The following is a 71,624-nucleotide window of genomic DNA, read 5'->3' as shown; positions in this document are numbered from 1 at the left end:
GGATTGTGTCCTAACTTTCTGGCGTCAAGTAAACCAACTCATAGGAGGTGCAGAGTACAACTAGACCGTCTTATACTAGGACAGATTTATCATCCAGCACCAGACACTTATATAATAAGACTGTCTAGCCTAACTCTGCACTGTCTAATCTTAGGACACTTTTTATAAATTTGCCCCATTGTTTCCCCATTTTTAATACTCATAACCTATCCATCGTATCAGAACAGTGTGGATCCAGAACCTGTATCATGCATTGATACGCTGTTTTTGCGACCTCTGGGCACTGGAATCTATACAATGGATAGGTTCTGTTTGGACTATAACAATGACACAAGGGAATTATACACTGTGAAAAGGTTATAAGTATTGAATAAGGATATAAGACAAGTCCAAGTTCAATGGCTATACAGTATCTTCCGTATGCCAATATATCCTGTTTACGGAATCAACTACCTGACAACCAATCTGCAATGGGATTAACAGAGTACCTAGGCTGGCAACTTTTGACACTCCAGCTGTTTAAAAAGTACAACTCTGAACACTTATAGATATGAATGAAGCCTGCTGGATGTTTTAGTCTTCCAACAAGTGCCTTAGGTTCTTGACCCCTGAACAAAAGGAGAAGGGGGGTGGGTATGACTGCAATGGGTGGGAAGCTTGGCTGTTTCTGTGGAAAAACAATACTTGGAAGAATACAATATGAACCATTGGTATTTGATCTGGTGCTTAATATTTAAGGAAAAACTTGAGGCTAATAAATTGCAATCTATAAATTAGCACCTACAAAAGAAGTGGTATTTTTCCAGCTATTAATTTGTCAATGGCGTAAACTGGATTAAAATGAATATTCAATGTAATTCCTTCCAGTCCATTTGTAGACAGAAAAGACATGTCTATTATTGGCAGGTACATAACCTTCTAATTTTGTGAACAAACAGAGAAAAACAGCAGTGTCAGCTAGGGAGCTTAGCTAAGCATTTTCGGTATTACCTACATTCTGACGTCCTTTCACGAGGAGGACTCTGCCCTCTACATGGTCAACAAGGCTATTTTCACCATTTCTGCCTCAATTCACTGTAATATGACACTGGTCAACAGCTTTCTTTCCCCCTACCCCTACCTGCGTCATCTATGTAATCTTGTCAACAATGTGTTGCTACTGGGATGTTCAATGGGTCAAAGTTCAGAGTGACTGACTGGGGCTGCAGACCATATAATAGGCAGCTGCAGGGAGCCAGACACCAGATCAAGAGACTCAAGGCAAGTAAACAACCTTCCAAGAGCTCGACAAAGAGACAAAGAGATGGAGAATGGAATGGATGCTCTCCACCACTCCGGGGTCCAAATGGTCCAGTACCTCCAGATGAACTACAAGAGTTCTCAAGACTGGTTCATGTTCATCTCCTTTGCTGCAGATCTAAGAAATACTTTCTTTGTTTTCTTCCCCATCTGGTTCCACCTTTGTGAGTCAGTGGGCATCAAACTCATCTGGGTGGCGGTGATCGGGGACTGGCTCAACCTTGTCTTTAAGTGGTGAGTATGTTATAATACTATTACAATACAATATTATGCTCTCCATTATTCAGTAATAGTCACATGGTTATTCTTATATATGTTATCTGTAGCACAACCTGTCACTCTCCAGATATTACAAAACCACAAACTTGCAGCAAACCCAGTAAGCACTAGAGAGCCATCGATTGGCCTTCATTGCCTTAAAAATGTGTATTGACTAAAATATAATTTTAATATCATTAGGATCAATATCTTATATATTAGTCAAAGTATTATAATCTGTAAGTTTTAATGCTGGAACATGAATCTTTCTAAGGCTTTTATTGTACTGTACAGGCTAGCCTTGGTGGAACATTTACTATATCATATAGTAACCCATCTGAAGCTTGTTTATAGGCTGCAGGAAATTTAATAGAAATTGTGGTTTTCATTCTCATTGAAAAATCCTTATTTTGCAGATTTTCACTAGTTTTATAAAAATTCAGGGTGTAGATTTCTTTCAAGTTTGAAAAGTTATCTGTATTATCATCTTATTATAGTCCTCAATCATCTTTGTCTTCTTCTCTAGGATTCTGTTCGGCCAGAGGCCATACTGGTGGGTGCACGATACAGACTATTACAACAACATGACCGCCCCTGTCATCGAGCAGTTTCCTGTTACCTGTGAGACTGGTCCAGGTGAGAAAATCTCTTATCTATGATTTTGCCTCTTATTATTTCCTTTAACAAGTAATGATCCCAAGTGTCCTAGTCTATACAAATACCATATCAAATAACAGAATGTCCTGAATGACAGCAATCAGCAATGCTGATAAAAAAGCATCGATATATGTGGCAGTTGTGAAAATTTTGCATGTAAACTAATATTTTAAAAAATTGTTTCCCCCACAGGAAGTCCATCAGGTCATGCGATGGGTTCAGCCGGAGTCTACTACGTCATGGTGACATCACTACTTACAATTCTGCTGAACAGGAAGCACTCCATCACTTTTAACAGCAGGTAAATAATTTCACAGTAGCAATAAATGACATTGACATAGACAGAGTGACATATTTGGAATAAGAAAATAGATCATAACATAAAAGATGTGATATTTGCATTATAGTGCAGGGTGTTACTACATCTCTGAGATAGATAGATAGATAGATAGATAGATAGATAGATAGATAGATAGATAGATAGATAGATAGATAGATAGATAGATAGACAGATAGATAGATAGATAGAGATAGAAAGACAGACAGATAGATAGAGATAGACAGACAGTTAGATAGATAGATAGATAGATAGATAGATAGATAGATAGATAGATAGATAGATAGATAGATAGATAGATAGATAGATAGACAGACAGACAGACAGACAGACAGACAGACAGATAGATAGATAGATAGAATAGAATTGGTGTATTAACAGCATCTCTCTGATTTCTAGGTGTCTTCGGGCTACTTTGTGGCTTGGGTTCTGGGCCGTCCAGATTTGCGTTTGCCTATCACGAGTATTCCTTGCTGCTCACTTCCCCCATCAAGTTGTGTGTGGTGTCATATCAGGTTAGTATTTTGGGATGAAATGCACCCAGTACTTCCTACTTACTACTACTTATATTACTAATGTAATATAACTATATATATATGTATATACATATATAAAATATTTACCGATAGAGCCCCCTGTCAAGTCTAATCTTCCCCAATGCTAGTATTAATGTCAGCTTTTTCTCTTTTTACAAACATATTTTACAAGTCATCATGTAACAACAGGACATTTGTCACCTCAAAATACTTGAAGGAATCTTATATTGGAAAATCCCGTGTACTGATGTTGTATTGCATATTCTTCTAGGAATGCTGGTGGCTGAAGTGTTTGGAAACGTTCAATCCATCTACAAGGCCAACTTGAAGAGATATGTCTACACCACTCTGTTCCTGTTCTCTTTTGCTCTGGGCTTCTACTTGATCCTGAAAGCTGTGGGAGTAGACCTACTATGGACCCTGGAGAAGGCCAAGAGATGGTGCGACCGACCAGAATGGATCCACATTGACACCACTCCTTTTGCCGGACTGCTGAGAAATCTTGGTATCTTCTTTGGATTAGGCCTAGCTCTCAACTCCCAGATGTATAAGGAAAGCTGCCAAGGGAAATTATCCAGCCAGCTCACATTCCGAATCTGCTGTATAGCAACTTCCCTGTTCGTTCTCCACATCTTTGACAGCTTCAAGCCACCTACAAAAGTTGAGATGGTCTTCTACCTACTCTCTTTCTGCAAAAGCGCTGCTGTTCCTTTAGCTTGTGTAGGAATTGTTCCATATTGTATATCCCACATTATGAACAAGAAAGAGAAGGTTTTATAATAATCGGTCAACCATTCAATGTTGCAGACTTTTACATTGGACACTTGAAGGACAATTTTCCAAAATTGTTGACATCTACCATACGTGTATTGAAAAGAAGACTATAGTGGAAAAACATTGCTTTACTAGTGATTATTGTCCATCAATGTCAAGCCACGGAATGGACAGAGCAACAAACTGTCCCAAACACCAGATTTCCATGACTTTTGTACAAAGTTTTTATATTGAACTAATGATCAGGAAATTGGATATTGGAAATATGCCAATGTTTTGTATATAGTAGAATTGGTCAAATGTCAGCATCGGCCAAGGTGACGACATGTACGTTTTATCTTGTTGGAGGCAACAATTGAATTCCTTATTTATGTCATGAAAGACTCGTCCAAGCGAAACTTGACTGCTTTCTTCCAAAAACAGTTATAGATCTGTGTAATATTGGAACCATTTCAACTAATTGAGCATCACTAACACACACAACGATTAGTAGGTGGGGCAGGGTTTCTGGAAGACGACGGCCATGTTTCTTATCCTATACAACCCCGTTAAACTTTTTGTAGATCAATATCTAAGAATGATGGAGTGATCTAGAGAAACTACTACCTGCCTCCCTATTACCATCCAGTATTAATGTCCCATGCATTCCATGTAGATTGTTTGTTAGCCAATTCTTTATCTAGTCCCCCTTATTATTATTCTAGATATAGGTGATACTTGTTATTAGAAAAAAAAACATTGTCACATTGCTGTCACGTTACAAGATCAAAGCCGATATTGTCTTACTTTGTCGTGTGTTACTTTTTTATAATAAATATTGCTGTTTTTTTATAAAAGAGAGTTTCTTTTTGATTTTATGACATTTTCAATAATCTTATAATCAGATGACCTTCAATATAAGTATTATATTAATATGGGGAAAATTATAGTTATAATGAGTAAGGACTGCAAATTAGGGAGTTCATCTATAAATCTATTATCAGCAACTTGCACTTAAGTGTCTGTAAAAATAAGATAAAAAGTTGGCTGAAACCAGCAATTTTGGTTGGATTTCCCCCGCTGGCGGAGGTCAGGGGAAAAGAAGGATCAGGGTAGATTAGATTTCAATATGTTTCATCCTTTGTTCTTGTGGGATTCTGGCAGCATATTCTCTCTCCCGCTGAAACAAACAAGTATGAGTGTACAAAGTTTACGGAGGACTCAAGAGAATCAGCTGTCAGCCAAAAGGGATTCTGCAAGAAGTGTTGTACACTGTATCACATTACCTATTACAGAGGTATTTTCACCTTGAAGTATACACTTTCTATAGCAGCTTAGCAATTATTCCTAAGCCATCCCCCCCATCCTCCCCACCCAACATACTCTCAATTCATTATTGGTAAGACCAAGTGTGCATGTGTTTTCAATGAGAAGAAGAAAATGAGCAGTGTTTTTTCTCATAGAGGGAAGTAATCTTCAAGTATAATAAAAGGGAGTCTAGCAGCAGTCCTGACCAAACAAAGCTGAAGCCAGTGTTGTAGCAGCAGGACAGTGAAAATGCATTTATATTCAATGTGTGTAGCTGGAATTGGTTCACTGGGTTGCAGTCTTGTAAGTCCTGTCCTGAAATCACATAGCTTTTCCTCTCTACTCTGAGTAGCTGTAGGTGACTTCTGGTTAAATATTACAGAAGAGGGAAGGAACTAGAGAGTTTCCACCAATGCTCCAGCTAAAATCCTGGAATATAAATGCATTTCTCATAATTCTGCTGCTACTAACAACATTCACAATGTATGGTTACACACATCTCCAGGGCTGAGTGAGTGAGTATATGTTTCCTCGAGGAGGCAAAATACCTTTTAAAAGACCTGTGTGCTGGCACATAGGGTAAACCTCACTCCGGGGGTTACTCTACCTGTCCAACTAAAGGGTTGTGATTGGAAAATGTCATGCAGGTGTAACTACAATATAGCCACAATATTCATAAAATGGGATCACTCAGGTCTAGATATATTCTCCTGAATGGTTCAATGATAATAGGTTCCTGGGTGTGGCCTTCACCTTTTGGGAACTACAGGCAGTCCGCGGGTTACGTACAGGATAGGTTCTGTAGGTTTGTTCTTAAGTTGAATTTGTATGTAAGTCGGAACTGTGTATTTTATAATTGTAAATCCAGACAAAAAAATTTTTGGCCTCTGTGACAATTGGATTTTAAAAATGTTGGATTGTCATAAGAATCAGGATTAACAATAAAGCTTAATTACAGACACCTTTGATAACTGTTATGGCTGTTTATTGTAGCCTAAGGCTAAAGTACAGTAAATTACCAAAATCCAGAGGTCCGTTTGTAACTAGGGGTCATTTGTAAGTCTGTAAGTCAGTGTTTTTAAGTAGGTGACCGGCTGTATATATATATATGGAATCACTGTTATATAAATAATGCCAATATACAACTCATTATGGAAAAAGAAAACCCTACAACAGAAATGTAAAAAAAAGTCTGATGTCAAGAATGGAAACCTCACTCTGGGGGTTACACTACATATTCTTATAGAAAGAAGGGACTTAAGAAAACTCACACTTTCCCAGAGATAGAGGATCTATAGAGATAGATAGATAGATATTTTGGGTCAACCTTCCTGCTATTCCCCCAATGTGATCACAGTCCTTAGTCAATGATTTCTTTATTAACCGTAGAGCCAGGACATGTTTTGTTTGACTTCACTGTCCTCTAACTTCTTGGAGCCAGCATTTGGCAGATTTACAGCCGCGGTTAAAGTTATTGGAGTAAAAACATGTTATGCTTAAAAGTGCAAGAAACAGATTCCTGCCGTGTGTCATCTACATTTGTTTTCTTTGAATTTTAACCTGAACCCTGCTTACCTAGCGTGCACTCCAAGGATTCTCACCTATCACCTACTTTCTTGGGACATAGAGAACTCATTTAGTGTCATGAAAAACAATTGTCAGGACACGTATGCAACAGCAGGAGAACAACGGCAAAATTCTTTACCAAAGGAACTATAGTCCACATAGTTTATGTCTCAAGAAAGGAATTTCTGTCCAGCCGAATGGTAGAGTAAAAAGGAAACATACTGTGCTCCAGCTCCTGGTTCCTGCATCGCCCAAACACTTCCCGCTTTCATCTCTGTGGTCGTCTGGGTGTTCTAACTGGTCCCGGGACCTGCTTTGGTCTCATTGGATCACTAGATGTCACTTCCCCTCACCACATTAATTCTTTTGTTGCCCCCTAGTACCAAAAACCGGATGTAGTGGAGTGATGGAGTACGGTAAGCTAGCTTTCTCTTTCTTTCTCCACCTCTGCCCCATAGGGGTTTTCCAGATTCCTTGCCAACCCCTTTAAGCATTCCCTCTGGTACATAACATATTAAAAACCCTGGAATTGGAATTGCTGTCTTAAGTAAGGGACAGTTTGCAACCCGGTGTTGCAGGCCAAAATAACCCTGTCCCAGATTATAAGATTATACATGGGTATAGTTTGGCCCAGGCCAAAGTTTCCTCCGGGGTATAAAATAGCCTAGGCCAAACTATACTCCTCCAGGCCAGAATATACCCCTCTATTGTTTAACCCAGAATAGTCTCGCCAGGGTATACCCTGGGGGATAAACTTTACACTAGAGGGAGTAAAATAGCCTAGGCCAGACTAGATCTCTCCAGGCCATAATGTTATGACTTCACTGGTTACATTATTAACAGACATGTTTTTTCTGGTTGAAAGTTCTGGTAAAAAGTTTAAGGGGTATTACCAACCGGACATGTTGAAGAAATGTGTATATTTGTAACAGTGAGGGAGGAAAAAATGTTATTCCCTAAGCCCCGCCCCTTATCCCACCACCTAGTATTCCTACACAGTATAATGCCCACCAAGTGGCCAAAACAGTACAATGTCTCGTTCCTGTGGTCACCCCACAAACCGGATAATGCATCCCCGTTATATAACACTCCCTAATGCAAGGCAGCAATATATAAAGGCTGGCATTCCTGTAGCATATAATGCCCCCCTTCATTATAATATCCCCCCTTTCTAAAGCCGCCCACATTTAATGCCCCTTTTAATACCCATCCCTACCTATAACACCCAAGCTTGCCCTGTATGTAAGGTTGCATTACAGCTCTTCTGAATGAAACATTTATATTATAGCTTTCAGAATATGCTGACACAAAAACAAATACATTTAACTAAAAGGTTTTTTGAGCAAAATAAAAACTGAAAAAGAATTACAGGGAGTCCCCGGTATATGTACAGGATAGGTTCTGTAGGTTTGTTCTTAAGTTGAATTTGTATGTAAGTTGGAACTGTATATTTTAGAATTGTAAATCCAGACAAAAAATGTTTTGGTCTCTGTGACAATTGGATTTTAAAAATGTTGGGTTATCATAAGAACCAGGATTAACAATAAAACTTAATTGCCGACGCCTGTGATAACTGTTATAGCTGATTATTGTAGCCTAGGACTAAAAATTGGTACAGTAAATGACCAATTACCAGAGGTCCGTTTGTAACTAGGGGTCATTTGTTTTTAAGTAGGGGACCGTCTGTATATATATATTTGGAATCACTGTTATATAAATAATGCCAATATACAACTCATTATGGAAAAAGCAAGCCCTACAACAGAAATGTTAAAAAAAAAGTCTCATGTCAAGAATGGAAACGAATTAAGCCTGTAAAGGGAACCTGTCAGGGCGATTTGGGACAATAAGTCACCCACAGGATCTTGTGGACCGTTGGTTTAGTGCCCTAAATCATAATAATAAAAATGTATCATTTTTAAGGATAACTTTAATTAACTTTGTAGTTAGCTTGTTCCCTCGATTCCCTCTCCCTGCACATTCCAGCAAGTAAAGCTGGAGGATTACACCCGGCTTTGGTGTGCAATCGCTGTAGATATGGTGCATGCGCAGTGAAGCCAAGGATACTGTCCCTGCTTCACCTCCTTCATCGTGAGATCTCCTGATGTGAGTCCAATGTTCAAACTCACATTTTGGTCAGTACTTAAGTTTTTGTTTTTTTTTCATTTAAAAACTTCAAAAAGGTCCATTTGGGACCCTAAACCAACTACAGGTCCTTATAACAGGTCTTCTTTAATAGGTTCAAATCAAAGGCATGTTCTTAATTTTCATCCTCTGCAATTGCTACTGAAGCAGGAATCAGGACTAGGACCTAAAGTCAATCTGTCGCTCTCTATTGGTGCTCATTTCAGGCTTGGGAGAAGCTTTGACACTTTTCTTCTTCTTGGCAGGTCAAGAGCTTCAGTATTCGGTTCTCCATGCCAAGAACTGAGTCCTAAGTATTTTTCCAGTGAATTTTTTATTTTGGAAACTAAAACATATCTGTCCTGTCCATGTCCAGCCAGACGGATGTCAACAGATCTAGTGACTAATGTAAGATCCGCATTCAATTTCATCATAAGGGACCACATTGTTTTTGCCAAACAATGAAGTTGATACATCTGCTTGCCTCATTGTGATCCTGCTGCGGAGGGTCAACCAATAACATCTTCCAACATCATAATGAAGGAAGAGTAAATTCTGAGGCTTCTTATTTAACATTTTATAAAAAGTGGTCAGAAGTATCCATTGCTGGGACCATTAACCTCAGTTGTGATTTGATGTCTATATACAGGGGGTTGTTGCATCACTGATCAGAGGCCTCGCAATGTTCCTCATCCAGACCCCCTAGGCAAAAAGCGGATTTTGGTCAGTTACCCAAGAACCAAGTGTTAAATTGTATGATTTTTATCAGAGTTTGGTCAGATTTCAGTTCTACTGCTATGGAAACATCTGTTTTGTAGTCCTAGCTGTCATATTGTCACTGCCCTGAGCTACTGCCTTGAAATACATGCGTGAAAAACTGATCGTATTACGAAGGCATCGGGTGTCTGACTCGAGTTCGAGTTCTATGTTATAGAAGGTTCCCACTATTAGATCCATATAACAGGGATAACACTTGGCTTCATTATCCAGCCAGGAGCCTTTGAGGACCCATTCACTGATTTTGTTTCACATATATCATAAACTCACACATCACATCATAAACTGGCATAAAAATTTGCTAAATACTATCAAAAGTTGCAGAACATAGACCAGGTTAGCAACTGGCGTCAATTTGTGCCAAAACTTGTGCCTAAACAGAAAGTCACAATTCTTGAATTCAGTCCTATTGTGAAAACTAGTCTATGTAAATTATGTATTTGGTGTACTTAGGGTCTATGTCACAGTGACTTTGCACTGTCCTATGTTCATTTTGGCGCAGTGGAAAGTCGCAAAACAGCATTTGCACCAGAACCGCGCCAATAAACGACAAAAATATACAAAAAAGACAATAATACATCACCTCCAATGGAAGTATTTATGCAGTTTTTAATTTTTCTAACGAATTCTTACTATTTTTTTTCTTGCAGAATGCATTGTAAAACGTGAAAAAAAACACCCCATTCGGGTCTAGGGAGATGCATTGAAAATACATTGAACTCTGACACAATGTCTATTCAATGTCTATGCAATGTCTATTCATTGGCATGAAAAACTATAAAAACTGATCAAAATTATACATGAAAAACTTTTCCAGTGACCAAAAGCTGACAGAAAGGGAATTATTTAAAGGGAACCTGTCACAAGGTGTTACCCCACTAAACTACTAATTCCTTCATGTAGGGCAGTGATGGCGAACCAATGGCACGGGTGCCAGAGGTGGCACTCGGAGCACTCCCTGTGGGCACCCAGGCCATCACCCCAGCACAGAGTTTCCAGACAGGACTCAAAACTTCCTCCTACTGTCCCTGGCCACCCAGGACATGCTGTGACCAGTGCTATTTTAAAGCTACACATCCTTAACTGTCTGGGTCTATAGGAGGAGCAAGGAAGTGCAGACAAGGCTGCTTTATTATTGCAGCTCCTGCTCTGGGCCCCGCATTTCTTCCTGTTCAGGGGGCCCTGGAAGGAGCCTACAATGATAATCTGAATTTCTCCTCTTTCTTGAAACTGTTTTTGTGTCCTCAGGACACTGATACAATTAAAAGCCTTGACAAAACAGGTAGCAACATGTTACCACTTAAATTCCAATGTTGGCACTTTGCATTTAAATAATTAGGTTTGGTTCTAGTTTGGGCACTCGGGCTCTAAAAGGTTCGCCATCACTGATGTAGGGGATGAAATGTCCTTTAGAATTTCCCATTTTATGTGAAATCTCACCCACTTAACTGTAAAAAATCTCCCCCAAAGTTAGGCAACCATGACGATTCTCATCCCTTTTTCACATGAAATGGGAGTCAATGAAATGGTTGCAGGGTTGTGCCATTTCAGGTGCCCCTATTGTCTGTCCTACAGCACCTAGAAATATTGTTTTATGTGTCATATTAAAGATAAGAATCTCATCTTTTAAATGCCATCAAGCTAAGACTGAAACTGGATCTGCAGTCTGCATTTCCAACCATGTCCGGTTCTAATAAGCCTGATGTGATCTGAAAGATGAGATCTATGGGGGTCATTTACTAAGGGCCCGATTTGCGTTTTCCCGACGTGTTAACCGAATATTTCCGATTTGCGACGATTTCCCCTGAATTGCCCCACGGATTGTGGCGCATCGGCGCTGGCATACACGCAACGGAAATCGGGGGCGTGGCCGAACGAAAACCCGACGGATTTGGAAAAACCGCCGCATTTAAAAAAAAAAAAATGTGTCGGGGAACTTGCACTTACCTTCACTAGGAATAGGCCGGTGAACTTGAGTGCGTTCCGATGCTCTTCACCGCAGCAGCCCCACCTGGTGGACGTCGGAGGAACTGCCTTAATGAATCCCGGCTGGAACCGAATCCACCGCAAAGAACGCGCCGCTGGATCGCAAATGGACCGGGTAAGTAAATCTGCCCCTATATCTTTAATATGACACAAAGCATGTTTCACTGTGCAATAGAAGATTCTGAAGTGACACTACCCCTGCAACCACTAAACTTGACTCATCTCATATAAAATATATTATAATATTAACATATTTGCTCACTTTGCCATAAGATTTACATCACTGATAAGGAAGCAACTAAAATTAATTATCATGTTGGAATGATAAGATTGTGGCCCAGATCTATTATTCTGGCTGCGCCACTTTTGTGTCATATTTTCTTTGTATTTAAGAAGTGTCTGCGCCAGTTTTGTGTTGCGGCTGCACTGTGTCTGACTTGACAGAAAAAATGTGCACCTAAAGGGGATGTTACTGCTTAGTCAAAGTTTGTGACACATTTAATGGCATGAAAAACGAATTATAGCGAGAATAATTCTTGCTAGAATTGTGTCGCATGCTGTATGTTAAAAGTGTACCAAAAAAAGTCCCGAACAGTGCAGGGGGGGCCTGATAATTAAAGACCATGCACCAATATTCAATAATCTGCCGCACCCTGCAGACTTATGAGGCATTGTGCAATTTGCCTCACTTTTAATAAATCTGGGCCTATATGTTTCAGAATTTTTGCTTTTGTTGAGTCACTATACAAATAATAAAACCTTGCAGATTTTAAAACTTCTGTTGTGGGCAGGTGTCACCCGTCATCACCTTATCAACCCAGGCAGGATTACAATGCAGGTAACGCCTGTATATAGATAACATATTTATCATTCATTATCGGACAAGTCACAACTCTGTGCCCCATCCCCCACCTGCAAGATGACCTCTGTTCATGTAACAGACACCGATGGGTTCCTTTAGCCAATGTGGCTGACATAAAACATAAATCCTAATGTCAGTTTTTAGTATTTGAGTTACATTCCCTATTTGAGTTAATGCCATAATATATAATAATTATGGCATTAGCGCCAACTGTTCTATGGTAATCACGAAGAACAGTTGAGACAGGGGGCCGTGACTTGTGCCCCTCCCCAATGTGAATGCCTCTTACAATCCCTCAGTCTCCCTATCTCTAGTCAAAAGTCGTACCCATGTCAAAAATTGTGGTCCAAACCAACGCATCCCGGTGCCTTATCATTGGCAAGTTCTGACAGTGCATCCTCCAATTCCTCCATAGTGATCTTCCCCCCTAATTGGTTACTAACCTGCAGAGTAAGTTTTGGTAAGGAAATATTAGATCACCGCTTCCCTGGAGACAGCCAACTGGAACTAATAGAGTTCTTTATAATAAGAGTAAAATCTATCTAAAATTCCTAAAATAGTGCCATCTATATCTGCTATCCCTGCAATATGGGAAGGGCCATATTGTAAACTAATTATTGTCAGCAGTAGGTGACCAGCAATCACGCTTTCCATAAAAATTTTTGTTGAGAGAAAAATGGTCTGCATGATGCCCCTAGCCGTCCCAGCACAATGCAGCCCCCCCTCAGGTTATAGGTAGCCCCATACCTATGAGTATTTTAAATTTTTTTTTAAAGCCCCCCCCCCCCCCCCCAAAAAAAGGCTTTGCACGTTGTTGCACTAGCAGTAGTTCTATGTTTAGGCCAGATTAATGTAGAGGTGTGTATAGTCTAGTGAAACTTTTTAGCAATAAAAAGTCTCAAAAAAAACAGTGACTACAAGATTTTATTATGCCAAAAAAAACACAGGAAAACCATTGATAAATAACCCCCACTACCTTTCATTAAAGGAATGAATCCCAGATAGGATGGGCCTGAAGAGGGTTGGAAATACCTGCTATATACCTGTATTTCAGGTAGCCCATAAAAAATAAGATACATAGGGCATTCAAGTGCCAAAAATGTGACATGTTTCTTATTAAATATGTCTAAGGACACACCCTTGTGTAAATGGCAGACGTGATTTTCTGACATCAGTGGGGTCACCAGCTAGTTCCCTATATGTTATCTGAGCAGTTACTCCACTTTCTACCTCCCTTCTGCTTAAACAAGACTACAACCTTTTCTGAAAATGTGTTGTAAAATCCAAAACATCTACTCAGCACCCTAACCGTGACCGTTTTTCCCACCAAGTCCAAAATTCAGAATAAATGTGCTTGCCCGGGCCTAAACCCTCTTGAGGAAATGGCAGGCTGGAGGGAGGCAGAGGGGTGAGTACCGCTCACCCCTTCCCTCTCCATAGAAAGCCAAGATGATCCCAAAATATAGGACAGGCCTCATATTGCAGTGCAGTGCGATCACTGCCCGGTGATCAGGTGCCATAGACACCTCTATGGGTGCTGCGATCTAACCACATATGTTGCCGCCAGATCATGGAGTTCATAATGGTAGTGTGCACGATGCCTCCTTAGACGTTAAAAACAGCATTCAAAAAACTCTGATATATAAATAATACAATAGCAAAATAATTCAGCACTAGTTTATTGCACTAGTCACATACCGCATTTGGAGGTATCCCCCCCCCATACAACAAATCTTTACGCTGACAAACTTTCCCATCGTAATGGACATATTGGGTTCTTCCCAAATGGGCACAGAAACGGCACCTCTCTTGTGCATGTGCTATGTATAGCATTACAGCTTAGCCCTGTCTATAGACTCGTTCTGTGTGATTTTATAAGACCTCCCTTTTTTAACATGTTGAATACATATTATAAATATGTAAAATACACCATCACACACCCCCATTCCAATGGACCGCAAAGTACCAGGCTAAAAAACTTTGTTACTGATTTGTATACAGCTTTCAGTATAGAGAATATTGCTCTCTACTCCTGGATGGTTTCTACCTGTAGCTCAATTTGTTTGGATCCCTGCATCACAGTAGAGCCAGCAGGGTAGATTTAGTCAAGTCTAGTCCTGTAACATAACTAAGCACCGGGGGCAATTACATATCTGTCTAACATCATGTTTCTGTATAGGACTATGAGCCATTATTTGGTCTGTGATCTTTCATGGGGGCCCTGCATGCTCATACACGTGCAGTGCGTCAGTGGCACCCCCTAGTGGTAAACACAGTCAGGAATACAGGAAGGCAGTAGTGACTTCTTCATTCTTCTTTAGGTGCAGTCCCGTTTAGGACGCCTTGAAGCAGACTCTCCACCTCTCCTCTCTGACTCATCTTGTTGGCTTTGCCTTGAAAACGACCCTTCTTTCCAGCTCCTTTCCCATCTAGTATTTTAGCAGCTCTGCAATGAAATAAAAGTATTAGGCCCCTTCCACACTTGCGGTTTTCACGCTTGTATTCTGTGCGTGCTTTTGACGTGTAGAACTTGCATTGCACTCAATGCAATTGTAATCAATGGGCTTTTTTAGACCTGCATTTTTTTTTCACGCACGCGCGTATTTTTTAACGTGTGTTTAAATCTCGGCATGTTTTACTTTTGCAAGTCACACTCATGAAAAACGCACCATACAAGTCTATGGAGACGCATCAAAAACTCTGAGACACTTGCAAGTGCAATGCGTTTTTCACGCATCAATTGCCATAGAAAAGATAGACCACAGTCCTGAGTCCTGAGTCCTTTTCATGCGCATTATCTTTGCATGAAAAACGCATTGAAATTGCATTGAAAAACTCAGACACTGAACAAACTCTGACTGAAAACTGATTGCACTCTGATGCAAAATGTGTGTTTTTCACTGACCAAACCCTGATCGCACCCTGATCAAACTCTGACGTGATCTGCAACGCAAGTGTGGAAGGGGCCTTAGGGCGTTGGATCATGTGTTCATTTTACTCCAATTATTTCTATACTATTCACTAACTTTTAAGTTGATTCTTTGAGACACCACAGTATGCAGGTGACAATATAAGACAAGCCACATTCCTTCAGAGACTGTGTATTTGTGTATGTGTATTAGATCAGGGGGATTTGGCTTTCTGCATCCCTATAGGGCAGTGGTGGCGAACCTATGGCACGGGTGCCAGAGGTGGCACTCAGAGCCATCTCAATGGGCACCCTTGCCATCACCCAAGGGCAGTGTTCGTCAGACAGGATTTAAGGCCTCTTGCAGCCCAGGACCCTAGAAGGAAGCTACAATGATAATCCAAACTTTTTCTCCTTCTTTCTACTGTATTGGTGTCCCCAGATGCCTATACAATTCAAACCTGCGAAAGAGCGGGGAGTAATAAGTTACTGCTTAAATTGTCGCATTGGCACTTTGCGAAAAATACATGGGTTTTGGTTGTAGTTTGGGCACTCGGTGTCTAAAAGGTTTGCCATCACTGCTATAGGGGCTGTAGTGTTTAGGCTGCATTGCTCAACACTCCATACTTTGAGAGGCATTGGGTATTGCAGTTTTCCAAAACTTTCCTTTAAGACTTCTCTTTCAAGATGTTTGAGTAACTTTACAACTGTCTTAGCTGCCAAATGCACCCAAAAGATGACTACGATCAATGCCTATATAGGACAAGGGTGATGATCAAAAGATAAAACACTGAGATTGAAGTGTAATAAAAAAAAGTGTCATAAAACATTTTATTATCTGTATATCATTGGAGGTTATCGTGGTTTTCAATAAAATTGTGTCATCATCTGAGAAATACAAGTGTGCTCCTTGAACCAGATTATAGGCAATTAAAGGGGCAAAGCCACCACTAAAGGAGTGAACAAGGGGAAGGCAATAAATGTCAGATCCTCCAGTGCCAGAAGAAATTGTGCTCTGAAAAGGACCAAAATAAGGATAGCATTCTGACTAGGTCCATCAATGCTTTTCCTAGCCCTAGTATAAGGCAAACACTTTTAAAACATACCTGGGTCCTACTTGGTCAATGATTTCAGGAGGGCCAGCGAGTAGGAATAACCCCGATGTCTTTTCATCTCCAACAGTTAAGAAGACAATAGTGTCCTGTAACACACAAAATTACAGATCAGCCTGACATTTACAGTTTTACATTGCTTTAAAGGGAAACTGAAACTAACTAAACATATCTTTGAAAATTGCTTTTATAAAGCAGTTCAACTATCCCTATATTGTTCCGATTCATGCCTGAAAAGTTCCACAGTCCACTCAGTTGTCTCATCATCTGTAGATATTCATGTTCTTTCAGCTCAACCACTCCTCAAACCTCCTGATTGAAAAGGGACCTGCTTTTTCTTTAGCTCAGTGAAGTCGGCTCTGCTACATCATTCACACGCTGACTGTGTCTCTCGCTGAAGAGAGTTCCTAAGTGAGGGTGAATGAGAGGTATAAGAGGGACACTGGCTTTATGTGACTGGCTGAAGAGAAATCATCTCACCCCTCCCTTAGACATTTTCCTCAGTGAAGGTAATGGGCTGGAGGTGCTGCCGACCAGGAAGGAGATGAACATGCTGGACAAAGTTTAGAGAAGACTCACATGGGGTCCCTTTGCATAGATAGTTTGTCAACTTTACAAATGCACCCCCACAACTGTTCTCCGCAGCAGATACATGGAACATAAATTTTCATGGCTTTCCCATCCCTAGGTTATGCACTGAGAACATTTCCTCTACCACAGGGTGCCTCAGCAGCCCATCTTCCTAGCTACAAGCCATCACATGAGAACAGGGATATTAGACGCCACTTTGCAAGCTGTCTAAATAATTGTACTCCAACTTAACCCCCGGTCATGTGAACACAGCAGAACCCTACAATCCCTAATGATACATGATATCAGACAGGTGCCACAATGCTTCCTCTAAAAATTACACCCCCCCTAGGCTGCCAACAGACCATAACAGCTAATAGTCAGGCCCCTGTGACAAACTTCTAGACGCCCTGACCCCATGGCTCATGCGCTGGGGTGGGGAACATAAAGGATGCAGCCATTGCTGCACCTTATTAGATAAACACAAACTTCCGGGGTTAGGTCAGATCCGCAGGGTGCATGAAGGGACACACTTGGAATAATATTTTTCATAAAGGAAATACACAAATTCAGCACAAGGAGTGGGACTTGGCATCAGAATACAAGTGCAATAGGGGGAGGTTCTTCTCTTTTTGCTAAAATGACAATAAACTAGACACAGTGAAGCTGTCACCAGTCGTCTGCTGAACGGTCTAATCAGAGCTCAGCTTTAATTCTATAGATAGCTTTGGGAAAATGAAAGTTGAGCTCTGATTGGTTTCCACAGGTAACTAGAACAGGTCTGCTCTCACAATCTCCCACATTGAAGTTAGTCTCAATGGGAAGCTGCAGCAGAGCCATGTACTCATCACATCCCCCTTACAGACACATGAGGCCCAGTGTTTTACCCTCTTGTGCCCTTACCTTGTAAGAACACCAAGCATCTGTTATACATTAAAATTTCATTCTAAATAAATTCCAGCTTAGAGCGAGACAGAAGAGTATAGACAGCGACAAGAGTGCAGGCTGCGGGTATGTTACACATTAGCCATGGATACACACAGCCAGGTCTAACAGACTATCCCTAGTGTCCGATGTTTAGTTTACACATCGGCTATTTTATGAAATGTGCTGAAAGTCGACCCAGATCTTCCCAACCGCCTCAATATAATAGAAGGAAATAGTCTGAGCTCTGTATCTTCTAAGTGGAAACACTCCTATCGACACTGCTGAATAGAGAAAATACAGTCACCAATATCTCTGACCCATAGAAGCATGGACTCCATAGGAAAGCCATAGGAAATCCCACAGATGCCCAACTATATTGAGACCTGGCGATTTTGTAGAAAGCCTTTGTCATGGTCCTTAAAACTCCTACCATTAGGGAGTACTGACATCACAAAGGGTTTTACTGTTGGTAGGTGGTATATATCATAGTGACCTCTACGTGGATGCCAACATGAGATATTTCAGGCATTACACCACTGGCCTCACCTCCCTTCCCACATTGTATCTTTTGATCAGCCATGCAATATCATTAAAGTGGAAGGAAATCTCAAATGTTGGTGAATGCAATCCTCAAAATGCGTAAAAATGTCTTAATTTACAGATACGTGGTCTGTAATTTCTTAAATTACATATACGTCATCAGTGTGGAAACAGTGACATTTCTTTGTAGATCCACAGAAGGAACAGAAAGCTCTTCAGTTATAGAAGATTGTAACTAAATTCTAAAATTTATGGGAAAGTCTGCACTCACCTACATGACCTGAAATATGTGAAATATACACTTATGTAATGCTCCGCCGATTTATAGCCTGAAAAATTAGGCAGGCTGCAGATCTATTTTTTCCGCTGTAAAATTACAGAAGGGTATAATGTAATGTAATGCTTCTTATGCTGATCTGAACTTAGCCTTATTGAGATTTACAGCAATTTTCAGTACATACTGCCCTCTAGTGTCCACCCCGGAATAACCTGCTGTAACTTGAAGCTTAGCTTTGCAACCAATGTTCCCTTGATTTGCCATCAAATTAAAGGAAACCTACCTATCTGAGGTAGCTTCTTTACTCTGTTGTAAGCCCTACACTGTCTTTATCTAAAAACGTTATCATTTGTCCAATTGAGAGTGGAGTAACCCGGCCGAGCTATCCCCCCCCCCCCTCTTTAGCCTCTGTTGTCTTACCTTTCGGCGTGTCCATGCCGGTACTCATGCATGAACAATAGCTTCCATCTCACTCTTGGAGCTCCAAGAGCCGGAATATAGGGGCAAATTTATAAAACTTTCTACAAAAAGTTAGGAACCAATCACAAGCCAACTTTCAAATGGAATTTATAATGCTCTGTGACTGGACTCTATGTGCAACAATGCTAGACTTCACTAGTTTTATATGTCTATGGAACTTAAAGCTTCTGCTTCTTGTCTTGATGGGATGGGTTCTGCACTGTCTTGCAGTTCAGTATCAAGGGTTAGACAAATGGATGTCAGATTGAAGAAACAGTACTCACCTCTGTGCCGATCTCATTAGCGATAATATTCATAAACTCGTTATCGCCTTCCTTCCTGTTCAGGAAAATGGAAGAATATTTATTATGTCAGTGTCACATATAACGTACAGCCCAGCTGTAGATTTTTAAAGAAAGTTGGACAACCCCTTTAAGTTGTATCCACAGGAGATGCCATGAATGTCTGATGCAAGTCTGTCTTCTAGGACCCACATTTATCTGTAGAAGGGGTCTCCCCAACCCCACTCTATTTTTATGGGAGGTCTAAGAATAGCCATGGAAGACGGCCAAAGAAGTCCTGCAGAAGTGAATCCCATCACTCCCTCCAAAAATAAAGTGTTTCTTCAAAATAAATGAAAGAAAGTTTCATTTGTGAGTGCAAAGTCCAGGGATCACTTACCTGTGTAAGGAAAATATCTTGCTTCTGTCTGGGCTGTTCTTAAAGCTCTGGGCTGTTAGGACAGCAAGATCTCTCAATAAAGTCAGATTATTCTGAAAGACAACATCATTTTTATGTGATCATTATAATCCCATCAAAATCATCCAATGCAATTCAGAATTCTGTCATAGCTAAGGTGCGGCTCCCTGCTCTGTCCTGCGACACAGGGGGAAAATAATGTTAAAATGTCACCTGAGCCCCTATCAGTAGAAAACCGATTTAGAACAGGGACTGGTAAGTAGTATATACAGTGAGGACAGCACTTTTATATTCACAGATTTTTATGAGTTCACTACATGTGGGATGAGTATTTTGTGTAGCTTTAGTATATTCACGGCAAGAGGCAAAATGTGTGCGGCAGTAATATAGTACACTTTAAGAATTTCTATTTCTATTTCATAATTCCTTCTAGGTTTCTGAATAAACAGCCAAGTAATTCAGATGCTTTATAAATAGTGCCACCATCTACTGCTCCCACTACCCTCTGTGACATGTCAGGTGACTTCACCAGTCAATGGGTCAGGTTTCATATGACCAACGGTTTACAGTAATGATAATTAAAAGGGGCTGTCCACTAATTGCACAAGCGATAGCAAATAATTGATATCGCTTGTGTAATGAAAAGTTATCAAATTTTCTAATATACTTTCTGTATCAATTCCTCAGCGTTTTCTAGATCTCTGTTTGCTGTTATTCCGTAGGACGCTTCATTTTTTACTTCCTGGGGATAAATACCAGTCCCTGATCATGTGATGTCCTCCAGGTGCACCGCTCATTATATCCCTGGTCATGTTGTCACATAAGTGCACAGCTTATTATAACACACAGATCTGATTACTCTCTGGGATATAACGAGCCTTGCACCTGTGTGACATCACATGACCAGGGACCGTTTCTATCCACAGAATGTAAATAATGAAGCTTCCTATAGAATGACAGCAAGCAGAGATCTAGAAAACCCTGAGCAATTGATACAGAAAGTATATTACAACAATTGTATAACTTTTCATAACACAAACAATATCAATTATTTAATAAATCTGGTTGTGTGTAAATATATACATTTCCAATAAATATATTGATATAAAGCTGAAGTCAGTAAACACTGTATGTACCTTCTGCAGAGTTTTCACAGATTTCTGCAGTTTCTCCACGGCTTCAATGTGCTCTTCAGGCCCATTCCTGTACACAGCAAAACAATTCCATGGAATTACAGATGTCATAAAACTTTTGGCTTTACTCAAGAACAATTATAATACCTTATGCACAATAGAAGAAGATGAAGTTATACACACTCTGCTCAAAAACTGTTGACCTATTCCAAGACCTATGAACCATCTTCAAGTAAATACATCAATAAAATGACGAGTATGTGATGATTATGGATACCTGCAACTGGGCTTATATAAAACTCCCAGATGTTGTCCTAGTTGGATTTAACTTTGGGACCTCAGCTGCAAGGAAATAGTACTTACCGAGCCTTTATTCTGCCCAATAATGTAAAGAGATCTGTGCACATTATATACCCCATCATAGTACAATAAAAAAAATCCAATTCCCAATTACATCAAGGACCCCAGTGTGTACTAGATGGTGTGATCAGTAGACGAGTGTTCTAGTTTCACAGCAAGGTTAGGGTCATGTATGAACATTGTCTTATACCATACATACACTGGACACCTACTTTAGAAGGGCTGTCAGCGACTTCTCCACACTGTAGCTCCGAGCAGCGTATTTCAACACTCTCTCTCCTGCAAGGAATATCAAATTAGTCTTGTTCTTCTTTCCTTTTTCTGTTCCTAAAATCTTAATGACCTATAGAAGTTACAGAGGAGAGATTACCAATTACAAAACTAAAACCATAAACTTTATCACATGCAGTTATGCTATGACTATTTATCAATGTAGTGGGAAAGGAAAGCAAGTTAGGTAGAAAGGTCATTTTGTGAGTTATAATTCTCTGGGACAATATTAATAATTTAGACAGGGTCAATTGTTGACTGGGGACCCATTCACAAGGGGCACTCGGAGTAGTAGTCCATTTGTGGTTCTACTGCTCAGTTTAGCACAATGGGCTGAAAGATTGGAGGTCTAAGATGTGCAAACACATATGACAAAAGCTGTGCCAAATACGTGAGCAGCCATCAAATATACTCTCCCCAAAAATTATGTCAGAGAAAGAAAGATGGGGCATGCCGAAAGCATGATCCTTTTGTTCTCTGGTGGGATAAACTCCCCTTGCCCCATTAAGAACTCCGGCAGGCTTGTCAGAACCGAGTGTGCACATGTATTGGAAAGTTTGTGAGCAAAGGCAGCAATTGGCAACTATTAACATATTATATTAACAAATGAATACCTTTAACCCCTTAAGGACGCAGGGTTTTTCCACTCATTTCTCGCTCTCCAACTTCAAAAATCCATAACTTTTTCATTTTTACGTGTACAGACCTGTGTGAGGGCTTATTTTGTGCGTAACAAATTTTACTTTCACATAGTGTTATTTATTTTAACATGCCGCGTACTGCGAAGCTGAAAAAAAAAAATCAAATGTGGAAAAATTGAAAAAAACGTGCGTCACCTTCTTGTGGGCTCAGTTTTTTCGACTTTGACTGTGCACTCAAAATAACACCTCAGCTTTATTCTTTGGTTTGGTGCGATCGCGGTGATACCAAATTTATATAGGTTTTATTGTGTTTTAATACATTTTCAATAATTAAACGAATGTGTACAAAAAAGAAAAAAAAATTGCCATCTTCTGACGCTAATAACTTTTTCATACTTTGGTGCACGGAGATGTGTGAGGGGTCATTTTTTGAAAATGAGCCGACGTTTTCATTGCTACCATTCTGAGGTCTGTGCGACCTCAGGTCACCGCCAGCCGTAACCGTTTTTATATTTTGATAGATCAGGCATTTTGGGACGCGGCGATACCTAATATGTTTGTGATTTTTACTGTTTGTTATGTTTTATATCAGTTCTAGGGAAAGGGGGGTGATTTGAATTTTTAATATTTTATAAATTTTTTTTTATTTTTTAAACTTTTTTTTTCCTTTTTTTTTACCACTATTTCTTAGACCATCTAGGGTACATTAACCCTAGATGGTCAGATCGCTCCTACCATATACTGCAATACTTCTGTATTGCAATATATGGCATTTTAGCAGCACATTCATTACAATGAGCCACTGGCTCATTGTAACGAATCTGCAGATGCCAGATAGTCTCGGGTCAAACAAAGACCCGAGGCTACCATGGCAACCGATCGCCGCCCCCCTTTGCCGGCGGCGTTGAGAGGGTTAATAGCCGCGATCGGTGCAAGCACCGACCGCGGTTATTAGCGGTGGGGGTTTGCTGCAATATGCAACAACCCCCACCCTTGTATGAAGAGGACTCAGCCCGTGAGCCCTCTTCAGACATTCCCTATACCTCTGCGCTGTAGAGCTACGGCGCAGAGCGTTAAGGAGTATATGAATACCTTTAAAGTATGGTAAGCAAGTGCCGTTTCTGGAAACAAAATATCTATTTTGATTATGGCTTCCACTTACCTGGAGGTCACTAAGATTAGCAACATGGGTGCCACAGCACATGTTTGCATCAACTCCTTCTATGTCAATAATTCTTACTGGGCCAGCATGATCATCAGGTAAACCTCGACTTCTGACCTACAGAAATATAGTCATATTGTACTCTAGTACAAAAATGCACAAAGTATCAAGCTGCAGTATTATCCAGTGAACCCAGATACATCAATGGTTCAGTGTTAAGATACATTTTTAACCGATTTTTAACCAGTGCAGTCTGCAGAAGAACGGACAACTATACAATATGTTAAGATTTTGTCAGATGAGATACCTGCAAGAATCCGTTCTCATAGTGACCTAAAGGTCCCAAAATGATCTTCATGCATGCATGTATGAGCATTAATAATTGAATTGCTTGTTGATGTATGGCTATCGGGTCATAAAAACCCACAAACCTCCATGCATTATATGTTACAATATTATATATTATGCCTTACTTGGTTAAATTCGGGATCATCAGTAGTGATCACTCTCACAATGACGGGCACACGCTGGCGGATCTTTTGGTTTACCAGCTGTTCTATGGCTTCAGCTTGTTCAGTTGTCATGGTTGGAGTATCCAGTTCAATAAAACTGCGCTGTCGTCCCAACTCCCTGTAAAGTTACGGAGTGTTGTTAAATTAACCACAATTTTCAATCTGTGCTCAAAGTCTATTATTAATGCACTGCTGGCCTGGGGTACATTACAAATAAGAAATTAAACTGGCATGTATTGCAGTGGTTTGGATTTATGTCGCACTTGTGCTGCAAATTTCAAGTTTGCACTGATCTGCAAAAAGATCAGTCCCATTAAACCATTGGCTGTTATTCTGCAGAATCCATGAAAACAAGTAGCGTTATCAAGTGAAGTACAATACAGGTGTTTTTTCCACAGCTAACCTACCATGACGTTGTCTTATACCCATACAAAGAGTCTGCAATGGCTGTGATAAGGTGCTGACCTGGAGAAAAAAAAAATGAAAAAAAAAAAATTAAATTTTACAGTAGGATGAGCGTTGATGAGTTTACCACTTGAGTGTATAGGTGCATACATATTGTTTTGGACAGTGTACTATCGGTTGTTTCAACAACACACAGGATGAAAACACGTTCCTGTGCAGATAGGCTTATACTGAGGCTTTCTTGTGTACTTATTGTTAAGAATAAAGGATAAGGTAAGGGCATACCCGAATGTTGCTGCATGTGGTCAAATCTGCGGTTCCAGTCCACTTTCACTAATACCTCTGAACCTGGATCCAAGAGAGACGATACGAAATGTACAGCTTCTGGGCCTTGCCTGGTGACACGATGCACTGGAACCTCGCCAATTAATCCTCTGTCATCAGGCTGGTAGAAAATAGGAGTAACATGGAAATATATAATACATATGCTTCAGGAAAATTACTTGCCTGCAGACAAGGGTTTTATCAGCCAATTCTGGAATCCTTAGGCACCAGTAGAACAACAGTTAACAGAGCGGGGAGTCCAGTTTTGTTCTCTTTGTAGTCTGGCCCTAGGAAACTACAGCCGAGTTCCTTTTCACTTGCATAAGAGCTGAGCAGCAGTTCCTTAGGCCGGTCATTACATAGAGAAAGGAGGTGTGCTTCTGAATCAGCTGGATTGGGTCTGGGTTCTGTGAGCTTTACTAATATTGATGACAGATCATAAAAATAGGTCATCAAAATCATGAGTCTGGAAACCCTTTTAAAGAACTTAGACTTAGCTCTCCGACGCTTGAGTTCAGAACGGCGCCTCCTGTCACTACCAGTGGACGGTAAGTATAAGTTCTTTCTATATGCAAAGTTCTGTCTTTATACAAACTGGGCCAGTACTCCAAAAAAAGGTTGTCATCCTTGACCATCCCTTTAAAAGAAATCTACCATCAAACGTAATAACCAGGGACATTACTCATAGATCCAGGCACCGTAACTGTGGTAATCTTCTTATATTTGTTATCCATGGCCTCCTTCCTTCTAAAATCAACTTTTAAGATCATGCTAATTATGTGAATAGAGCCATGCTGCAGTTTCACGGCTGTTACACTGTGCAGAAGCATGCCCCCCCTCACACTGTGTGCTGAAATTTCCTCTGCTGCAGTAACATTACATCAGGCAAATGGAGAAGAGAGGGGAGTGGTATCTGCCCCAGTAGTACTGCAGGATTTTAGAAGGAAGCAGGTCATGGATAACAATGATAAAAAGATTACTGCAGTCACAGTACCTGAATCTATGAGTAAGTGTCCCTGATTTATTATACTTGATTCTTAATGATAATTTTTTTTTTAAATACAGTTATTACATGCAATTACATTTTACAATAATTATGAATTGTCTACCTGTCCACCTCCTTCTGGGAAGAGAACTGTGTCCTTCAAGATAACATTGTATCCAGACAGCGTCTCCTTCTTCCCTCCATTCTCGGTCTTTAATTGAGCAGGACTGCAGGACACCACTTCTGTCAGCAACTGATGCAAAAAGAGAAAGTTTTTGCAAAAACCCAAATAGATAGAGGAATAAACCAAAGCGCAGACTGGGAACGGAAATAAAGGGTAAGTTAAAGGATATCTAATATTTCAAGAAACATATTTCATAACTGAAAGGGAACCTGGCATCGGGATACGACATTTTAACCTGATGACCGGTTCCAACAACCATTATAAAAAAAGATTGGAATAATCAATATGAAAGAAAGAAAAAAAGGGACCATGTGTATACACAAGGCTCAACTATTATCAAATTACACTCTATATTGCGTATTTAAAAAAAAAAACGCATATCAATAACAAGAACACACACATGACCCATATTTAAAGTTAATTTAAAAGTACATCATGTACACGAGACCAGACCACACTGGAGTGGGTACAAAAACCCACCCAAGTGGCAGCCTAGAAACCACATATGTAAATGTCTGCCTTGTAAAATAAGGTAACTACAAAAATATGCTAGGAAGTGCTAGGAATACATTGGGGAAATACACCAGGATAATAAATGTTATGTGTTGTTATTATTGATATGAGTTTTGTACTTTGATGATACTCAAGCCTTGTGTACACATGGGGGAGATTCATCAGAAGTGTCTGAGGTAAAACTGTTCTAGTTGACCATGGAAACCAATCGGAGCCTAGCTTAAATTTTATAAACCGCTATTGGAAAGTGAAAGCTGAGTTCTGATTGGTTGCCATGGGCAACTAGAACAGTTCTGCTCTCAGACACTTTTGATAAATCTCCCCCATGGTCTTTTTTTTAAATTTCTTCCATACTTACTATTCTTTGCAAGTGTTGGCTTGTGTTTAGATTACCTGGCTCAGCAACCTCTAGCTCGTTTGTGCCAAACGCTGACAACCAGACCAGAACTGACATGCTTTTAGTTGAGTTCCGCTTGCTCAGCACACATCACATTTCACTAGTGTGTAAGGGGCCAAAGTAAACTGAGGACAGCAAGCAGATCTTGTGTAATCAGCTCTATCTACCTATGGGTGATCCATCTCCCTGCTTTACGCACATGTGAGATCGTGTATGCAGATGAATCAGCTCATGTAGGCAGGTAGGAGGGGGGATGAGGGAGTGGGGCTGAGTGAGGAGGAGGGGGGATGAGGGAGTGGGGATGAGTGAGGAGAAGGAAGGATGGCTCGCAGAGATAGAGGCTATCAGGTAGTCAGCAGGGCACAGGACAATGATTTCTGTGTGAGGGTCCCCTCACGATCACACACTCACCTCAGTAGCATAGCTATCTGTCTGACAAAAGAACACCATGTTATCTGTACACGACGGACCAGCAGGAAGATAATGCCAGCTTCTTCAGGGTAATGGCTGCTCCTGACTAAACACAATACAGGAGAAGGATAAAGTAACCAATAGCAACACAAATGAAAAAAAGCAAAATCACATAGCTTAAGAGGTGGCAGGATAGTCACCCAACTTTTCCAAACTCCAGAATGGCAAAGCTCCCCATCAGGGAACAAATATAGAAGCAGAAATGTATGATGGACAGATTTGTAGATTTGTCATTCAGCAGTACTGGGAAGAAGGAAGACAACATGTGGACTGGATGTCACCCAGCTTTCCCAGGAGCAGATATATGACCAAAGGAGGGCATCTATTAGCAGGAGGATTTACATAGCACATTCCCTATGATTTATACTTGTAATGGAAAGGGAATAGCTGGGAATGATAATGCACTCCAGTTTCTGCACATATGATATAACCGACTACTGCATTATATAAAGCAAAATAAAGACATGTAATGGCTGATGCAATTCCTCCTGAGAGGACATGCACATAACTCTCACCCGTCATACAACGGTCTATATTTATCCAGAAGCTGCCATGCCGGGGAAGTAAGTCAGAACGAAACTACAAGTCCCATAACACCCTGCGACTTCCTCTCTACAGGTGCCGTCTTGGGTCAATCTTCATCACTGCTGCTGCGCCGGCCATATTACCGTAATTACTGTAGTAGACATTTTCTACTGTAGTAGATGAAGTACATATATTGTAGAAGTAATATTTTCGCGTGTAGATAGAGGATTTATGTAGAAGATGGGAAAACTGATATATAGGGAAGTTTTATAAAAACCCTCGCGGTTCCTGCTCACTCTCTCAGTGTAAGGATATGGTCACAAGTACCGTAGTTATTGTAATAGATATGACTGACTGGCTATATGGCCAGATAGATGTGCACATCATTACCCTCATTTTTATGGACTCACCCTCTTTAAGCAGTCCTTATCAGTTCACCCTCTAAACTATGATTTTTGCACTACTTCTAGGGGCAGGAGCAGCATCTAAAGACCCCACATCCAATATTGCACCTCCCACTTAAAGGGGGTTTCCAGGGATCCTGGGGAGTGCAGAACACTGCAGTGTCCCAGTCCCAGGTTTGGTAACTGGAGCAGAGTAAGTACACTTTCTTTTTTTTTTTTTCCTTTGTCAAAACTATCCCCAAGGGGTTTTCCAGGATTCCTGGAGAAGGGGGTTATCCTAAGTTTTCAAGTTATCCACTTTACACAGTATAGGGCAGTGATGGCGAACCTTTTAGAGGCCGAGTGCCCAAACTGCAACCCAAAACCCTGCTTATTTATCGAGAGGTGCCAATCAAAAATTAAAGCAGTAACGTATTGCTCCCTGTTCAACAACTTTCAATCATATTGGCCTCCTGAGGACAGCAACACAGTAGAAAGATGGAAATTTTTCTTCATTTTAGCTTCTTTCCAGTTTCCCTCTGTACACAGAGAATCGTGGGGCCAGCAGAAGGTCCTCCAAAAATAATTCAACCCTTTCCAATTCTCCCTCTTCCTACAGTCCCAAGTAGCAAAGTCAGTATCAAAATATGACTGAAAGCAGCATCTTTTAAGTTGTTTGGAACTGCAGGAAGATTCTTTGAGTCCTGTCTGGTGTGCTGGGTCGATGACCCGGGTGCCCACAGAAAGAGCTCGGAGTGCCGCCTCTGGCACCCGTGCCATAGGTTCGCCATCACTGGTATAGGGGATAACAAGGTGATCAGTGATTGCTGTGACCCCTACCGGTCATTTGAACAGGGCTCCGGGCAGTCACTTTGTTATCCCCTATGGCCTATGCTGTGGTGATTGGCAAGGGTCTGACTGTTGGGACCCCTCACCTTGCCATCTATATTGCTGTGTATAAACTATGTAAATCATACATACGTGGAGTTCGTCATCCACATATGGGGGAGCTCTGATCTTCTTACTGTAATAAAAGTAAGTAACAAAAATTATACTATAATATAAGACAAACAAAAAAAAAGTCTTTAACCCTTGAAGATCATACAAAATCTCAAAACTATATCTAGATTTTAGGTTTTTTTTGTCCAAATATAGCGCCACGCTTGCTTACACAAAGTTATACAAAGTTAGCTCCTAATTTCTTGGCTTCTCTTACCTCCTCATGTAACATCAGTACAGAATCATGAAAGGCAATGTCGTCGTCCATATGGTAAGTCACTAGAGGAATCAGAAGAAGACCATAAGTCTTCCATTGCAGCATTGGACGAAAACTAGAAGTCTGATGGGCAATTATAAGGCCAGGAAATAAAAGATCTCCTTATGGAGACTTAAGTAAGGCCGCCTTGTAGGAGTGTGGAGACTGACTTATAGCCATTTATGCTCCCCTATGGGATTATGGGAAATATGCAAATATGTTTTCTAGAATAGGAAATGAAAACATTGGGGCAAATTTACTTACCCTGTCCAGTCGCTATCCAGCGGTGCGTTTTCCGACGCTGATTTGGGTTCTGCCGGGATTCACTAAGGTCGTGCGCCCAATGTCCACTAGGTGTCGCTGCTGCGCTGAAGTCCGCTGGAATTCACCTCCTCCTCGGTGTATGTGAGTGCTATTTTTGCGAAAAAAAAAAAATTCTGCGGTCTTTCCGAATCCGTCGGGTTTGCCACGGCCACGCCCCCCGATTTCTGTTACGTGAAAGCCAGCGCCGATGCGCCACAATCCGATCGCGTGCGCCAAAACCCGGGGCAATTCGGCGCAAATCGGAAAAATTCGGGAATCCTGCCGGAAAAACGCGATTCGGAACCTTAGTAAATGTGCCCCATTGCTTCTTAGGTAACTTGTATGGCAGCCCCCTTAACACCAAGCGAGACTTTCAAGAAGCCTAATAACACCACAAGCTACACCACTATATCTATTCTAGAAGAAACAGACTCCCAACTGTAGACAGAGCTGTTTTGATGTAGTTGCATCTCTTTAGTACAATGTAGGGAACTGGTTTAGCTGAGTGAGAGTATTTTGATTAGGGTCGGGAAGTTACATGAGATGGCATTACATGATTCATCCACAGGGGGTGCCTCTATGTCCCAACGTTCCAGGAATTTCCGAATCCTTCTCTTTCTAGAATAATCAAATGTTGAGAAGATATTAACTCTTTCCCTCTCCGCGTCCGATGCATTAGACGCTGAACACAGTGACTTAGCGCTCAGCATCCGATATATCAGCAGCGAGCGCTTCCTGGTTCTGTGACATCACCCTGTCCCGCGTCACGGTGATGTGTGAATGGGGCGGGTGGTAATTGCAAGGAGACACCCACTCACTGACGCCACAGAACGCCATATGCGGAGGATGTAGTAGTGCATGTGGTGTGCAGAGGAGGTAGTAGAGCACACATTGTGCGGAGGATGAAGTAGTGCACGCTGTTTGTGGAGGATGTCGTAGTGCACGCTGTTTGTGGAGGATGTAGTAGTACACGCGGTGTGTGGAGGAGGTAGTAGTGCACGCGCTGTGTGGAAGAGGTTGTAGTGCACGCGTTATGTGGATGAGGTAGTAGTGCACACGGTGTGCGGAGGAGGTAGTAGTGCACTCGGTATGTGGATGAGGTAGTAGTGCACACATTGTGCGGAGGATGAAGTAGTGCACGCGGTGTGTGGAGGATGTAGTAGTACACGCGGTGTGTGGAAGAGGTAGTAGTACACGCGGTGTGTGGAGGATGTAGTAGTGCACGCGGTGTGTGGAGGAGGTAGTAGTGCACGCCGTGTGTGGAGGAGGTAGTAGTGCACGCCGTGTGGGGAGGATGTAGTAGTGCACGCGGTGTGTGGAGGAGGTAGTAGTGCACGCCGTGTGTGGAGGAGGTAGTAGTGCACGCCGTGTGTGGAGGAGGTAGTAGTGCACGCCGTGTGTGGAGGAGGTAGTAGTGCACGCTGTGTGGGGAGGAGGTAGTAGTGCACGCCGTGTGGGGAGGAGGTAGTAGTGCACGCCGTGTGGGGAGGAGGTAGTAGTGCACGCCGTGTGGGGAGGAGGTAGTAGTGCACGCCGTGTGGGGAGGAGGTAGTAGTGCACGCCGTGTGGGGAGGAGGTAGTAGTGCACACCGTGTGGGGAGGAGGTAGTAGTGCACGCCGTGTGTAGAGGATGTAGTAGTGCATGCAATGTCAATTGCACAGTAATACATACACATCCAGTATATAGCACCCTTAGTAGTACTACAAAGCCCAGCTGGCCCTGATCTCCCTATGTAGCAAAGCAGGAACTTACCTGTAATAAATATAGCAGACAAAGCCCACCACCACAAAGACAGTGAGCAGCGCCAAATAGCACGCATACGCAAAATATAACTCTGTTAATGGTAGAAAAGGATATTAGGATAAATTGATATTATTATTAGATATTAACCATATTGCTGCCAGAACACACACACATACATATATATACAAACTCCTGAACAACCCCCTCAACCGTGACATTACTGTCTAAGGCTGGAGTCACACAGATGTATGCTCGCCCGACTACAGCATACGGTGTCGTGCTGGAAAATTGGAGGGATGCACAATGCTCACCCCTCCCCTCTCCATAGAAAACAGAAAACCGCAGCACACACGGGGAAAGATGAAATTCGTCTGAATGATGCCTAACAGACATTCTACAATTATTTCATCTACCTATATGTTTCCAGAAACATATGATTCCAACCCAGAACCCTGGTAGATTTAGGTCTCATAAATCTACCTATCCCAATGAAATACTAACATGTTAAAACCTTACATGTGCACTTTTAAGCAATGGGACCCTAGATTTTGTGATGTCAAGCTCCAAATCTCGCACAGACTTAGGCTACATTCACACGAACGAATGGGGGACATATATACAGCCGACGTATATACAGCGTATATACGTCCTCCATACACAGCAATGGGTTACGTGCGGCACCGTACCGCTCCATAGCTGGGATAAATATAGGACATGTCTTATCTTTCCCCGGAATACGGCGCCATATATTACTATGGAGAGGGGCAGGGTAAGCGGCGCTCACCCCCTCCTCCTCTCCCCGGCGCCGCCGAGTACCTGCCGTGCTACGGTGCGGCGGGAACACGTCTGTGCGAATGTAGCCTTGAAAATGCAAACGCAGACAAAGCCGCACCCACCCGGGCGGGCCGCGGCCCGATCACATAGGCGTTTCTATGGAAACGCCTGAGATCGGGAATGAGCCGGCGGTGTTTTGCGTTAATTTAATGCAAAACACCGGCGGCTCGTTCACGATCGCAGGGGTTTCCATAGAAATGCAGATGCGATCTGGCCACGGCACTTCCCCGGTGGGTACGGCTTTGTCTGCGTTTGCGATTTCAAATGCAGACAAAGCGGTGCGTGTGGCACCAGCCTTAGATGTCAACTATAACACTATTACCTGCAGTCGTCACTGGAGGGAGCTCTGCAAACGGACATAGTATGGAATCAAACAGTGTAGCATGCAGGAAGCTCTACCTGGTGCTGGCAGCAGCGATCTAGTATATTATGGGGGTTAATGATCATTAGGCAGGCTTGTTGCGATCGTTCTATTTCTTTGGAGCTCAGCTGCCAATCAGTGGCTTTGCCCATTTAATAAATCTCTCAGCAATGGATTTGATTTTTGTACAATTTTTTTTTTAATCACAAACCATAAATCTGACTTTATATGGCTGTAGTGATAAAGGTAGAGAGGTAGGTACTACAGTTAGCCTCATGATTTGTGATTGTGATGTGTGTGGGACATGAGGGAACAGATGGGAGTAAGGCTGCTTTCACACTAACATGTATCCGCCCGGCCTTTCCTTGAGCACACGGCAGCGCACTGGAAAGGAGCATTGCTCCCCCCCTCCCTGTCCATAGGTAAAAGTATGGGAGGTCTGTAATTGTAGGGGAAGACGGAGCCTACTCTATCTTTTTTCCACGGTACATAACGGCCCAGTGGGCAATACGTCCATCAACATGGATAAATGTATTGCCCATTGAAAGGCATGGGAACGTATGCAACCCATACCGCAACAGTACATTACGGGTTGCATACGGCGGTTTTAACACGTTCATGTGAATCCACCATAAGACCAAGTTTGAAGGATGTCTGTATGGCAGAATATCATCATATAAAGATTATGAGGCATGAAGTTGTCGTAAAACACTTTGTCGTGCAACGACATTAACATACACCTTCTTCATGTCAATACAGGCAGGGGACTGGAGGGATGTTGGAAAGTGTCACAATAGCAAGTTGTCATTCTTTGGGATGCCTAGGCGATATATTGATCACTTATTTCCATTATCCCAGACTTATAACTTTCTACCACTGTACAAAAGTAAAAAAACACCTAACATACTCACCTAACTGGTCTTTGCTAATCTTGATCACCTAGAAAAAAGACTAATAAAAAGCAGGCCAGAGCGTGTGGATGAAATGTCCGGTGCTCTGGGCTGCTAATTGTGCACGCCCCCGGCGGGGCATCGCCTCCCTCTCCAACATGGGAGAGGGAGGCATCTATCACGTAAGAAGCGTGAATTCACGACTCTCACATGACGTCACCTCCATCTTCCAGCATGGGAAAGGGAGGTGAGAGATGCATGAGTAATTAGCAGCCCGGAGCACCGGACATCTCGTCCCTGCGCTCCAGCTTGCTTTTTTCTAGGTAATCCCAGTGTGTCAAGATTAGCGACTGTCAAGTGGAAGAAGCTAAAATCGCTTCGATTCTGAGGGACAAGAGCTGTCAGAGAACAGTCCCGGCAGGCTCCCATCCCGTGGTCCTGACAAAGGCGTTGCACTAGCAGTTGTTTTCTGTTTAAGCCATTTATGTGGGTTGGGAATTTAAAAAAAAAAAACACAAAAATAATATTTTTTTTAAATAGAAAATCCTATAATAAATGCCTCACTTTATCTCTATGCAAGAGGTCAGGAGCTTTGTATCAAAGGTTTGTACTAATTACTAAATTACTTTTTTTGAGACCCGGTTATGAAACAAAAGGATTTGTGTATATTTTAGGCCTCAGGTAGACTAGCATCATCCAGATGAGAGTAATTGATAGCAATTATAACATTACAGACCTCTTGTCGCATCCATCTTTCTCCTTCACTAACCCTCAAAGGTTCTAGCACTTGCCAGTCCATTGTATAACCCCCGGCCACAATTGTAACATCACAGTATGATGTCATCCTTCTATGGTTCTATGTCGCCTGAAGAGGTTACAGTAGATGATGCTTTTAAGGATTCAGATGTGACTCCTTCCAAAAGTTTTACCCGTTGTAGAGGAGCAGCATTTATGTCAATGATAACGGAAGTAAATGTCCAACACTGATGTGAAACTGTCTAACAGACAAAATGTCATTGTTGGCCACAGCAACCAATCACAGTGAAGCTTTCATTTTTAAACAGCTGATTACAACATGCAAGCTGTGCTGTGATTGGTTGATATGGCCAACAAGACCGCTGTTATACTGATTTATATATCTACAACATATGTGGTTTCATTTCCTGACATTTACTTGATTTTATGGTCTATGGACCTACTCACAATGCTATTTTCACCAATATGAGGGTTAATTCACACACCATTTGGGCATACCGCCGTGTGCTGGAGAGATGGAGGAGGTGGCAAACATTTGTGGCACCATACCACCGCCGGGCCGCCATTGCCATCTGTGGGAACGGCAAATTTGCAGCCGCATGTACGTCCCCCCAGACGGCTATGTGAATGAACCCTTAACATGTCCTAGTTGTGTTAATTTTTTGGTGCCACCCCGATGCAAATCGGTAACGAAAATTGATGTTATGGGAAGTGAATGGAGTTCTGATCAAGCAGACACAGCACCTATGTTCCTATTGACCTCTAAGGGACCCTTGTGGGCCCCTGTTCTATAGCCCATATTTTGTAATTAAATGGTAATAGTACTTTGAACTTTAATAAATTGATTAAATGGCCAGTATTATTGCAATCTTGCTAATCATTATTTCAACAAAAATAATTATAATCTATGTTGTGGTATTTGTTTTTATCCAAATTTCTCCTACAATGACTATGATCACTGCCACCTAATAGTCCAGAATTAGGCTACATTCACACTGCCGCATGGGGGATGTATATATACGGCCGGCGTATATATGGCCGATAAATGTCCCCCATAGAAGGCAATGGCCTACGGGATCGGTACAGTGCCGCACCGTACCGCGCCGTACCCCGTGAAAAGATAGGACATGTCCTATCTTTTCACGGCATACGGCGCCGGGTGCCATGTATCCCTATGGGGAGGGGCGGGGGTGAGCAGCGCTCACTTCCTCCTCTCCCCGCGCGCTGCCGTGTGAATCCAGCCTTAGACTGGACTGCTCATCTAGTATATATCCTGTTCAAAGTTCAAACCAGACATTTACATACACTATATAAAAAGACACATATGATGTTTTTCTCCCTCAGGGTGCGTTCACACGTTGCAGTTAAGGCCGGTGCCACACATAGCGCTTTGTCTGCGCTTGCAAACACAGACAAAGTCGCGCCCACCGGGGCGGGCCTCTGTGTTTTGCATTAAATTAAACGCCGATGCGATCGGACCGAGGCCCGCCCCGGTGGGCGCGACTTTGTTTGCGTTTGCAAGCGCAGACAAAGCGCTACGTGTGGCACCAGCCTAAAACTGCATCGCAATCAGCTTTGAGGTGATTTTAGGTGCAGTTTTGTCATTTGAACAGCTCAGTCATGTTTGTAGCCTCCTAGCTCGCACCTGCCTTTTCAGCTTTGCCCGTAACTTTTCAAAAGAATTGAGATCAGGGCTTTGTAATGGCTACTCCAAAACTTTAACATTTTCCTTAAAGGGATTGTCAACTTTCAGCAAATCTATTTTGTGAAATGTGACAGTCCCTCCTGCAGCAAAACAACCCCATAACATAATGTTATCCCCCCGTGTGTCACAGCTGTAATTGCGTTTTTAGGCTTGCAAACTTCTCCCCAGTGTCGTAACTTGAATCTACAGGGCCCAGTGCAAAGTCTGTGCCAGGATCCCGACTATAATGTAGGGTTTATAGTACTAGTCTTTTCATATGGGAAAGTGACACCTTATAGGCCCCTAAGCCTCCTGGGCCCGGTTGAGATCACACCCTCTGCACCCCCTCAAGTTATGTCCCTGCTTCTCCCTTGTTCCTTCAAACCTAACAACGTTTATTATGAACAACAGTTAAAAAAATTACAGTCTTTGTTCCTCTGTGCATTTGTAAACAATAAAGGGGTTGGCCACTTTACCTCATGTTTTTTGTAATGAGTGTTGGGGCAGGAGATTAGGTAATTTACCAATATCCATCTATTAATGGTTCTGCTCCGCTTTTTGATCTAAACTGAATCATTCTGTCTTTTATCTCATCAGCCAGACATTCCTGACCATAAAATGGCCACAGATGGAGGGTCATGTGATCTCTATCTGTCCTTGAACAATTACCCTGCCAGGACCTTAATCTTATATTTATGAATGCTATCATAAGGTCCTGGCAGGGCGATGACACTTTTTACATCAAAGAGATCAGGTGAATTCACATGGGGAAGGCAGATTTATGAAGCGCAACTTTTCGAAAAGTCACAAATCAGCGCAAATCCATTCCTCCTGGCATAGGAAAAAAATTATGAAACGAGTTGTGCCAAATATGCTTTTTTATTTTTTTATTAATTTAATTCACAATTTATTCACAAAATAGTTATTGCATTACATCTGCTTCTGCTAAAGCTGGTGCTAGTAAATATGGTTTTTTATTTAACAGTTTCATATGCACTGCAGGTATCATCACCCTCTTGTGCCCCCAGGAGTCTTATATAAGGAGGTGTCACTCACAGCAGTGTGACAAGTAGTCAAACGATTGACTCAATATTGACATACACCCAACCACTGGGTTTTCCCACAGCTGTGACAGGGCAGAGGAAAGCCATGTGAGAAGGAATCCCATCATCTGACAGGAGGATGCCCTGGGAGAAGCCAAGTACTCTGACTTAATTGTGGGATTTCCCCAACTATTTCACTTTTATTTCTCCTGTTTTTCAAAGGAGCTCCTGTACAGGAGGTAGAAACCATATATATGCATGGCCTTTAAGTCTCCTTATACACCTTCACTGGTGGCCTAACTCCATAAGAAAAATAGTTTCTTTTCTCACATGCATCTATAGCCTCTCATCCATCCAAACCAGTTCCCCACACTGTGCTGAGGAGATGCAAAAACATCAAAACAGCGCTGTCTTTATTTGGGAATCTATTCCTCATAGAATAGAAAAACTGCCTTGGCTTATATTTGTTATCCACGGCATCCTTCCTTCTAAAATCAACTTTTTCAATTATGCTAATGAAGACAATTGAGGTGTTATCAGATCCCCTCTATACTCCAGATTCACAGACTGTTACATTGTCCAAGGAGCACTTTCCCCCTCCCAGTCTGTGTTCACTGCTGCAGAGATTACAGGAAGTACAAGGGGGAAGGGGAGACTGTGACCGGCTTCACAGTATGTGTATAGGACTTTCAAAAATCCCATACACAACACTGCTACTGTATTACACTGCAGATTTTTCAAAAAAATCCAAAAAATGCCATTCTTCTTGTCAATCTGGCATGTCCCTGTAAAGATGATATTGTTCTGAAACAACCACTTTAATCTAATTTTACCTCTCCACCCTTGTTGTGACTTACCAGTATGTAGGTTCTTAGAGAGCGCTATGCCACGAAATCTGTGGATCATTGAGTGTTCTGTAAAATTTAATAAAGTTATGGAAAAGGATATTTGTGGGCTTTTTAGGTAATTTGAATCATTTTTCTCAAGGTCCTGCAGACATGTACTGACTTACAGACTTTTCCTTTACTCTAACAATTTTATTTAAAGAAGAAAGACACAATTAAAAAAACACAATTTATTAATAACACAAAAAAGTTACAAAAAGATAAGAACTACACAATACTCTTTTCTTTTTTCTTTTTCAGCATCATCCACTTAGGTCAGAACTCGGCCTCTGAAAATACAAATGCATGTTATCGTTTTTTTATAGTGTATAAATCCTGTATAACGAGAGGTCATCACATTTTATAATGGAAATCTACCATCAAAATCAATAATGATAAACCAGGGAGACTTAATTAGAGCTCCAAGCACTGTAACTGTAGTAATCTTCTTATATTTGTTATCCAGTGCCTCCCTCCTTTTAAAATCGAATTTTAAAATTATGCTAAAGAGTCTGTAGGGCTCTGTGGGGCGTTACCAGAGCCCCTCTGTACTGCAGTTTCACAGGCTGTTACATGGTCTCCCCCTTCCCTTGCTCATGCCTGGCGCTTCCCCCTCCCTCTACCTGATGTAATCTCTCAGGAGCAGAGGAAGTTTCATAACACAAAGGAGAGGGGAAGTGCTTCACAGTGTAACAGCTTGTGAAGCAACAGCATGGAGAGACTATGGTAATGCCCTCAAGAGCCTTTCTGACTCATTAGCATAATTTTAAAAGTTGATTCTAGAAGGAAGGAGGCCATGAATAACAAATATAAGAAGATTACCACATTCACAGTGTCAGGATCTATGAGTAAGTTTTCCTGGTTTTTCATGCTTCATTTTGATGGTAGATTTTCTTTAACAGTATTGTTGCAGGGCTAAATGTAGAGTTGATACATAATCATGGGACACAGAGAAGTAACTTTCTGGGCACCGTTGCAAATTCAAGAGATGCATTTTCTAGGTCTTATTGCAACCACAAAAATTTGCACCTCCTTAGGTTTTCTATACAGAAACCATTAACCTATATAAAAGATGTCCATGCTGTAAGTGTCTCCAACTCAGAAAAATGATCTCTATAGGGGATAGACGATATTATTTAGAGTTTGCCAGTTTTCACCTATCCTATGGATATTCCAACCAAAATAAAATAAGCACTCCAGCGATATCTGAGTGATAATGTGTAAGGATGCACTGATAAGTATCATTTTGTTCCATTCTGCTTGCTAGCTAGTCTGAATACTGTTACTCAATTTCTAGCAGCCTTGATTGATTTACACCACACTCATCTGTCTCCTGTGAACTCTGCTCTGGATCACTAACAGTTAAACCAATGTGGTGGACAGAATCTCTCCTCACTCTCATTGCTGCCCTGTCTGTTATAAGAAAAGTGGTCCAATAAACTTCTAGATTGGGGCTCTGACACTAATCTAGTATTCATTCATTCTGTATGTATGTTGGACCCTTTGCACATATTCTTGATTATCTGTTTCCCTAATGATTTTGTACTGCATTGCCCTCTAGGTTCTGACACTCATTTGTCGACTATCCTTTTCTGTTTGTATTGTCTTCTCCTTGTCTCTGTGTTTTCACTTTGTTGCAGGTAGGGGATTTCAACCAGTTCTCACCTACTGCTTAGGGTAGGTAGGCGCGCAACAGGGTTTAGTCTCAGGCCCCACTGTCTTTGTATGTTCCCTCTCCATTCTTAGACCCTACATAACAGTGTTCTTTTATTCATAGATGAAGTTACAACATTTCAACTGTGCTGCCCTGCCCCTTGTTTCTATTGTATGGACAGATGATATGTTCTTTTGGTTGGACAACCCATTAAAAGCAAATCAGTGAGATGTTGATATAGGGACTTAAGCGACTTACCTATATTAGAGCCAGGCTTTTATATACATCTCATATGTCATCCTGTTAACAGAAATGTAATATAATTATTATATCCTTTTAATATTTATTATAACATAATTACACAAGTCAACTTTAGGCATCATTCACACTGCCGTTGCCCGCCGTACTGTAGTACGGCAGGCACACGATGGGGAGAGGAGGAGGGGGTGAGTGCCACTCACCCCCGCCCCTCTCCATAGGAATATATGGCATATGGCGCCGTATTCCGGAGAAAGATAGGACATGTCCTATCTTTCTGTGGGCTACGGAACAGTAGCCGTATATACGTCCCCCATACGTTCATGTGAATATAACCTTAGCCTTTTTGTCTATTAGTAAAACAATAATGTTTGATCCTCACAATCATTCCAATGGATGGGTGTCTGATTTCTTTTAGACTGTGGCACTTTTGGCCACCACCAAAGCTGCCCCCGCCCAGAGAGCTCACCACACACCACTGGAAGGGAGCCAGGTAATGTGAAATAAACATATATATACTACTGAAATTATTCATAATGATAACATAGGCATTTAAAATCAGCACAGCATAGGCTATTGGAACCAGCTAAAAATGACATTCCTGGTGAAGTTTTGTGTGATTAAAAAAATTGACCATACAGCCGGGGGGGGGGGGGGTGAAGGGGCATTATGTTCAACAGTGCCAATGCATGTCACTCACTTACCCCAGCCTTATCTAAATAAGGTAATTAAGTCAGAGTGTTATTTACTCTGTAGAAGGAGAAAGTAACTGACACTTCCGCAGATCTACAGACACTGACTGTTCTCACAGTCCCTCCACTTTTTTAAACAGAGACAAAGAATCTTAAATACAATAACTCATATTCCAGATATGGAGTTATGGTCCATCCCAGTCCAGGGCTAAATACATATATGGGATCAGGGCAGCAAGGTAACCGCATACTTGGGTCTCAGCGTGCATTAGTGGTCCTGGAACATGAGATATACAGAACTCTCAGTGGGAGCATGGGAAGTTGGGCATGTCTGGTCTCAACATAATCCAGAAATTGAGCTGGATCCGAAGACACCAATACCCTGATCCTATGACTTCCCATTGAGAAGTTAGGAACTCTGATTTAAGGTGGCAGCTTGCCTAGAGCCCTCCTACGCCTAATATAAGCAGGTCACCACTTTTGTCCATTGTCTTTATTTTACCATCACATGAAGAGCAGGAAAGGATCTGCAAGTGTGGACTACACTTGTAATCTACACTCTGTATTGTGTGTGTACTGCTCTGTCTAATGTGCCCTTAAGGCAATCAAATATAAAATTTAAGGCTTCACAGTTTCGGAATGACCTTGTTACCACTTTACATGCCCCAGATTGTAAATGATGTTCTTTTGTAATCTAAGATACACTTACATCCAAATCATCCAGGTCGTCCATTGTAGGAGGTGCACCCTTGTCTTTCACATTGTTGATCAACTAGAAAAACACAATAATAAACCATATGTTTATGGCTGTAATTTTGACGCTCTGTTCACATTTGTATATTGATGTTTATGATGGTCTTGCAATGAATCCCAATGAATAAATGAGATTTCTTAAGCATCTATGCACCAGTGTGATCAGGGCCTTATATAAGGTGATGTAATATAACATTTTGTAATGTGTGACTTACATCCAGGTAATGTTCTGCTAACGCCATCTCTGCTTCCTCTTCTGTATCCCAGTCCCTCCAGTTATCAAAGTCTACAGACAACCAAGCAGGCTACAGAGAAAACACCACAAACCACATGTTAGATAATAATATTTTCTGTAGTATCTATGCATGACATATTCATTGGGAAAGGGGAAATCATTCAGCTGTGGATATGTGTAATACTGTGACTGCTCCATGTGTTACTGAATGGCACAGAGTTGACTTTACTGCACTTGGCGAGGTGATGCCATTAGTTCTGTCCCCTGATACATTACAATCACATGGTTATCAGTTGCCACCTTGTGATTCTCCTTGGTTAGTCTTGGCCAAGCCACCTTCTCCTTCCATTTTCTGAGAAAGCATGTAATCGACCGATCTGAACGTTTCTCTCTGGAATCCTGAATATAGAAATACTGATTTATCAACATTGTTCAAAACAGTGTGAATTAAGATTGGTCTAGGCCTCAGGCCAAAATGTTGGTAGGATACAGCCCAAACCTGACCTCTTATTACAGCGACCTAGAGCTGACCACACGTTTACAGGGCTATCTCCATAATAGTCTATGGAAGCTATGGAGATGGCAAAGGCATATTTCACCTATGTAACCATGTAAACATGTAAACAGACTTCCAAATATGGATCTACATTCATGCCTGCCACATACTCACTTATTTGCTATACAGGTGGTCCCCTACTTAAGGACACTCGACTTACAGACAACCCATAGTTACAGACAGACCCCTCTGACCTCTGGTGAAGCTCTCTGGATGCTTTACTATAGTCCCAGACTGCAATGATCAGCTGTAAGGAGTCTGTAATGAAGCTTTACTGATAATCCTTGGTCCCATTACAGAAAAAAATGTTTAAACTCCAATTGTCACAGGGGCAATTTTTTTTTTGTCTGGATCTACAATTATAAAATATACAGTTTCAATTTACATACAAATTTCAACAAACCTCCGGACCCTATCTTGTACGTAACCCGGGGACTGCCTGTATAAGATTTCCAAACGGATATTACTGGGGTGAAGGCCTAGTTTCTCCCTACCTTTGGTTGTACTCTGTCATACAGCTCGATCACATTATACATCTGTATATTATCTTCATTCAGGCAGCTGTGCAGAAAAATAAAAGGGAATATTCAGGTTATCCCACATTACAATTACTGATATAAAGAATGAGCATTAGAGATTTGTGCCCAATTACATGTATACAGAGCTGACCCTTTAAAGGCAATTTTTTTTTAAACTATGTAAAAAAAAAATTAAAAAGCACAAATGTCATCTCTCCAGAAGGCAACAAACCTCATTATGAATAATATCAATTTCATCAATTCAAAATTGGCAGCTGTACTTGTAAGGGGTTTTTAGGTCTAATAAGTGGGGTTCAGGCCAGTCAATCCCTTTAACACATGGACTGAGTTTCAAACAGTGAATTTATATTGTCACTCTCACAAGTTGCTGTTTATTTCTAATACTAATTATTAATAGTATTGATATTACTAATTTGCGATTACTGAATTGCTGTTACAAATACCATTGTTATTTTTTTAGTATATTGAATTGAAGGAGGATCTGTAAATTGAAGAGACCACAGTGCTTAGCTTTCTTATACTTTGTTAAAAAAAATGTAACTTAGAATATACTCCTTTAATATAATTCGATTATACTGAGGCTTGGTGGTGTCTGGAGGCTGGTATTTGTATGTTTTTTCTGTTTTCCTTTTGCTTTCTCAGTAAAACCTTTTTTATTATTATGGACACTACCCACCTGAAGATTAGCTTATGTTCTTCAATGTCCACCTTAACATCTCGGCTGTTCTCAACACAGAATTCCAGGAACACGTACTTGGCCCGGTCATACCACAGGACCTTAGCAGGCTGCCTTAAACTACAGGCAAAAATATATCAATATTTATGCATTTAGGTTACTGTGACATTATTATAGCAGAAAATAAGGGAACCATGAGACCCACTTTAACCCACTCTGGTCGTGCTTAGGCTATATTCACACTAATGCGTGCCCACCGTACAGTAGCACGGTAAGCACACATTGGCGCCGGGGATGAGCGCCGTTCCCCCCCTCCCCTCTCCATAGAGAAACATGGGGCACGTCACCGTATAGTAGCATGGTAAGCACACGTTGGCACCGGGGATGAGCGCCACTCACCCTGCCCCTCTCCATAGAGAAACATGGGGCACGGCGCCGTATTATGGGGAAAGATAGGACATGTTCTTTCTTACGGCTACGGAGCGGTACGGTGCCGCACGTGTGCAGCACTGTACCTCTCCTTTAAGGCACCGTGCGCCCATTGCCATCTATGAGGGACGTATAAAAGTCAGCCGTATATATATACGTCCCCCATATGGCAGTGTGAATGTAGCCTTCGGCCTTAATCAGACAGCCATATGGGGGACGTATATACGGCGACATATATATGTCACATATACGCCCCCCTTAGGCCGGTAATGGGCGTGCGGCGTCGGTACGGGAGCGGTATGGTGCTGCACACTTGCGGCACCGTTCCGTAGCCGTGAAACTATAGGACATGGCCTATCTTTTCTCAGCCTATGGCGCTGTGCGACACATATCGCTATGGAGAGGGGCGGCAACGTGTTACGACTCCTCTCCCGGGCGCCGATGTGTGACCGATGTGCTACGGTACGGTGGGCACATATCCATGTGAATGTAGCCTGTGAATCCCAAACCATGTGGTGGCTGGATTTCACGGAGGGAACACCATAAGGCTTCATTCACACGAATGTGTGATATCTCCAGTCCCGTATTTCCATGCTGTAGGAGACTTTATGTATGTGACATTTTTCATCTGTATGCAGCATGTATTTAACCCGTTTTTATACGTCCCCTAAGGCCATACGGAAATATGGGAGAAAAGAGGACATGCTCTATATTTTTATACAGCCAGTAAATGGTTTTTATACAGCCTGTAAATGGTTGGACGTATTGTACATTGAAAAGAACGTGGTTGTACGTAACCCATAAAAAAAAGCGGTCCAAGGAGTCCATGGCTCACCACAGAATGACCGTGTCGTATGTATATATGTCTTAGGCTACATTCACACAAATGTAAGGGGGACGTATATGCGGCCGACGTATATATGGCGTATATACGTCCCCCATAGCCAGCAATAGACTCCATAGCATAAGCATAAATTACTAGTTTTTACTAAATTTCCTTTAACAAATCTATTAATCTGCTAAACCCCTTCTACTGTAGAACAGAATAGCATATAGAGAAATGTGACAGTATCTGTACTACATATGCAACAAATCTGGAACTCAGGAAAGAAAATCTGGATTCAGTTGGACTTTATTTTGGATACTGAGGCCGTGTTCACACAATGAACGTGATTAGTATTTGGGAGGTCTCGTGTAGCTTTCATAGACCAGACACACAAATATTCCTGGTCCAGAATGAGAGGAGTCGCTCTACAGGAGTTCCCAGCAGTTACACGAACTCTTATTAGATGTGTTTCGGGCAGTGTAGTCTTACCTCATGATAGGCCTTCAAAATCCACGTATGATCCTCTGTGAAGAAGGTTCAGCTACTGTGGTAGATGAGGATCTGCAAGCACTGCTCCGATGACCACAACCAAAAGTCACTCACAATTCCTATTTTTAGGAACAGCTGCCAGGCGCACTATCTCTCCCCCTCCCCCCTAGGAAGGCTCTGTCACTGTATTAGGAAGAATCCACTGTCTTCTGGAGTATTCCTCACATAGGACCATGTGCTGTAATATACAAATACAATGTGGTATGAAATGTGGTGAATTATTACAAATACAGAAGCAAATTTACCTAAAATGGTCCAAAAATGACCTTGGCATTTGGGAAAGGTATTACAATAAGCGCAATGTAAATGATGGCTCTATATAAATATTATTATGTGTGATACTATTATTATACTATTATACAGTGATACTATTTGGACACTTTAGCCACTGTATTCTTTTGCATATTGAAAACTGTCTAAAAATACTCAGCAAATTTGCCTATAGGATACATCCTCTGGTTGAGGATGGGTTTCCTCCCACACTCCAAAACACACTGGTAGGTTGATTAGATTGTGAGCCCCATGGGGACAGGGACTGATTTGGCACTCTCTGTGCAGCACTACGTATTCTGTGTGCGCTATATAAATAAAGGAATTATTAATAATAAAGCATTTTATGCAGAAATACATAGAAAGCTTTACCGACAATAAGCCCAAGATTGTAATACATTTTGTAAAACTGTTCTCAACACAGAATGAGAAAATCTAGTAGTGTTTTAATTGTTTTCCGAGGAATACATATGGGGACAGATCTTTGTCACCCCACCCCAACCGTGACATCATCAGGAGCCAGCAAGCCATTACCATGATAGCTGTGAGTCTCTGTGAGACTACCTGATATTTTATTCTGCTGGATCTGTAGTGCTCTGCTGGAAGCAGCAGTAAAATCCCAATAGGATGAAATACAGCAGCAGTGCAGTATATGCTATGAGTGATCAGACCCCCACAAGGGTCAAGCACCTTAGGAGGCTTAAGGTTGCATTCACACAACGCGGGGGACGTATGTACAGCCGCAAGCCCTCATACAGCTCTGTATGTTGAAAATTAAAAAAAGTTATGAATTTTTAAATGAAGGGAGCAAAAAACTGAAACACAAACCGAAAAAGGGCATTGGCAGGAAGGGGACAAAGAATCACTTTTGAAGCCCAACCAAACCGCTATTAACCAATGGGATCCTTTGGGCTCATTGGTACCTATTATGTGAAGCATTCGGCACTTCAGTTATTACACTTCTTTATGGAACCTTTGTTTATTTGCTAAGAAAATAATGTCACTTTTTTTTCCACACTTAACTGTTTTTTTTTTCACTGTGAGAAACAATTTTCTCACATAAAAGCTCCAGTTTTCCATTCATTGTCCGTCTGTATGGTGACAGGAGGATGGAAATATACCGGGTGCTGAGTGTTAGTGATTGTACTTAGGTAATGGAACAGAAAAAGGAGCCTGGGGGTGGAAATAACACAAAGGAACAATCCTATTACAGAGCAAATAAAGGTGGATTCTCCTCCAGCCTCTCCAAAAATCATGTTCTGAATTCTGTGTCTAATCATTTATAATCATATTACCGTAGATGAAAAAAAATATTCAACAACTTTCTAAATATGTCAGAATACTTATCTTTTACAACCTATATTACAGTGTGTATTACACTCCAGAGCTGTAATCGTAATTATGCAGATTTTAGAGCAGGTCGGCTCACATCATCTGCAACTTGTTCTGGTAATTGTATATTCCGGGAGGCATGGGGTGACTTCATGTAGCATTGTACTAACAGGAGTGTCACTGAAAGCTATGGTGATGTAGGTATGTGTACAGTTTTCTTTCCTTGCTTTGCTGTTTTAAAATAGCTTTTGATAAACCTAAGGCTACATTCACAGGATGTATGCCCGCCGTTCCGTAGTACGGCGGGCATACATCAGCGCCAGGGACACCCTCACCCCTCTCCATAGCGATATATGGCCACGGCGCCATATTACGGGGAAAGGTAGGACATGTCCTATCTTTCTTCCGGTTACGGCACGGTATGGTGCCACGCGTGTGATGATCAAGAAATGGGGGGGGGGGGCATGGTAATTAGTTCCCCCTGTGTCATGGTTTGTAATGGGTCCACGGACGGAGAACGAAATGATGCAAAAACTTACAGTTCCTTTGTTTATTGTAGAACTTGCAGAACCGGTCAGCAGCAGTAACAGGCTGTGCAACTTTCCACGCTATGCAATGGCTGCGCACAATGACACAAGTGCAAATAATCTTCTCTTTTGGTTCAGGGGTAGGAACTGATCATCAGCTCTGGAGCGGTGGTCTGCAGGGCTGGGCAAATCCTATTGGAGCTCTTAGCTACACAATTCTATGACGTTTCTCTCTGAAGTCAGACTACCCTGAACCAAGGATATTTATTGAGTTTAAAGGGAAAAGTTAGACCCTATCCACGGGATAAGGCCTAACTTGCTGATCAGTGGGGGTCTCATTGATGAAACCCCCACAGATCACGAAAACCCCTCCATCAGACCCCTAGTTGCTCTATTAGACTGACAGAGCGACGAGGGGTCCGACGGAGGTACGTGGGACCCTATCGGACCCCTTGTTTTCATGATCTGTGGGGGTCTCATCACTGATCCACGGGATAGGACCTAACTTTTCTTTGTGGGAAAAACCCTTAAAGACTCAAGGGGACCAAGCAATGCGACAGTCTGCATTGCATCAGGTGATGCATAATTTAATACATTGCACGCCTGACTTAGTGGAGTGTTGTTATCTAGACATGCAACCTATTTAGCAGGAAGTCTACTGAGTCCAATTCCGCAAGATTACCAGACATAATTAATAATATAATATTAATGACCCCAATTCCGGGATATTACCTGCAGCATACATCATTATACCCTGCTTTTCTTTTTTTTTTACACAGCATTTGTCAGGGGTTTTTATAAATCCAATCCACTATGCTGTCAGTGAAAGGCTGGCGGCACGCGTGGCGTTTTGAACCTGTCCGTTAAAAAAAGCATGTGTTTTTTGAAAATGCATACATTTTTTGACCCGTTTTAATTATGATAATTGGTAAAACTGGTCAAAAACCGATGCGTTTTCAAAAAAAGGCGTTTTTTAACGGACTGCTTAAAAAACGGCCCAAAAACATGTTCAAAATGCCACGTGTGCCGCCGGCTTAAGTCATTGCAGATTGGTAATGACTACACAGCAATACAATATAAGCAAAACTAAAGCTTGTCAAACAGCACACGTTAACTGAATGTGTTGCAGTTTCGGTCTCCCTTAGTTGGCCTAAATATTGGTTAATCTATTAGACAAGCTACCCACAAGCGAGTTTGGTCTGAGAAACTTGATCCATGCGGTGGTGGGAACCTCCAACCACTGGATGGAAATGCTAAGTTCAGTCCAGTAATTGGAGGTTTGAACTTGCTCGTGGGCAGCTAGTCTTAGGGTGGTGGCACACATGGCGTTTTTAGATAGTAAAAAACGTGTGCGCTTTTGAAAAAAAAGGATGCGTTTTCAAAAGCCGCACAACTAAAAACGGACTAAAACCGGGTTCAAAATGCCACAGTGCCAACGCAAACGCAGACAAAGCCGCACCCACCGGGGCAGGCCGCGGCCCGATCGCATCGGTATTTCTATGGAAACCCCTGCGATCGGGAACGAGATGCCGGTGTTTTGCATTAAATTAACGCACCAGCGGCTTGTTCCCGATCACAGGCGGTCCGCTCTGGTGGGTGCGGCTTTGTCAGCGTTTGCAAACGCAGACAAAACGACACCTGTGCCACCACCCTCAGGACTCACACATGTTGAATAAGGCAATGTTACACATGCCGCTAACATTGCCTTGGTCTGATTGCATGCGATTGGTAACCAGACCCGGGTGTCTCTGTATTGTTTAAATGCTAGACACCAGGGACTGGTTAACAATCTCAGACGTATAACTGGAAACGCAAATGCGATGTGGCTGGGTACCGCCCCCCATACGCTAGTGTTGCATTATGAACGCAACGCTAAGGCCCCTTCCACACTAGCGTTGCGTTTCACGTCAGGGTGCAATGCGTGAAAAACTGACGTTTTTGGCTGCGTTTTTGTTCCATTTTTCCTTGGAGTAATTAGCGTTTTTGCGTTTTTCACGCGCGTGTTGTTAGCGTTTTTTTTGCGTTTTCGGCGCATTTTTCACGCACGATTCAATGGGAGACTCGAGCATTTTTCAAAGGGACCATGGTTTGGGATTAAAATGTGTTATTTAATTGAAAAAGAATGTCTTCTGATAATTTGCAAACATCTGCGATCTATTCTTCACTGTTCCGCGCGTATATTATCTCCCGACAAGTTGGCAGATGTGAAGAACAGTGAAGAATAGAATAAAAACATTGAACACAGTGAACACAGTGACCACAGGATCATTTAAGAGAAAAACACAGTGCAGAACACAGTGCAGAATAGATTACAGATGTTCGGCACATCTGCTTACTTGTCGGGAGATACGCGCGGAACGGCGCGAACAAAATAGCATGTGAAGAACAATATATATGTGTGTGAAGAACACATTGCAGATGTTTAAATATTTCTGAAAAAAAAACAGATGACATACGAACATACGGCTCTGCAATGGATAATACAGATTGGTTTGCAAGGTATCCTGAAAGCGCCTTCACAAATGGCATTTACATTGTTTTGAGAAACGCAATGTAACACATTGTTAACGTGATGTAAACGTTAACAGCAATGTAATTACGCAAATCTCATCTCCTCCGCTGTTGTGTTGTGTTTCAAAAACCAGGGGTGACCGCAGCCTTAAGCTATGTTTAGACAACATGGTGACATCTTGGATTTATTCTAGTTTTTATTGGATCCAGCCTCATCATGGGGGAGATTTATCAAAAGTGTCTGAGAGCAGAACTGTTCTAGTTGCCCATGGAAACCAATCAGAGCACAGCTTTCATTTTCCCACAGCTGTTTATAAAACTAAAGTTGTGCTCTGAGTGGTTTCCATGGGCAACTTTACAGTTTTACCTCAGAAACTTCTGATAATTCTCCCCTCGGTCTATAAACAGAATAAAAATTCTTATACGCCTCTAAAACAGACAGGACGTGGCTACATAGCCCATTCATGTGAATGAGGCCATAGAGATGAAGGGGTTGTATAAAATACAATGGAAACGTCAGTTTTCAGGAAATTCTGTTTAGCCTGAATCATAAAACCCAGAATCTTATGAGATGTCCCCATGCCGTTGCACACTGCATTAGAGGAGACATATCCGGCAGCTGTGACGTCAGCGGGCAGGTTAACTATCCCGTGCCCGGCTGGCAGTGCAGAGCGGTGACGTCACGTGTCACCAGCGCGCGGCCCCTTTAAGAGGTTACGCGTCACTTCTCCATGGTAACAGACAGATGTCACCGCCGTCAAGCTGACGTCAGCACTCCCGGCTCTAATATGGCGGCCTAGCTCCGGACACGGACACACGCATCGCCATGTCCGCCGACGAGCTGTCCATGTCTGACGGGGAGCCGTTCACCCGGGAGCGCTGGGCGCCGGTCGGGGCGGTGGCGGGTGAGGAGGACGGGCCGGGCCTGAAGTGCGGGGGCAGCGGCGGGGATGCGGGGGGCCGCCTGCGCTCCGGCTCCGTGTCCCTGGAGATGGGGGAGAAGCTGCGGCATCTGGAGGAGGAACAGGAGCTGCTCAACTCGTCCCTGCTCGCCCTCACCTCGCACTTCGCTCAGGTGCAGTTCAGACTCAAGCAGATCGTGCGGGCGGAGGGCGGCGAGAAGGAGCGGCTGCTGGCCGAGCTGGAGGACTTCGCCTTTAAGGGCTGCCCCTACGTGCACGGAGCCCTGGGGGTGCACGGACAGCCCGGCCTGGATGAGTCGGTGAGTGATTGGATCGTATCGGTCACCCTGATCGCTGATAGATAACGCTGCTGCATTGATTACAGGAGATTTCTTATAGGACGCATTCACACATTGCGTTTTCATTGCAATTTTGAAATCCATCCTATGAAAGCAAATTTGTTTTTGCTTAAAAGCATACACAATGCATTTACAATGGGTCTCAAATCTGCATGAAGATGCATTTTTAAAAACGCATGTGTGAATGCAGCCAATAAGAAATCTGCAGTGAATGGACTCCTATATCCTAACACTGCACTGATGCACCAGGGATTTGCTTTTGGTTATTATAATCTTTTTTGCCTTCGATTTACAAATCAGAAAAATCTGCAAAAAAAAGTTTTGCAAACTTCAGCAAAAGTTAGTTCTGACTCCTGAAATCCTGAGCTGTCACATTGCGTTATTTACATGTAACTGCACATGAAACGTGGGAGCTATGGATTTGTCACGCCATATTTCTATGTGAGTCCCATCCGTATTCTGCATTAAAAATTGTGCAGTGGATACTAGAAAGCCGGCATCACACTGCAGTCGGCAAGTGATGATTATTAGTATAAAGGAAATGTCCAGATAATAGATCCGACAGGTGATCCCACCAAAATGATGGGAACATATGGAATAACTGACCAGGCCCAGTCTTGCTGTAGCATGGTCCCCTATACAGAAGCCACTATGGTCACTATATATATATATATATATATATATATATATATATATATATATATATATATATATATATATATACCTACAGCCGCACTCCCTGAAATCTTAGCTGGAGGACATTCTCCCAGCGTATACACAGGTAAATACTCAGGTCATCGCTCTTCACTTCAACAAGGAAAGCTCCACCTAAAACTGGAATTTCACGTTTCAGCAGTGTCGCTCCAGTGCAGTTAGAATTGTCATTGCACCTGTATGTTACCAGCTGTTATAAGAAAGGGGCTATCCATCTTATCAGCACAATGATATTGCTGGCCTATCCGTATAGTATAGCCATCACCTCGGTAAGGGTCCGAAATCTGGGACTTGTACAGTTGATTCTGACAGTCTCCATGTGTTTGAATGCAATAGCCGGGGCAGCTCAGGACATTCTGGGGAACCATCACAATTGATATATAAACACTTTCTTATAGTTATTAAAGCCAAAATATTTCCTGGAGGAAGGGGTTAACAGTCCTTGGGCCACTGCTGCTGGAGTCTCCAGGGACCAGACCTTCCTGTATTACTGTGATTGGACCTGAGGTAGTAAACTGAACATGGACAGAAGAGCTAACAATCAATAATACATAGAAATCAGGTAAAACGGAACCGAGTCCTCCACATGCTCTGCTTGATTGGGACTATTGACGCTGGTGCTCAGGATAGAGTGAAGAGGTTTCCAGACAGGACAGATCATTAGGTTTGGTTTTTACAATGCGCCAATACTTATAAACACACAATTGTGCAGGGAGATGTTTGTTGCTTGCAAATTCAAGCAGTCATTGACCACCACATGTCAGGAGCATTCTGGCCACATGTGGCTGATGTGCCATGGAAACCCAGGCTTAAAGGAATCGTCCTGCCTGAGTGCTGTTTATTCCAGCATATGGTGACGGACAGCATTATCCTCTATGTATTGTGTGTGCAGACATGAGAAATGCCGGCTCCTGGCAGCACAATCCTGCTATGAGTAATGACGTTTCACAAACAACACACCCGGCTCTGTTATCTACATGTAGAACCAGTTGTACGTCTACTGATGGCCAATAATAAAAGCTTTTCTTTTCCATTTCATGCTTCCCCGTGCAGGAACTGGTAAGTGTAAGGTTTCTTGTCATTTTTTGTTATTTTTATCATGTACAAAGTTTCCTTATAAAAACCCCTAAGTGTCCCTTCCTCCTGTGACACAGGCCCGCGGCTTGTAGTTTACACCTCTGGTTGGTGTATATATCGGTGATCTCTGCGGTCACACAAGTTGGAACAGCGATGTCACTTATTCCACTGAGGACATTAAAGGACATCTTCCACCAGATATAGCGGTGATAGACTCACCAATGCAATGCTCGTAGCCTTATCCTATAACAATCCTTCTGCTGTGTTTATTCTGTAGAGTGAATGGGAGAAAAGGGAACGTATTGAAGCACAAAGGAAGAAGCAGCGAGAACTCATCGTACAGCTCAAGACTCAGCTGGATGATTTGGAGACGTTTGCATATCAAGAAGGAAATTATGACTCTCTCCCCCAGTCTATGGTCATGGAGAGACAACGGGTAAGTGACTCCTCAGATAAGAGAAAGTCTAAAATTTAGGCCTCATTCACACGGCCATGTGCTCGCCCAGACTGGGTGGAGGAGGGAGGGGGGGGGGGTGAGCTGCCCTCACCCCTCCCCTCTCCATTGAGAGGCAGGAAGAGCTCTGGCGCTCCCTTATTACATAATTATACACGCTTTTTGCATGCACGTGCCGGCTCTTCTACATTGGAATGGGAGGAAGGAGGAGGGAAGAAGTGAACGTAAATAGACGCTTCATCCCTCCTCCTCGGTCTCATTCCCCTGTAGGAGAGCCGGCTCACGCACTCGAGGCGTGCATAACAGCGTATATTGCTGCAACACGGCCTCCTAGGACTTGTAAAGAAAAGATCTTTGATCTCCTTGTAAGTGACCACGCCTAAAAACCAATATTTTCAAGTGGTTGATTTCTTTTTATATAATATATTCTTCAGTATCTGATGGCGTGGCCCCATACAGTGTATAAAATCTTCTTCCTCCCACAGGTGATCATCGATGAGTTGATAAAGAAACTGGATGTCAATTTAAATGAAGATATCGGCTGCTTGTCCCCGGAAGAGCTGCGCCAGAGAGTGGACGCTGCCATCGCTCAGATTGTCAATCCCGCACGGGTGAAAGAACAACTAGTGGACCAGCTGAAAACCCAGATCCGAGACCTTGAGATGTTCATCAAATTTATTCAAGGTGAGACCTTTTGTAATTTACTGTACTTAAGCCTTGGGCTACAATAAACAGCTGTAACAGTATCAACGTTGTCTGCAATTAAGATTTATTGTTAATTCTGGTTCTTATGACATCCCAACATTTTTAAAATCCATTTGTCATAGAGACCCAAAAAATTTTGCCTGGAGCTACAATTATAAAGTATACAGTTCTGACTTGCATACAAATTCAACTTAAAAGCAAACCTACAGAATCTATCTTGTACATAACCCGGGGACTGCCTCTACTGTAATCCACAATCTGGCTGATAAGGATTTTAACACCCATAATTTTTTTTTCTGCTGTAATGTTGCTTTTAGGGTATGTTTCACTCTAAATTTTAATAATAATCTTTATTTCTATAGTGGCATCATATTCTGTGGCGCTTTATAATGTAGTATTTCATTTGAATGAAGGGGGGACACAAGAGCTTACAGTCTATGAGGATGAGGGGGTGACACAAGAGCTTACAGTCTATGAGGATGAGGGGGTGACACAAGAGCTTACAGTCTATGAGGATGAGGGGGTGACACAAGAGCTTACAGTCTATGAGGATAAGGGGGTGACACAAGAGCTTACAGTCTATGAGGATGAGGGGGTGACACAAGAGCTTACAGTCTATGAGGATAAGGGGGTGACACAAGAGCTTACAGTCTATGAGGATGAGGGGGAGACACAAGAGCTTACAGTCTATGAGGATGAGGGGGTGACGCAAGAGCTTACAGTCTATGAGGATGAGGGGGTGACACAAGAGCTTACAGTCTATGAGGATAAGGGGGTGACACAAGAGCTTACAGTCTATGAAGATTATGGGGTGACACAAGAGCTTACAGTCTATGAGGATAAGGGGGTGACACAAGAGCTTACAGTCTATGAGGATGAGGGGGAGACACAAGAGCTTACAGTCTATGAGGATGAGGGGGTGACGCAAGAGCTTACAGTCTATGAGGATGAGGGGGTGACACAAGAGCTTACAGTCTATGAGGATAAGGGGGTGACACAAGAGCTTACAGTCTATGAAGATTATGGGGTGACACAAGAGCTTACAGTCTATGAGGATAAGGGGGTGACACAAGAGCTTACAGTCTATGAGGATGAGGGGGTGACACAAGAGCTTACAGTCTATGAGGATTATGGGGTGACACAAGAGCTTACAGTCTATGAGGATTATGGGGTGACACGAGCTTACAGTCTATGAGGATGAGGGGGTGACACAGATCACGAAAATTAATTATATCGCCAAATGAACAAAGCAGCTGGTCACACGTGCTGCTAGCGCTGATGGCCACCTCTATGGAACTAGCGGAAATAGCTAAGCCACCAAACATTTTTTTTGGGGGGGTATAACAGACCCCCGTTCTTTGATGTGTGGTGGGCTGGACTACCCCTTTAAACTTAGAATATTATCAGGCTGTAAAAGGGAGTCTCTGGATGTTGAGGAAGTCTTCACTTTCCCTGCAGTTTAAAGTTTCATATTTTTATCCGTGCCATTATTTTACATAGATACATGTATTATGTAATTATGTCCTAAGGAGAGAACCTCACCAGGGCAGTGAAAGGGTTAGTGATTAACGTAGGTTTAATATGTCGCTGGGTGGAGCTTTATTACATATGGACGCAGGGCTGTTCATATTTATTTTTAAGATGCTTTGATAGCCACAGTGTGACTCAGGACTGCTGTATCCAAGACAACGAGTGAATGCTTAAAGGGGTTTTCCAGGCAAAACATACTAATAGCTTACCCTTCAAGACGTAGTTTGATATCAGATAAGTTTGGGTGGAACACCCCAGGCCCTCTATGACTGACTGTGAACGAAGAATCTGAATTTTTTTCTGTACTCGTTGATAAGTAAATGTAATTTTCTTTTACATAGATGAAATTGGCAGTCCAGCTGAAAGTCTTCTCAGCGGAGCAACAGGCGGCATCCCAAGTTCTGGCCCAAATGCAAGGGGCAATGGTGAGCAAACTGTTCTACTTTAACATTGGTATAATGCCTTTAAGAAAAAAAAACTTTACAAAAATTTCTTTCTATAGCCAAAACGTTACACCCTGTAACTGTGAGCTGTGTAGGGGGTCATGTTTTGCTTATTTTGGCTTTTCTGTCTTTTGTTAGAGGCTAGGACCTCTGTCCTGTAGGGATTAAGGGGAACCTACCACCACAAATCTACCTATAAAGGTAGATCGGGTGGTAGATGGATCAATAGGACGTGAGGATGGCCCTTTTAAGGACTAATCCTGACGTCCCAGCACTTTTTTGATAACTTTTATTAGCCGACTATGTAAATTTTGTTATGTGGCTACTGGGGCGTGGAGTAGCCGCAGTTGAGGTTACAAGGGGTGGCCAATCCACGTCCCAGTAGTCTCTCTGTTCCTCCTACCCAAAAAATCTTCGGCGCGCAGCTCCACGTAGCTGCGTGCCCTCGTCCGACTAACCCTTTAATGGGATTATGATAATTGAGTTCTGAGTGTGGGATAAGCAGTGGTAATGTATGTATTACAAAATAAAACCTTTCCTTAGAGAATGAGCAGATCTCCTTCATGTCATGTGAAGTCTTTTGGTACCTCTGGTCTGTTGTACCTGTTGTGTGAACCTTACAAGTATTATATGTCTTCTCTTTTATCAGTGAATCCAGAACAAGCAAAACAGATCCGAGAGACTGGACTCCATTTATTACGTCGGGCCCTGGCCGTCCTGCAGATCTTCGCTGTGAGTCAATTCGGCTGTGGTGCAAGTCGTGTTCCTCAAAACCTTTGGAACCAAGATGAAAGTAATAGAGACTTTACACCACTTCTTAAGAAGTTAGAAACCTCTGTGGAGAAGGTGAAGCAGTTGGCACTACGGCAGCAGCCGGCGGATCACGTCATCAGCTATGCCACTATGCAGGAGGTTGTCCTAGGAGGTAAAGATGACCTGACGGTGGCTGTGAGGAAGGAGCTGGCTATTGCCATACGGGACCTCATGTCACATGGTCTTTATGCTACATCTCAAGGAATGAGTTTGGTGTTAGCACCTATTGCTTGCCTGATCCCTGTCTTCACTGCCTCACCCCCTTCTATGCACCCCTGGGAACTTTTTGTAAAATACTACAATGAGAAGAATGGAAAGGCGTTTGTCGAATCTCCTGCACGTAAGCTTTCCGAATCGTTTTCCCTCCCTATCTCAGGGAGTCAGAAGGTGACCCCAAAGCAGAGCCTCCTCTCCGCCATTCATACTGTCTTGACAGAACATGACCCCTTCAAGCGGGGTGCGGACTCTGAGTTCAAGGCGCTGGTCTGCATGGCGCTTAATGAGCAGCGTCTGGTATCCTGGCTCAACCTCATTTGTAAGTCGGGGGTGTTGATACAGTCCCATTACCAACCCTGGAGTTACATGGCGAGCAGTGGGTTTGAAAGCGCCCTGAACACTCTCAGCCGTCTCAGCAACATCAAGTTCAACCTGCCCGTAGACCTCGCTGTGCGGCAGCTCAAAAACATAAAGGATGCTTTTTGATGCCACCTAATGACTTGGCTTATCCCTTGTAACATCTCATTGCAATCATTTCAGGTGTCTGTAGAGGACTGGGCTTTATCTGCTTCTAATTCTCTCTCTTTATCCACCATTTTTAAGGGGGGAGGACAAGCAATGCTAGGTCTAGGTGGTCCTAAAGCTTCAGGATACCAAGCACAAATACTAGTCCTCCATCAATCAGGTCACAAAATGGCAATTTATTTTCTGATGTTTTATATATTTTAAATATAGTATATATTATATGGAACTACTGCAAATTCTGTTCCAGGTCTTAATGATCTGCCATTACTACTGCCACTAGAGGCTAAAGAGTATTCTGCTATGTGACTGCGTAACTTGACATAGCGGTATCTATATAGAGAGTTATAAAGAGACTTCGGATTGGTCGATACTGTATTAGAGCACTGTAATTGGACTGGAAAGGGAAGCTCCAGCTCAGGGGCCAAGTTAAATCTCTATTCCATTTGTCACTCGCTATCCGTATACTGTGAACTGACTTGTGTGTTGCGCTAATATCATGGCCATTCCATGAAAAATATAGACTAGTACCGGTATTCTATCAACCCCGTGGAGTATGAAGACCAGAACTATTCCTGCTAATTAAAGGGTTTGCTGATCGAATACAGTGCAAGCTAGGAATGCCATAGTGGTCTGAAATATGATGCCATGACCACCACCAATCACTATTGTGGAGAAGGAAAGCTGAGTGCCAATCTGCTGTTGCCTCCGCATGGGTAAAGTAAAAGCGCCTTTGTGCTTTCTGAGTACCACTGGGCTTTTGGGTGGTCACAGCCATCATGCCACCACCATTGGGACACAAACCTCTGTAGTGTGACCACTTTAGTGCCATTGAGGGACTGTAATGTCCCCAAGTGATGAAGGATCACACCTTCCATATTTCACTATGACAAAGTAGATCCAACTAAACACACTCTTTTACAGTAGCTAAAAGGTTGCTTTCAATGGGGTTTGTTCTGGAGCCCAAACCTAAAGGATTGATTCTAGCAATAGAATTATTTCCATTACTTAGAGCAGCTTCTACCAGATTTATCAAGTTAAGCACCAAAGATCTATATTTATATATCCAAAGTTTTAGGACACTAATAAAGTGTTGGACTGGCTACTGTCATACTGGTATAACAGGATTTGATAGTGCCAGGGAACACTCGTAATATTACAGAATTGCAATTATTTTTCACCTTTTGACCACATGGGTATGAAGGGGGTGCCGCCAATGATTGAGTTGGCCAGTGGAGAGCGTTCCTGACCAGCGCCCGCACACTTGCTATAGCCTGCAACTGATCAAGCTTGAACGGCTGCTGGTAAGGGCTCCCGATTTGGCATAGAAGTTTATGCCAGGGCAGCCGCCTGCTGGACCCTCCTGATGTATCCAGAGGGGCAGGGACTTCATTGTACGTGGCACGTTATGCCCCCATTGTGCCTATCTTTGTTCTCTCTTCTGAAGCACACAGTTTGGTTAGTGGTCTGTAACGTCATACAGGAATTCAGCTGCACACCTGTGGCCTAAACTTGTCTGTATCTTACTTTTAGCTGGTTATTATATAATAATCTATTTTTATAACATATTGAACTGTAATACTCTGGAATATATAATCATTACTACAGAAAATCAAGAGGTAATGAGGTGGGGATACGAAGATGAGAATGCCACCAATGTCAGAATAAATAGGGTTTTCTGGGAGTAAAATGTTGAAATGTGGGTTTCACATACCGGCACATCCATCAAACTGTTCTGCTGAGAGCCACTTCCTTCTGCTTCACAGGCTATAGGCCGCGTTCACACGTGGGGTTTGTGTTTCAAAACGCAACGCATAGACTCCTGCTGCGATTACCTATTTGCATTGCAGATGCGGTCTTAGTCTTGGCTCTCACGCAGGCAAACGTGGATTTTGGACGTGTGCTAGCAGTTGTTTCGGCAGCTGGCACACATTCCCATTCACTTCTTTGGGCTCTTGCACATGGCAGTGGATTCCAGTCTTTGTCATTGGTGCGTGAGCAGAGTTCACTCACCATTGTCACATGGGACCGTTGTTTGCGGCCCATGAAACTGCACTTGTCTTGTGCAGGGGGCCTTATCCTGTTGGAAGTGGCTGGGCTGCAATACTAACCACAGCCACTACAAAATGTACGGTGCTGTGCTCGGTTATGCAGTAAAGCGGATGCGGTGCTTAACCAAACATTGTAGACTATTTAAAAAAACCTGCAAGATGGGAACGCCAGGTGTCCCTAAAGTGGGGCACAGTGTTAATAACATTCCGAATTTTTATTTTTTCCTAAAATTCTGAGGCAGCGACTGTGGTAGTCTACATCACATCTCCTTTCACTGTGCAAGATGACACTTTGTAGTTGGATTACCAAACCCTCTTATTCACAGACCCTAAGTGGTGGACCTTTCTTACGTTGGTATAAGCATCCCAAGTAGTATGACATAAGACTATACAATGAGAATCCTCCTATACAAAGATATGTATCCAGTTACTACAAAATATCTGGAGCTGCATGGAGAGGATATCTAATGTACTGTGCACATTATATATCTTACATATTTTACTGTGGATATTTTGCCCCCAAAGGGAAGTTCACTGTAATGTAAAATGAATTGTACTATATTTTGGATATACTGCACTCTTCGGTGAATAGTAACAATGTAAGTGTGTAACAATCCACATCCAGTATCTGTGTAGTGTGAATGAGACGACGTTGCGTGCGATGTGATAAAGCACTTGATTGCTTTTACGTCATATAAATCACATTGGCCTGAATTCTCATTGTATGAGTGTGGACCACGTGAACCCATCTCTAAGAATCCGCTGTATAAATGTGGATAAGAGGTAAATTCCTTTATGTATGGGATATGTGCTGCCGCAGTGTCTTTTGTGGGTCTGTATAAAATGCTTATATTTATGTAGATGTGGTGAAAATTGATCATCTCCTGGAAAATAAAATGCTGCTAGTTTTCAAAGATGTCTGTGAAAAGCGCTTTTTTTTTTCTATAAAATAAAGTACAAAGTTCTGAAGATATTACATGGGTTTGGGATGAGCTAAAATGAATTGGTCTATTGTTATTGGGTGATGAGATTATCCTCCAGAGGTTAAGGGCACACGTGGCGTGTACATTGTGTTTTGAGATGCAATTCAACAGCTATGGAGTGAAGATTTGCTTAATTAAATTATTTACATGTTAACATAATGTAAACACATTGTGTTAACAGTGCGTTAATGTTGTATTCACAAATTGTGGCGTCAACGCAATGTTAACATTATGCAATTGGGCAAATCTCCTCTCCACCGCTATTAAATTGTGTTTCAAAATGCAATGTAGAGTGATATTCTTCTCTTAAAGGAAACTTACCATGAGGAATCTATCATATCATCAGAAGTAGATGTGATGGTAGATTCTCCTGTCTGCATCTGTCCTAATCTGTAATTTAATAATCCTGGAACCTAACCTAACTTGTTTAAAACTTTATTTAGTAATATGTAAACTAAAGATTAATGGTAAAGTTTTTTTTTTTTTTTTTTTTTTTTTTTACACAAATCAAAAGCTCTTGTGATGTAAAACAACTTTGCATATTATCTCTGTTCCCTAAATCCAGCTGTTTCTTTGCTATACCCCTCCGATTAGCTCATTGCTGCAATAGCTGCTTCCTCTGCCTGTGCTGATAAGCCTGGAGTTAGTAGTATAATAAACTTTAGGAAAGGGGAGGGGCTGCTCACAAAGGAGTAGGTCATGTGACAGAGCTCTCTGTATGTAGCAGAGCTGGATGTGTTCAAGACTATGGGTACAGATATCTCCTGTACAGAAGAGTGAGGTACAAGATCTCCCCTATTCCCTATCATTCCATCTATCCGAGTGTGTGATTCTACAGAACTTTGTCTCTCTCTCTCTCTCTCTCTCTCTCTGTATCTCATGCTGCTCCCCTTCCCCCGCCTTGTATTTGGCACTTTGTACTCTGTGCAGATAAGCTCTTAACCCTTAGTGTTCACGCAGAAAGGCTATAGACTTTATGTAACTCGTTTACTAATGATTTCTCCCACTTATTACATGTTCCCTGCTCCTCCATGTGCTGGAAGCTCACCATATACATCTTGTATGTGCAGTGTTCAGTGGATTTACTTGTGGGAAACTAAATGAATTTACTGCTAACAGGGTCTGCTCCAGGTATCAGTAGGCCCCTGGACGGCAGAGCCCCTTTGCAGTGAACTCATGTGGCGGCATTAAAAATTCATAAACTAACAGTCTCCTGTTCTCTACTTTATCACCCCAAACAGCCTCTATAATGATTTTCTATAAGCTGCCCTCACACCCTATGGATTCCTTATATACAGCCTTATGTGGGCTCCCCGGCAGCTCTGGGCTCCGGCACTTGCCCAGGTATGCCCAGTGCTGGCCCCGGCCCTGACTGCTAAATTACTTTGAGAGGGAACACAAGGCATTGTGGAATCTGTAGGCAAGCTAACTGGCCTCAGCCTGAAGGCATAGACCAGTGATGGCAAACCTTTTAGAGCCTGAGTGCCCAAACTTCAACCAAAAGCCACTTATTTATTGCAAAGCGCCAGCACAGAAATTTAAGCAGTAATTCATTTCCTCTTGTTCTTTGACAACTTTCAATTGTCCAGCCTGATAACGGTACCGACGCAATTGAAAAGAGGAGGGCAAATTCATCTATCATTGTAGGAAGATTCTACAGGAAAATTCTTTGAGCCCTGTCTGGTGAACTTCATTCTGGGGTGATGGCCCGGGTGCCCACAGAGAGGGCTCAGAGTGCCGCCTCAGGCACCCGTGCCATAGGTTCGCCACCACTGGCATAGACTGACAGACATTAGTCTCCGCCCACTTCACCTCTGGTGAGAAAGTTTTTTCTGTTTGTCAAACACTTTCAGAACAGAAAATGCCATAACTTTGGAAAGAAAAGGACAAGCAGCACAAAGTAGGCATCATACTGTTTGTTTTTAAAGAGGGTATCACTTATAATAATTTGTTAAAATCATTATAACTTTACAATTAAACTTTAACTGCAGAGGCTACTGGGGCATGTACTAGTCTGGGCAGGCACTGGGAGCTAAAGCCATTCCATAACCCAGTAGCCTATGCAGTTAAATACTTTATTTTAGTAATAGGTAAATTAACAAATTAGGTTGGGTTCCAGGATTATTAAGGCTGCGGTCACACGTACACGGACCCCTAGCGGTACGTCTGACCTCGGCCTCAATTACAGATTAGGGCAGAGGCAGGAGGAATCTACCATCACATCTACGTCTGGTGGTAGATTCCTCATGGTAGGTTTTCTTTAAACAACCCCTCTTAGGAGGTCGAAGTTTACACTGCATTTCCCATATCATGGGTCCAAAGATAGGTATATGTAACATAGGTGTATGTGTGGGCACTGGTTTAAAGTAAATATAGTCATGTTCCAGTTACATGTACTATGTCTGGATCTGTGTTGGGAATATGTATTTCATGCAGCAAAAAAAAAAATTGTCCAGACATCATTGTGTTCATTTGAGACTGTGGGAGCTCTTGTATGCATCTACTTGGTGACTGCCAGAAGATTTAAAGGGTTGTCTCATTGTAGCAGGTTAGGCCCTATCCACAGGGCAGTAACTATCTTGCTGATCGGTAAATATAGGCACTATTCTGTGGATAGGGCTGCGATGGGACAATCCCTTTAGTTTGACAAAATTATCAAGGTAGACTGAAAATCAAAATTAGGCCGCGGTCACACGTTCCGCTAGCAGTACGCTCATAACGCGTCCCTAGCGCACAGGGGGTGGGCCTCGGCCGATCTCTATGCGTTTCCAGGGAAACGCATGCGGACTGCGGATGAACGGACTGCTAGTGAAGGTGTCCCCACCGCCTTAAAGAACACACAATTTCCTAAATGTCAAGGTCATTGTGTAGTCCTATGTGAATATATCCTTACAGGCGTGACGACAGGGAGCCGGGGCTCGGAGAGTGCGTGGTGTGAGATCTTGGGGCAGGAGCCGGTGGGCCTTTGACAGTTCTGGCGCACATAAAGGCACTCAAGTAACGCCTTCCCACATGGTGTTTTTGTAGCGTTTTTAAACGCATCCAAAACGCAAGTGGGAGGGGGGGGGGGGGTCAGACTAATGGTATCAGTCAGACTATCAGTCAGACTAATGGTAAATGTCCATTAACCCCTTAACGAGGTATAAGGGAAGTATGAAGAGGGCTCACGGGCTGAGTCCTCTTCATACAGAGGTGGGGGTTTTTGCATTTTGCACAAAACCCCCACCGCTAATAACCGCGGTCGGTGCTTGCACCGATCGCGGCTATTAACCCTCTAAACGCCGCCCGCAAAGTCGCGGGCGGCGTTTAAAAGACGGCGGCGCGCGGGCGCCGCCATCTTTTTTTCGATCGCCACGCCCCCGAACGTCATCGGGGGGCGGCGATCGGTTACCATGGTAGCCTCGGGTCTTCTCTTGACACGAGGCTACATGGTTTATGCAGGTTCATTACAATGAGCCAGTGGCTCATTGTAATGTAAGACCTGCAAAAACGCCATATATTGCAATACTGTAGTATTGCAGTATATGGTAGGAGCGATCTGATCATCTAGGGTTATTGTACCCTAGATGGTCTAAAAAATAGTGAAAAAAAAAAGAAAAAAAAAAGTTTAAAAAATAAAAAAAATTAATAAAATATTAAAAGTTCAAATCACCCCCTTTCCCTAGAACGGATATAAAACATAACAAACAGTAAAAATCACAGACATATTAGGTATCGCCGCGTCCCAAAATGCCCGATCTATCAAAATATAAAAACGGTTACGGCCGGCGGTGACCTCCGAGGCGGGAAATGGCGCCCAAATGTCCGAAATGCGACTTTTACACCTTTTTACATAACATAAAAAGTGAAATAAAAAATGATCAAAATGTCGCACAGACCTCAAAATGGTAGCAATGAAAACGTTGCCTCATTTCGCAAAAAATGACCCCTCACACATTTCCGTGCGCCAAAGTATGAAAAAGTTATTAGCGTCAGAAGATGGCAAAAATTTTTTTTTCTTTTTTGTACACATTCGTTTAATTTTTGAAAATGTATTAAAACACAATAAAACCTATATAAATTTGGTATCACCGCGATCGCACCGAACCAAAGAATAAAGTAGGCGTGTTATTTGGAGCGAAGAGTGAAAGTCGTAAAAACTGAGCCCACAAGAACGTGACGCACGTGCGGTTTTTTTTCAATTTTTCCACATTTGGAATTTTTTTTCAGCTTCGCAGTACACGGCATGTTAAAATAAATAACATTACGGGAAAGTAAAATTTGTTACGCACAAAATAAGCCCTCACACAGGTCTGTACACGTAAAAATGAAAAAGTTATGGATTTTTGAAGTTGGAGAGCGAGAAATGAGCCGGAAAACCCTCCGTCCTTAAGGGGTTAATGTCTGACTCCAAGCAGTCATTAAGTAGTCATAAATTTACATGTAAAATACGTGTGAATACATTCTGGAGCGCTGTTCCCCTATTTGGAGGATTTGGGCTACTGTACAGTTCAGTGGTAGAAGCAGAGCGGTCCTCCTGCACCATAGAGAAGAGTCTCCCGCAGTATAGAACGCACGGACACTCCGGGCGGAAGTACGTCACCAGCGCCGCGTCGTGAAAGGTGAGCGGAGCCGTAATTACTTCCTTTCTTTTCAGGGCGGCCATTGAGCTGGAGCGAGTGAGTAGATGGGCTCTGTGTGTAATCCTTCTCCATCCGCCGTGTCCCCTCGCTGTAGCGCTCTGTAGCCGCCGCGTGTCACCGGGAAGCACTCGCTCTCTGTTACCGGGCGGATATTTGGGATGTGGGCCCCGTGCTTTACCCTCTAGTGGCCGGGTAGTGTCAGGCCCAGGCCGGCTCCTTATATGTGTCAGTGGTGGGGAAGCCTCCCATCCTGCTATGTGCAGCCGGGGCTCCTGGCCTTGCACTGCCCCTTGTGTCCCCCTCCTACAGCGCTGTGTACATGGGGTGTATCCTTCGTTACCGCCACAGTGTGGTGGCCTGTGCCTCCCTGCGTGTAGTCTATTAGTGTGTGTGAGTTACTGTGCTGCCATCTCAGACCCCCCTAAAATATTAGATTATGGAGAAAGTACCATGTATTACTCATGTTTCCTTATGCCCCTACTGTGTACTGTCTGCTCCCATGTGTTCCATCTGACACCTTGGAGGACCAGCACTAGAGCATGGGCATAAGCAGGTTGTCAGGGGGAAAGTTTTATTTAAATGGTCATCAGCAAGTTGTCAGGGGGAACATTTATTAAAGCTAAGTGTCTGGGTGCATAACAGTGACTTGCCTGTCAGATTACATGTCTTATGGATTGTTCAGCTAGTAAGGACTAAACAAAAACGTGTTTTCTCTGATCTGTTGTTTTGGGGCAATTTGCCACCAATTTTTTTCCTGTGCATTGCAAAAAAAAAATCAAAGTAGTAACCCACAACCTAAGCAGATACACAATTGTTTTGCAAATCCCATTGGTTTGCTGTAGGGATATATGGTAACCTCATGCTGCAGGCTTAGTGTCCCAACGGTCCGCTATTGTGTATTACACTTGCGATGCAGGGGTTGAACCCTGACCCTCTACATCAGGAAATTAGTGGCATAAAGCCAGTGCGGATACCAGCTCTCTGTGCAATCCTGCTGTCTGTCCCAGGTGGTTCAGATTTGCTTTCCCTGTGCTGCATGGATGATGCTTTGTAACCTGTTATCAGTGTAATCTTATTCTTATTAATATGAGCTTCTCTTCTGCAGAGATGGGCAAGTTTATGAAACCAGGGAAAGTCGTCCTTGTTCTGGCAGGACGCTACGCCGGCCGCAAAGCTGTCATTGTAAAGGTATGTCTCCGGCGGAGTTCAAGGGTATTTAGGTCTAAATTACTTGACTTCATCTCATGGTGCAAAATGTTTCCTTTTTGCAGAACATTGATGACGGCACCTCAGATCGTCAGTACAGTCACGCCCTGGTCGCTGGTATTGACCGCTATCCACGTAAGGTGACTGCCACTATGGGCAAGAAGAGGCTTGCCAAGCGATCCAAGATCAAGTCATTTGTGAAGGTGTACAACTACAACCACCTCATGCCAACCAGGTGAGTGCCAGTGGGTGAACAGCTGTGTATACAGGTTTATTGAACCTACTACCTTCCATACTCCATCCCCTTGTCTTGTACAGTGCCTTATGGTTCACTTGCGTTTTCAGGTAGGTTAATGGACAAGGTTGGCATTCACAGCTGATTTTCTGTACAGTATGTGGAAAACAGTGCTTTGAGATGAACTGCAGATTGGCAATCTTCCTTGCAAGTTTGCAGCAGATCTGTAGGGTTTGCGGCAGAAAAGTGATACTGCATATCATACGGCAACCATTGACTTCCTTTTACCTGTTATTCAGAAGCTGTGGTTGATGCAGTTTGGTTTTTACAGGTGAAATGCATTGAAGGGGTTTTCCCACAAAGCAATCGCTGGGTGTCTCAGTGATGATATTGTTGTACTCTACAATCTGTCAGCTCCATAGGCCAGTGGCACACGTGGCGTTTTGAACCCGTTTTTGGGCCGTTTTAAGGAACTGTTTAAAAACGGATGCGTTTTCAAAAAACGCATGCAGTTTTTAATGGACTGCTTAAAAACGGGTACGAAATGCCACGTGTGCCGCCGGCCATAGAGATAAACGGGTCAGCCCGTGCATCCGCCTCCGGCCACTCCAGTCATCTTGCGGTATAAAGGGGGTATATCTGACCCTGGTTCTTGTGATCCATTGGGTGTGTCCCATTGATCAGCAAAGATTGAGATGTAGAATCTCATGCTGTAACTTTAAACCCATTGAAACAGTTAAAATCTGCAGGAAATAGCCCAATGGTCACTGCCAAACTTATGTGAACCTTTAGTTAAAAAAAAATTTAAATAAAGCTACTCGTCTCCCCTGGTTCAATTGGTGGCTCTTTGGCCCTAAAGCCTTTGCTTCTGTCAGGCAGAAGCGATGACAGTAGTCAAACCTTGGAATTAGCCGCCATACGTGACTGGTAAGGGATAGTGTTTGGCTGAGCTATCCCTTGCAGACTGTATGAGGCAATCACTTCCACTCTAACACCACAATCCTGGACAGCTACTGCTTAATTCTGGAGAATGTGTATTTGGCTTTTACTTAACAGCAGAGTTTTTAGGGGTTTTTTTTTTGATGTGGGGATCAATATTCACATTCCTATAGAGGATTTCTTTTTCCTTGCTGAAATCTTATATTTTTGTTGGTAGAGATTAAATGCTGGTACTTGGTTAAAGGCAAGATTCACTCATCGGTATTAGTGTCAGTATTTTAAGTATCTGGAAGTTAAAATCTAAAATGGATCCAGTACACAGATGTATAAATCTTCCTGTTATGTATCTCTATATGATCCTCTCCAGGTTGTTGCGCCCTGAGGGATAGTAAATATTTAGGATTCTCTAATAAAGGGGTTTTCCCACGAAGGAATGTTAGGCCCTATCCCATGGATAGGGCCTAACTTGCTGATCATTGGGGGTCTCGGTGCTCCTTAGACTAATGGAGCAGTCTGTTCTGTTCTGCTGATCTCTATGGAACTGACGGAGATCGCCAAGCTTTGTGGGAAAACCCCTTTAAATGGCAGTGTTGGGATGGATAGTCATGTTGCCCCTGTAAGAGGTTTATGAGGAATTTTATCTCTGTAAAACCATGCGCTTTCACCTTTATAAGCAGAATATTTCTGGCAGTTGTCACAGCTTAGTTCTGAAATGCCCTGATAACATGCGACTTGCTACATGAACACATCAAATGCCTTTAAAGCTCATGTACCAGTTTTAAATGTGAAATTTGCTTTGTTGCAGATACTCCGTTGACATCCCTCTTGACAAGGCTGTGGTGAACAAGGATGTCTTCAGGGACCCAGCTCTCAAGCGCAAAGCCAGGAGGGAGGCCAAAGTAAAGTTTGAGGAGAGGTAGGTATATCATGGTCAAAGCAAAAAATGTGTATACCGTGCATTGTTTTGTTCTGCTTTTGTTCAGACAAACTCTGAATATAGATTGTAGAACTGACTGCATCTCAGTTCAGCAGTTCTACATTCAGAGTTCAGTTCCACAGTTGTATGTATGCTCATGTCATGTGATTCCAGCATGCGTAACAAACTTGTTAGTTGGCAACTGAGCTTGGGCTAATGTTCTGTTGGGTTTCTAAGAGCATAGAAAAAAGTGACGCCACTCTCCCACTTGATAGAAAAGTGTAACGTCCTTTATTCAAGCGAAAAAAACATGCAGGCAGGAGCAAGCCTTGGCAACAGGGTCATTTCGCTATACGGTAAAAAACAATGAGCTGATCAGTCTCTAAAGCAGCCGGTTGCTTCCAGAACAATTTTTGATTTGTTGAAGCAGAAAATCTAAACTTCAATTTTGTAAAACACAGATCTACCCAAAATAGACATGCTGGATGTCCATGGGTCCTCAAAAAAACTATTTTTCATGGTTTTCCTGGTCTAAAGGGCAGAATCGCTGTCGGTGATCATTCCTTGATTAGGGAACATGAAAGGTGCTGTGTCAGACTGACCACACTGCTGGGGATGTAACTCCGTGTATCATCCACTGGTCCCATCCCTGGCAGTGTGGCCAGACTGACACTGCACTAAATCCACCCTTATTTCTGCAAACCATGTGTTCTAAGCTACAAGAACCTCTCGCATGGGTCAAAACATTTTGTAAATGGATAACTTTTTTAGGATTAGTTCTCTTTATTTCCTTTTATGATGTTACTAGATTTAAGTATTTTTGTTCTTTATTTTGCAGGTACAAGACTGGCAAAAACAAGTGGTTCTTCCAGAAGCTGCGGTTCTAAATCACTGTTCGTTTGGTCCAACATTAAAGTTTATGAAAAAACCTACTCATTTGGTTCTTTTGTTAAAAATAATTTGTCAAGGAAATAGATATTTGTGATCTAGCCTTGTCTTGCATCCATTGCTGCAGTCTATCGTCTTGTACATATCTGCTGTGTGCAGGGATATTTGTTTGGCAACCACCAGGATAAAGGATTGTAAACAAAGCACTGGCAAACTGGTTTGTGCCCTCTGTCAGGATTTGTTCTTTTTTTTAAGCTCCTTACCCTCAGGCTCCTTTGCATATGTTTTAAAGAATTTTTTTTTTTCTTAAACAAGGGCATAAAAGATTAAAGAGCAGATCCTGCCACACGGGGCACACACCATTATGTCAGTGTGCTTGCTTTACAATCCTTCATCCTGGTGGCAGATGTCCTTTTAATGAGCTATAGTCTCCTTACACCTGCAGCATAGACTTGTATCAAAGGATTTACTCTACTGGAAACAAAGTTTGTCAAGCAATCAGGTGCCTGATACAGCTGGACAGTTTCCCTCTACTTTAGGCTACATTCACACATGTATGGGGGACGTACATACGGCTGATATACGTCTCCCATACACTTCTATGGGCTCACCGGAATGTATGGGAGCGGTATGGTGCAGCACACATGCGGCACCGTACTGCTCCATAGCCCCTAGGACATGTCCTATGTTTGTACATGATACGGCGCCGTGTGTTGTATATGCCTATGGATAGGGGCGGGGGTGAGCTGTGCTTATCCCCTGCTCCTCTCTGCAGTGGCGATGTATACCCGCCGTGCTACGGTACGGTGGGCATACATCGCCTGAATGTAGCCTTAGCCTTTTACAACAAGCACCACAAAGAGAATTGTACACTTGGAGTTCCTTGCCTAGATCGGCACTTGTAAGCCTTCAGAGACCCAGTGCCCAAACTACAAACAAAACCCACATAGTTACCATTTGAAATGCTGTGTTGACACTTTCCTTTATATAATTGAAACTTCTAAGGGTGCTTTCAGATGGCGCTGTGCTCGCCTGGAGGGGGACTGCCGGAAATCTGCCAAGATATAGGACAAGTCCTATATTTTGCAGTGTGGCTGCCTGACTTGGTTAGTGTGGTGAGATACGGTGTTGTGAGTGTTCACTGAATCGGGAACCAAAGACCAGATCACGGCCACAATAGCTGTCGTCGAAATGAGCCAATGAACAATAGTTGCAAAAAGGGAATTTCAAATTGTTGTAGCATCCCTTGGGTCCTCCTAAACATAGTTGTGGCCTGCAGGTGCTGGAATGATGACCCGGCTGTGTCCAGACCTTGCTCCTGCAGTCTTGGGCAGCCATGTTTGACTTTGCCTGGGCTGCTTGGAAATGCAGGAGGTTGTCTTAAGTTCTTGTGTGGGTCCACACAGAGGCCCGAGTAGCACCTGTGCCTTAGGTTTTCTACCACTGACCTAGATAGTTGACTGCACCAGATCCCTTCTTGTAAGTATACCCCCTGATATGGAGCAGGATTGGTTGACTTCTGTGCCTTTTGCAAACCTTTTCCGCTTTTACTTCTACATGATGTTAATGTATCTAGGCATACCAGATGCACAAGTCCGATTTATGATTTACACCCCTCTGGGTGTAGAAAATACTGGGGAACTAGTTGCATCAGAATGTGTGATTTATCACACCTTTTTATGCCAGATTTGGCAAGCCATCAAAGGTCCCACAGACAATAACCATAAGCAGTGCTACCACTATGGGGGATGGAACTCCTTGCATCTTATAGTTTTTTTTTGTTTTGAAATCACAGCCTACTATATAATCTAAACTTTGCTCATACTCGAGTAAAAAAGTAAATACTCGCCTTTCTAACATCCCTGCAGATCGCCTCGTGCCGTGACGCACATGCTCCGGCATCAGTGTGTGTTGGCTGGGCAGCATAGACAATATGATTGCAGCGGTAGCTGCTGACAGGGCCTGTGTGCTGTAATGTTGCACAGACCTGCTGGAGGGAAGAGAAGAGCTGTCTTTTATTTGAACCTTGACTCTGTTTTTAGGTGCCAGGGAACTGGAGATATTCACTGTGCAGTTGGGAGTGAGTTTTATATATAAAATCACAAACTTTTACTTTAAATGTGAATTTTTAAACCATTATTCTCCCATATTCTTTAATAATAACCCTGAGATTCTAGGTGCCAGGGATCCTGAATTATGGGTTTTAGGAGGTATATCATGGATCCTTGGCCATATATATGCCACCCTATGAGGATTGTATGAGAATTT

General features: G+C 42.5%; 4 protein-coding genes across 4 annotated transcripts; 3 read left to right on the top strand and 1 right to left on the bottom strand.

Moving 5' to 3' along the window:
* The first annotated feature begins 1,229 nt into the window (after positions 1-1,229).
* Positions 1,230-4,699, top strand: G6PC1 (glucose-6-phosphatase catalytic subunit 1). The gene is made up of 5 exons (XM_072111793.1): positions 1,230-1,533; positions 2,084-2,193; positions 2,407-2,515; positions 2,951-3,066; positions 3,359-4,699. Exons 1-5 carry the CDS (start codon positions 1,304-1,306, stop codon positions 3,865-3,867), a joined length of 1,074 nt encoding a protein of 357 aa, XP_071967894.1. The 5' UTR covers positions 1,230-1,303; the 3' UTR covers positions 3,868-4,699.
* Positions 4,700-14,126: 9,427 nt separating this feature from the next.
* AARSD1 (alanyl-tRNA synthetase domain containing 1) lies at positions 14,127-45,284 on the bottom strand. Its single transcript, XM_072113527.1, has 19 exons — positions 45,082-45,284; positions 43,338-43,457; positions 42,617-42,683; positions 41,867-41,965; positions 41,547-41,636; positions 41,288-41,350; positions 40,591-40,601; positions 27,253-27,334; positions 25,872-26,000; positions 24,724-24,883; positions 24,441-24,498; positions 23,995-24,151; positions 23,522-23,638; positions 21,661-21,791; positions 21,092-21,158; positions 19,938-20,029; positions 19,541-19,595; positions 16,478-16,572; positions 14,127-14,909 (listed from the first exon to the last, which is right to left on the bottom strand). The coding sequence occupies exons 1-19, from the start codon at positions 45,084-45,086 to the stop codon at positions 14,771-14,773; spliced, it is 1,737 nt and encodes a 578-aa protein (XP_071969628.1). The 5' UTR covers positions 45,087-45,284; the 3' UTR covers positions 14,127-14,770.
* Positions 45,285-50,471: 5,187 nt separating this feature from the next.
* RUNDC1 (RUN domain containing 1) lies at positions 50,472-60,483 on the top strand. The gene is made up of 5 exons (XM_072111792.1): positions 50,472-51,003; positions 53,111-53,269; positions 53,773-53,971; positions 55,864-55,947; positions 56,615-60,483. Exons 1-5 carry the CDS (start codon positions 50,608-50,610, stop codon positions 57,478-57,480), a joined length of 1,704 nt encoding a protein of 567 aa, XP_071967893.1. The 5' UTR covers positions 50,472-50,607; the 3' UTR covers positions 57,481-60,483.
* A 4,665-nt stretch (positions 60,484-65,148) lies between these two features.
* RPL27 (ribosomal protein L27) lies at positions 65,149-69,400 on the top strand. The gene is made up of 5 exons (XM_072111790.1): positions 65,149-65,208; positions 66,278-66,360; positions 66,444-66,613; positions 68,358-68,468; positions 69,307-69,400. Exons 2-5 carry the CDS (start codon positions 66,280-66,282, stop codon positions 69,353-69,355), a joined length of 411 nt encoding a protein of 136 aa, XP_071967891.1. The 5' UTR covers positions 65,149-65,208; positions 66,278-66,279; the 3' UTR covers positions 69,356-69,400.
* The last annotated feature ends 2,224 nt before the right edge of the window (positions 69,401-71,624 follow it).

The sequence above is a fragment of the Engystomops pustulosus genome, chromosome 6 (genome assembly GCF_040894005.1).
Source record: "Engystomops pustulosus chromosome 6, aEngPut4.maternal, whole genome shotgun sequence".
In the NCBI taxonomy this organism is placed as follows: domain Eukaryota; kingdom Metazoa; phylum Chordata; class Amphibia; order Anura; family Leptodactylidae; genus Engystomops; species Engystomops pustulosus.
The sequence above is the reverse complement of the archived record's forward strand: the minus strand, read 5'-3'. Positions and strand labels throughout refer to the sequence as shown.

What these genes read in the sequence shown, in the direction of transcription:
- G6PC1 (XM_072111793.1), top strand. Translation starts at nt 1,304, where the DNA reads ATGGAGAATGGAATGGATGCTCTCCACCACTCCGGGGTCCAAATGGTC. An exon ending in CTCAACCTTGTCTTTAAGTG is followed by an intron (nt 1,534 to 2,083) that starts GTGAGTATGTTA and finishes CTTCTTCTCTAG; the next exon opens with GATTCTGTTCGGCCAGAGGC. An exon ending in TGTGTGTGGTGTCATATCAG is followed by an intron (nt 3,067 to 3,358) that starts GTTAGTATTTTG and finishes ATATTCTTCTAG; the next exon opens with GAATGCTGGTGGCTGAAGTG.
- AARSD1 (XM_072113527.1), bottom strand. An exon ending in CCACATGCAGCAACATTCGG is followed by an intron (nt 24,499 to 24,723) that starts GTATGCCCTTAC and finishes TTTTTTCTCCAG; the next exon opens with GTCAGCACCTTATCACAGCC. An exon ending in CTGTGAAAACTCTGCAGAAG is followed by an intron (nt 20,030 to 21,091) that starts GTACATACAGTG and finishes GTTGTCTTTCAG; the next exon opens with AATAATCTGACTTTATTGAG.
- RUNDC1 (XM_072111792.1), top strand. Translation starts at nt 50,608, where the DNA reads ATGTCCGCCGACGAGCTGTCCATGTCTGACGGGGAGCCGTTCACCCGG. An exon ending in AGCCCGGCCTGGATGAGTCG is followed by an intron (nt 51,004 to 53,110) that starts GTGAGTGATTGG and finishes TTTATTCTGTAG; the next exon opens with AGTGAATGGGAGAAAAGGGA. An exon ending in GTTCATCAAATTTATTCAAG is followed by an intron (nt 53,972 to 55,863) that starts GTGAGACCTTTT and finishes TCTTTTACATAG; the next exon opens with ATGAAATTGGCAGTCCAGCT.
- RPL27 (XM_072111790.1), top strand. Translation starts at nt 66,280, where the DNA reads ATGGGCAAGTTTATGAAACCAGGGAAAGTCGTCCTTGTTCTGGCAGGA. An exon ending in GCAAAGCTGTCATTGTAAAG is followed by an intron (nt 66,361 to 66,443) that starts GTATGTCTCCGG and finishes TCCTTTTTGCAG; the next exon opens with AACATTGATGACGGCACCTC. An exon ending in AACCACCTCATGCCAACCAG is followed by an intron (nt 66,614 to 68,357) that starts GTGAGTGCCAGT and finishes GCTTTGTTGCAG; the next exon opens with ATACTCCGTTGACATCCCTC.